Raw genomic sequence first — 72,089 nt, forward strand, 5'->3', positions numbered from 1 at the left:
CCCACTTAATTCCTACACCCTTCCAGCAGGGCTTTCTTCTTTCCTGGAGAAGCAATCTTCTTGTGTTTTTGGAAACCGTGAGCATTTGAGGAGCATCCCCAGCAGCTCTGAGCCAGCAGAGGGGATGGGTCTGGGGCCGTGGCTCTCACACTGTTTCAGGCTCAAGGTGATTGAACAGACCTTGAATCTGCCCTGGGTGCATTCAGCTCCCAGTAACTCCCTTTCTTATTCAATACTGCCCACAACCAGTGGGGATGTACACTCAGGCTGGACGTGCCTGAGCACTGTCCTGGAGAGGAAGATGATTTGAGATGCTCTGAGCAATGAAGCTGCTGGGAAACCATCAAAGGCCTGCGTGAACTCGGCAGTGACCCAGCGTGGGGTGTCAGGGGGACAGACAGCCCTTCACCAGGCAGGTGCGTCTTCTCTCGAGGAGCCCATCTGGCTCCCAGTGTGCCTTTATCTCCCAGTAGTTATTGACACGCAGAGTCCACGAGAGGAAGATGAGTGGGATAAATGAAGTTGTGTCTGTCCATTAATAGTAATGCTATTGGTTAGGGATGCGTGAGGCCTTCCCCGGGGCACTGAGCCCACAGACATTTCCCGACCAGAGTCAATGTTGAGGCTGGACCAGTCCCTGTGTTTTTTATTATGACTACAGGATGCATCTGCACAACAACCATCAGGGAACTTTGAGGAACAAGATTTCTTACTCACAGGTCCTAGAGGGTACACAGCACGCCCAGGGCCCACACAGTGAGGTTACGGGGAAAGAGAGTGTGGACCTGGGGTTCTGCCGTTGTTAGGATCCAAGGGTGGGGTGTCTAGGGTTTCATGGGTTCACTCTTTATTGGCTAATTTAAGACATAAGGGGGGGTATTAGGGTGCGGAAGGGAGAAATGGGGCCACGCAAGTGGTCCTTTATCTGGGTCACCCAGTGTTTCCTGATAGAGGGAAGCTTCATGGGTCGGGGGGTGGCCTAATTCCTTATCTGGTTGTTGGGCTTGTAGCTATGTAGCTATGTCACAAGGCTGGCAGGGGCTTATTCAAGATGGATGGCTTTGGAAAGTGACGCCTTGGCCATCAGAAGCTCAATGTCAGTAGTTTCGCTACAGAAGCACGGAGAGGACTAGCAAAGCAAGAGAGGGGAGACCAGAAAAGAGTTACTGAAAGTTTAAATTTATGTCAAGAAAGAGTAGAGGATGGCCCTAATCAAAGCCTCCCACCGTTCCTTTTCTTTTACCTGCAAAACAAAACCTAAATTATTAAAGTAGGCTAGTATAATAATATAAACCCCTCTGCCTTTCTGTAACTGTCCTGCCAGCTCTTTGCCCTCAGGCCCGAACTGGCTCAGTTGTAGCTCTTGGACCCCCTGCATGTAGGCTCAGCCATGTTCCAAATTGTGCCCGATACTGGCCCTGGGCCAGGGGAGGATGAACGACTGGGTCATTGTCCAGCATTCTGTCACTCTTGCTTGCTACTGGCTCTGAGTTCTGACAGCAATGGCACGTGCCATAAATTACAGCGACCTTTAAGAAAAGGGAAGTTTCCAACACTGTTGGTGGGAATGTAAGCTGGTGCAGCCACTATGGAAAACAGTGTGGAGGTTCCTCAAAAAACTAAAAATAGTTGCCATATGATCCAGCAATCCCACTCCTGGGCGTATATTTGGACATAACTCTAATTCAAAAAGATACATGCACCCCTATGTCCATAGCAGCAGTATTTACAATAGCCAAGACAGTGAAGCAATGTAAATGCCATAGACAGATGAATGGATAAAGAAGATGTGGTACATATATACAATGGACTATTACTCAGCCATAAAAAAGAATGAAATAGGGGCTTCCCTGGTGGCACAGTGGTTGAGAGTCCGCCTGCCGATGCAGGGGACACGGGTTCGTGCCCTGGTCCAGGGAGATCCCACATGCTGCAGAGTGGCTGGGCCCGTGAGCCATGGTTGCTGAGCCTGCGCGTCCGGAGCCTGTGCTCTGCAACGGGAGAGGCCACAACAGTGAGAGGCCCGTGTATCACAAAAAAAAAAAAAAAAGAAATAATGCCATTTGTAGCAACATGGATGGACCTAGAGATTATCATACTAAGTGAAGTAAGTCAGACAGAGAAAGACAAATAGCATATGATATCACTTATATGTGGTATCTAAAATGAACTCATCTATGAAACAGAAACAGATTCACAGACATAGAGAACAGACTTGTGGTTGCCAAAGGGAAGGGGGTGGGGGAGGGAAGGATTGAGAGTTTGGGGTTAGCAGATGCAAACTATTATCTATAGGATGGATAAACAACAAGGTCCTACTGTATAGCACAGGGAACTATATTCAATATCCTGTGATAACCCATAATGGAAAAGAGTATGAAAAAGAATGTGTACAACTGAATCACTTTGCTGTACAGCAGAAATTAACACAACATTGTAGATCAACTATACTTCAATAAAAAAAAATAATTACACTGACCCTTAAAATCTAGCTTGGTCACTGCTTAATGGCTGTAAATAGGCTTAGTCCCAGTTTTAAGGTCACACTGTCCTAAACTGCTATCATTACACCATGTACCAAGTTGGGAACACCTGCACAAAGGAAAGCTTTCATTATGCAACCGAGCACATGAATAAAAGGACACTTTTCCCAAGAATGCAGCAATTTGAGGCAACAGTGTTTACACAGAGTACGAACAAAGTAATGCAGGAGTTTCAGGTAAATTATGCTGATGTCTTTGAGCATCTATGGATTCATTAGAAGGTTAAATACCTCATGGCTAATGGGCTCTGGGTTTCTAGCCACTGCTTAGAAGTGGAAATTAAGTGCTGAGTTATATGATAGATGTATATATCATTATATATAAAATTATATATAAAAACACTCTCAAAACTCAGTTTCTTCACTAAAAATAAATAATTTAGATACATAATTTATTGACAGAAGATGTAAGCAGTGGTTTCATCTTCACATGTCAATGACAGCGAGGCTATACAATAGTTACCACGCTACCTCCTGTTGGAAAGTGAGATGCTTAGTCTAAGGGAATTTGCTAGACAGTGGAAATGATCACTTCAAAAGCAAGTCTCTTAAAAACGAATTCTAATCATTTTGTAAGGAAATACATTTTCTTTTATCTCCTTAAACAGAGCATATCAAACAGAGTTTAACATTGTTATGAAAATTGTGTAACTGAAATAACATCAATAAAAATACTGTGCCATCCCAGGAACTATTTACCTCAGCCTGTGAAGGTTTTAGAGGGCAGGTCTTTTCTTCTTCATCTGGGTCTGTCCCTCATGTCAGGCTCCCAGAAGCCTGCTCTCCTTGGTGTACTTACCAGCAGTTAACACAAGGTTCTCAGCCGGGGTGGCAATGCACTCAGATCCGCAAACCACACACAGGCGGCCAAGCAAATTTTTATCCATGTGGAAAGTCCATTTTTGCCACAAATATTTATACTTTTACAATCATATAAACCTGAGCATGCCCTGCCATTTGGCTTAGAATGGATACAACTTGCTGTGAATAACAGTTGTTGCGTTCCTGGAGCATCTGACAGTTTTCCTCCTAAGTACACTAGAGGGGTCAAGAAGTAAACTCTTCTTCCCCGATGCGGAGCACAGGAGGCCAAGGGGATGGTGCAGGCACCGTGGATGCTTTTACAGGAACAGAGAAACTGCTAATTTAAAGCTGCCCAAGCAATTACATGGTCATTATTTCCAACTTGCGTCTTGAGACAATTTTTTTTTTTGTACTCTGCCACCAAAAATTGTAACATGGAAAGTCTAGGAACTATTGGGAAGCAGCACGCTCGTTTATTTTCTGTGGGTTGGGAAATCAGAGCAGTAATTTTTTGAGACCTGTGTGCAAAGTAAGTATAAGCTCTGAGGGAAGCCAAGAGGGGGCTTATTTATTAAATGTACTTGACTGCCAGGCTGGGAAAAATACTTAAAATCATTTTTATTTACTTCTGGGTTCATTATTTCATTTTAGAAAGCTGAGGTTGCCTGACAGCACATATTAGATAGGTGAGATGTTTGGAATATTGTCTTCAGCAAACAATCTCATGTTTTGCCTCATACAGAAAGCTTGGATGTACCAAATTTTCATAAAGTAAAACTCTTGGAAAATAATACATCACTACATGGAAAACTTTAAATGTATTAAAGACACAGATCTGAAATCTTACTGGACATAGTTGAATAAAGTAAATGGTAAATACTGTATTATTTCAACTTCAGCTTTCTAAGGAAGGGTTATTTCTAATTTTGCCCCAGGATCTGTTTGACCATGTACGCATTTCTGAAACTACATCCCAAAAGGACTGACTGCCTTCCTGAATTGAGGATATCAGGATTCATCACAGCTCTCCTCAGCATGGAAGATTTACCAACACATCACCAAATGGATGCACGATGCCACGCAATTGGGAAATTCTGCTCACTGAATTCTGAATAAGAGACAGGTAATCCCATGATCGCCCTCCAAGGCATGCTTGTGTCAATTTAAAATGAACTCTTTTCTGGAGCAAATATTAGCTGCTTTTAGTAAGAAGCCAGTGTGCTACTGATAATTTTAAAGGGTTAAAAACGTTTTGCGTTGACCATTTCAGTTACTGTGACATCTCAACATTTGTAAATATCTCCTTATTCGTTTCCTAAAAGGCACGTTAAGGCTGGTCTGTAGGAAGTATGAGCATGACTGACTCTTTTCCAGACATTCCTAAACATTTTTTCCTGAAGCCACTCATAAATGGAGTTATTTGGGCCAAACTTTATCTGTCCCATGGGTTTCTTTTTAAGATTCTTTGGGAGACGGCTCCAATGCCTTGGTCTGTAGTCCCTCTGATTTGGGGGAGGCTAATTCTTACTCTGAGCTACCGTTCATTGAGTATATCTGCTGCTCCAAAATCAACATACCTACTGGACACGCCTGACTTTAAATTCACACACAATGAAGGACAATGATTTCTGCTGATTCTCTACCCTGAGGGCGTCCTGTGGGATTCTTAAGAACTCAGCCTAGAAGACTCCTGCCCAGGACTTCCATCCTTCAGTTTATACTCTGCTCACACTCCAAATCCTCTTCTTCCTTTTTTTTCCCCCCCAGAATCCTCTTCTTTAGTGTTCACTTTGACCTTCAACTTCACACTTGCTCACCTCCAACTAGAGGGTTCCAATGACAGTTCTGGCCCAGCCGTGCTGCCCAGCCTCTCACTTCCTCATCCCGCCCCCAGGGAACCCTGCCTCTGTTCTCTGGCTGACACAGCTCCCGCTTCCTCAGGACTCCAGGGCAGCATCTGTCCCTTGGCCACTGACAAAAAGAAAGTCTGGAGAAGACACTCTCCCTTACATTTCATTTCTGACAGGGAGGCAAAACCTGCTCTAATTTTTGAACCTCATCCTTCATATTAAAAAGAACAAAAACAATGTGAAGGGTATTAAGGTTTAGCATTTAGTTAAGGGTATTCTCTGCAGATTCACAAAAGCTTTGCAAGTGAAGTATTACGTTCTCTTCTAAAATTCCTAATAGCGTCCTGTGTACAGCATTTAAATGTTGCCTTTATGGTTTCTACAAAGGAGTGCATACCTATTATCTACGTGGAGGAAAACTTTTCTTAATATATTAAAGCATACAACTGCAACCAACTAACATTTTTATTTATTCAACTTATAAATTAAAAAAACTCTCGGACTAATTTGACAGAATCTGTTCATTTGGAGTGTCTGTGTTCCGGTTCTGTGCTTTAGTATACTAGGTGATAGCAAATCATAATGCACTTTCAAAACAAAATATCTTAACTTTTTCTTCTTTTTTTTCTTTCTTTACAAAATCATATTCTTTGTTACTTGTTCACCTCCAGAGAAATGCTTACAAACATTTTAGACATTTGAGACCATACTACTGCAAGAGGGTAGAAACGTTTATTGTAGCAGAATACTAAAGTCATTCACTCATAAGTGTGTTATTCCCCTTATTTTATTGCAGTAACTTCTGATTCTTCAGTATAAAGAGAAATCAAAAGGGAAAATCTCTACAGTCTTGGGTTAAGAAGTGTGCTGGGATCTGGTGACCTAAACCGTATGTACAGGATATAAACATATTTATACTTTATATGTACACAGTTAATGGTTATCTAGTCATTATAAATAGTAGGTTTAACTTAGAGTCTACAAAAATAATGATTTTAGATGGGCACATGCAAACCAGTACACATAAACTTATTTGTAAAACACATCTCTATGCTTTTCTTTTTTGCTTTTAAATATAAATGTTGCCATTTAACCATCAGCTAAATGATTTAAATGCAAATCCCAAAGTCCCCAATGAAAAGTATAAAATCTGCTTCTCTCCACAGAGGCACCCTGCCTCAAGTGTTGTTCACCTATTAGTAAAGTCGAGATAATTTTGTCACATATGAATGACGGGTACAGACCCCATTTTCTAGGATTTAAGACAGTCCTCCAGAGGAAAAGCTTCCTTGGCTCCATTATACAAAAAATGTTGCAGACAGTAGATATTTGTTAAGATGTCACCTTGGCTTTTACATACTCATCAAAATGAACAAAGTGAAGCCTCTGCCCACTGCCCTGAGCCTGCACTCTGGGACAGCGCGGCAAAGCCCTAAGCCTACTGGTTCGCGGCCCCGTCGGCAAAGGCCGGTGACTGGGGGGGCACAAAAGGCTCATTCTGTTTCTGGTCCTCCTTCACGCTGGCTGCTTGGTCCGTGATGGAGGAGAAGGACATCTGGTCGTGCTCTATGATGTGCACTTGATCCTCTTCCTTGTCTTTCTTCACGTAGAACATTTTTCTGAACTTCTTCAACTCGTGGAGCTCACAGAAGGTTTCCAGAACCACCAACATGGCAATAAGACCAAGAAGCAGGTAACCTGTGTGAGAGAAATGACAGCGTCTCAGTGCGATCAAGTCACGCAAGACGCAACCTATCTGCTGATGAATAAATCCACTGCCACTTCCACAATTTCTAGGGATGTTTTGAATTCCATGGCTCAAAGAGGGACGACCCAGAGAAAAATGGAGAATGACCTAACCTCCTAGACCTAAATAGACATTTCTCCAGAGAAGGTATACAGATGGCCAACAGGCACATGAAAAGATGCTCAATATTGCTAATTATTAGAGAAATGCAAGTCAATGCTACAATGGGGTATCACCTCACACCAGTCAGATGGCCATGATTAAAAAAACTACAGATAACAAATGCTGTAGAGGGTGTGGAGAAAAGGGACCCTCTTATACTGTTGGTGGGATTGTAGATTGGTACAGCCACTGTGGAAAACAGTATGGAGGTTCCTCAGAAAACGAAAAATAGAGCTACCATACGATCCTGCAATCCCACTCCTGGGCATATATCCAGAGAAAACTCTAATTTGAAAAGATACATGCACCCCAATGTTTATAGCAGAACTATTTACAACAGCCAAGACATGGAAGTAACCTAAGTGTCCATCGACAGGTGAATGGATAAAGATGTGGTATATATATACAATGGAATATTACTCAGCTATAAAAAAGAATGAAATAATGCCATTTGCAGCGACAAGGATAGACCCAGAGATTATCAAACTAAGTGAAGTAAGTCAGAAAGAGAAAGACAAATACCATATGATGTCACTTATATATGGAATCTAAAATATGACACCAATAAACTTACCTATGAAGCAGAGACAGACTCAGACACAGAGGAAAGACTTCTGGTTGTCAAGGGGGAGGGATGGATTGTGAGTTTGGGGTTAGCAGATGCAAACTATTATATGTAAGATGGATAAACAACAAGGTCCTACTGTACAGCACAGGGAACTATATTCAACATCCTGTGTTCAACCATAATGGAAAAGAATATGAAAAAGAATGTATATCTGTATAGCTGACTCACTTTGCTATACAGCAGAAATTAAGACAACATTGTAAATCAACTATACTTTAATAAAATAAATAAATAAAAAAAAGAATGACTTAACCTTCTACAAACCTGGATGATTCAGAACCACATGGTGTGATTTTGGGAAAAAAAGAAGCTGGGGCTGATGAGGCATTGTTAAAGAGAGATAACACACTGTACTCACCCAAGGGCAACCTCCCCTACACTGTATAATCAGTGCTTCTCAAAACGCCAGTGACATTTCGGAAGAGTTTCTGATGTATCAGCAGTGCTTGGAACAAAGCTTGCCACCCTTTTCGGCACTCAATGCTTTTAGCAGTAGAAATTACAGTTTAAGCTAGATGAAAATTCCCTTAAGAATGGACGTGGAGGGGCTTCCCTGGTGGTGCTGTGGTTAAAAAAACTCCGCACTCCCGATGCAGGGGGCCCGGGTTCAGTCCCTGGTGAGGGAACTAAATCCCACATGCCGCAACCAAGAGTTCGCATGCCACAATTAAGGAGCCCGCCTGCTGCAACAAAGACCCAGCGTAACCAAATAAATAAATAAATATTAAAAAAAAAAAAAGGAATGGATGCGGATATTTACAAGGTCTTTGGGTGTGGTTATTTACACTTTCACCGGGGCCCCGCTAGCAAACTAAGCTTTCCATTATGTGACCAGTCATTTCTGGGGCACACGGACCATTCATCAAATAACTCTACCAGTTTCTTACTCCAAAGTGAAAGATAACCTGTTGCTTCAGGTAAAGTGCTATTCCTTGGAATCTGTGATAGGAAAACGGTAATTTTAAGTCAATTCCAAGGCATTTAAAATCAGTTTTCAGAAAAAAATTTTTTTAATCAGGGAAAGGAACAAAAACATGAAAATGAAAACTCAAAGAATAACAAAAATCCCAGTTTCATGACCCAAAATGGTAAAACATTTGAGGAATATTTTCAGAAAATAAATGAACCAGGGAAGCCAGAATCGGTGGCATAATAGGGACAGGAGGCTGATTATGTCAAGAATGAAAAGTGACAGTTTTCTAGTATCTTTAGAATTTGGTTATTAGGTTTTGGTAATAAGATAGCATATTTTAGAAATAGCAATGACATTGTTAGTAGACTAATGGCAAATTTCCTCCTTTTCCTTTATCCATTATGTAGTCAAACTCTTGAGTGCTGACAAAAATAGCCATGATGTTTCAGACAAAAGCTGCGGGACTTCAGCCTATCCACAAACTAATATACCTTTGGAACGTTCATTTGCTCCACCTAGCACATGCACTATTCAGAGTGCCTAAAAAAACTACAATTCACATGGAAACAAGCCTTAAAACATTCTGTAAGGATTTAGTACTACATGAAAAATTGAGGAAATTAAACTGTTGGACAAAATTTATGAGCAAACAATTAGCACAAGAGAAAAGTAGAGCTAGCCACCATAATTAATTACAGAAACAAATTCAACATCTCTTAAGTCATGAAAAAATTAAATTAAGATAAGGAGGTAAACATTTTACCCTAATGCAAGACAAGAAAGTCTTGCATTAGGTAATTCTGGTGATACTGTAAACTCATAAGGCCATTTGGGTCAACATGATCTATGAGTCACCAAAGGGCATGTTCACTTTGGGTCAGCCAGCCCACTTCCTGGAAAGATAACAAAGTAGAAAAGCATGTAAACATATAAGAGTATTTACTGCAGTATTATTTATAATGCCCCCCAACTGGAAGCAATCTAAATATTTGATGGAGGGCTTCCCTGGTGGCACAGTGGTTAAGAATCTGCCTGCCAATGCAAGGGACACGGGTTCGAGCCCAGGCCCAGGAAGATCCCACATGCTGCAGAGCAACTAAGCCAGTGCACCACAACTACTGAGCCTGAGCTCTAGAGCCCGCAAGCCACAACTACTGAAGCCTGTGCGCCTAGAGCCTGTGCTCCGCAACAAGAGAAGCCACCGCAATGAGAAGCCCATGCACTGCAACGAAGAGTAGCCCCCGCTCACCGCAACTAGAGAAAGCCCACGCGCAGCAACGAAGACCCAATGCAGCCAAATATGAATAAATAAATTTATTTTAAAATAAATAAATAAATAAATAAATATTTGATCGAAGCAGGACTAGATGATGGTATAGGCACCCGATAAAATATTATGTGGATATTAAAGATAAATATGGTAACTAGAGGAAATGTGCAATCACCCCTGTAACCACTTGGTAAATATTTATGGAACTTGTATGGTAGCCAGGCACTGTTGAAAGCACTGGGTGTTTATTAGTGAAGCCTTTGTCCTGAGTGAGCATGGTTTCGTAGAAAAGCTAAAATACATACAGTTCAACTAAGCATTTTGTCATGTTAAGACTACAGTATAGGGCCAGGCCAGAACATCCGGCTGCCTGAGTATGTACTGTGATTTCCTAGAAGACATGGCATGAGCTGAGTCTTGAAAAATTCCTGAGAAGGCAGAAATGAAAACTATACGTACAGGGGATGGTGGTGGTGGGATGAACTGGGAGACTGGGATTGACATATATAGACTGATATGTATAAAATAGAGAACCAGGGGCTTCCCTGGTGGCGCAGCGGTTGGGAGTCCGCCTGCCAATGCAGGGGACACAGGTTCATGCCCCGGTCCAGGAGGATCCCACGTGCCGTGGAGCGGCTGGGCCCATGGGCCATGGCCGCTGAGCCTGCGCGTCCGGAGCCTGTGCTCTGCAACGGCAGAGGCCACAACATTGAGAGGCCACAACAGTGAGAGGCCTGCGTACCGCAAAAAAAAAAAAAAAAAAAAAAAATAGAGAACCAGTAAGAACCTCCTGGATAAAAAAATTAAATTCAATTAAATTCAAAACCAAAAGAAAACTGTACATACAGTATGATGTAATTCTACACATTGTGAAAAGACAGGAAACAGACACACAAAAATATATAGTTTCTTGCCAACGGATTTCTAAGTTTTCCATGACATTATATTGAATTTTTAAAATATTGTTTAAGTTGTAAGTCACTGACCATCTGAATTTTATGCCTATTTTCCACATATAAAATTCTGAAAGTGGCAAACATATTCTAACTTCTTCAAAAAAGAACCAGATGGACAAATGAGATAAGCAACTGGTTTATGATTTTCTTGGTAAATGAAAGAACATGATGGATTGTTAACAGGCTACATCCTAGTCCTGGTTTTCTTGAGCTTAAAATAGTTAATAAAGTAGAGCAATTTTTTTAAAATCAAAAGTTGATTATCAAGTTATTCTGTGTGGTGCATTCTTATGCTGTCATTTATAGTGTCTATTACACTACTAGTAAGAAATTGATGGGTACTTTTAAGGTGCCTGGGAAAGAATAACTCTCAGTGATAAGATTTTTGCTTAAAGCATTTTGAGAGGAATCATGATGAAATGAAAGTGATGGGAAGGTGGCAAAATGGAAAACTTATCCATGGAAAGCAGTCAGGGCTCTGAAGAGTGGCCCTCCACGAGTGGGTGAGGTGGAGCTTGGAACTGCCAACAGAGCCCCGGCGGGGGCAGAGTCCGTGAACCCCAATACTCACACGTGATCCCAATCTTGTAGAGCTCCCTGAATTTTTGATTATAGCCCTCTCCGGGAACATAATCCCCAAGGCCAATGGTGCTCAGGGAAATGAAGCAAAAGTAAAAGGATTCCAGGAAGTTCCAGTCATCCTCTAGGAGGGAGAACACCGCTGCCGGGATGAAGAAGAAGCAGGAAACAGTGATCACACCGAGAAGGACAGCGTGGACAATGGCCACCGCCTGCTTGGAGAAGCCCCAGCGGACGTGGAAGTAGAGGACTGGCCTGCGGGTGACATGGATGGTGACTCGCTGGACCACCGCTGTCAGGAACAGGAGGGTGAAAGGGATGCCGATGACCGAGTAGATGATGCAGAAGGCCTTGCCCCCGTCGGACAGGGGCACAGTGTGGCCATAACCTGAAAGGGGAAGAGGTGGAAAACACCTTATAAATAACACACGCCTGCCGTCCAGCCCTCCTCCCCTCCCACCCAGGAGATGAGCCAGACGAAATTTATGTTAGGGCTTCAAAGGCTCTATCCTGTTACTGCAGTAAGATTCAACAGTGGGTGCCATACACTTGGGAAGTCCATCACTGTGGATCAAATCTACCCAGCTCTTCCCGACGCATCCAAGCCTGGTTTTGAGGTCATTGTTAGGCTGAAATAGAAGCTCTGTGTGCGAGGGAGCTAACACTTCATCGTCTTAGGCCATCAGGGAAAATGCATGATAGGATGCCTCTCTGCCAGGAGGGTGTACCCCTCCCCACTCCGCTCCCCCCAACCCTCCCCAGGAGCCTCATTAGGATCCAAAGCCAGTACAGACTTGCTCCAAAACACTAGAACCAGGCAGATGATGGAACAGTGGGAAGATGGGGGAAGACTCAGGATACAGACATCAAAAAAGAGGAAGAGGGCTTCCCTGGTGGCGCAGTGGTTGAGAGTCCGCCTGCCGATGCAGGGGACACGGGTTCGTGCCCCGGTCCAGGAGGATCCCACATGCCGCGGAGCGGCTGGGCCCGTGAGCCATGGCCGCTGAGCCTGAGTGTCCAGAGCCTGTGCTCCGCAACAGGAGAGGCCACAGCAGTGAGAGGCCCGCATACCACAAAAAAAAAAAAAAAAAAAAAAAAATCTTACCAGCCCTTCATCCTGAAAGGATGCACATGTCTGAACAAGTCTGTCCAGGAAAAAGCCAAGTAAATGCATTTTTTTGGGTGAAATCAGCTTCTGAAAAAAAAACCCTCACTCATGGGGTTATTTTTGAAAAGTGGCTTCAAAATCTGATTTCTAAAATATATCCTGCTTAGAAATAACTCTGAAAAACCTTCAGCTTCAGATCTCCTGATTCTCTGCTTTATACCAATTTCCGGGGCTGGTGGGGGCGCCCAGGTCTATGTGGCCACCAAGAAGCTGCCCCGGTTACTCCTGGGCCTGGCCTCAGCACGACAGCCAAGGTGGTTAATCCCAGAAGGTTATGAACGAATGGGGAGTCCCAGCAATCTACTGAAACTGTATCCACTTGAACATATCTCCACACCCATGCATTTTCTGTAAAGAGATGCCAGAGCTCAGACACTCAGAAGGATTGAGAACCCCTGTTCTGAGCATCGGGTCCTGAATCCATCTGGTCCTTGCACACCTAGCTGCTCCTGGAATGCTTCAGCTGATTCCGGGCATGGTTAAAGAGGGAGATGAATCAGTTAGGGTTTCCAGAGGGTAACATGAAGGATGGAGAAAGCTTGTAGAATTCTGTTCATGCAAAAAAAGGAAGCAGCAGAAATGTGAACGCCTCGCTTTTGAGGAAAAACACATTACAGAGGAATCAGACTTTATGAGTAAAGCAGCCGGTATCACAGAAGACAGGGGCCAATCAGAGCCATGCCAGGCATTAAGGAGTAAGGATATTTTAATGGTCAGAGATCTGGAAACAGAATCTGATAATGGAATCTTATTTAACACAACAAAGCCAACTGGAAAGTGATTCACAAATTTGGTAATGAGCCTCTGACCAAAAGTATCAGGAGACAACAGGGGATCAAGCAGAGACTGTAAGGGATGGATTGACTTTGGCAGGAACTGTGTAGAGAAAACATAAGATTAGCTGAATTTGTTAGACTACGTAAAAGTCTTGAAACCATGATTTTATTACTGTTTGGTAGCACTGCTATGAATTATCTTCACTAAAAGTGTAACACACCTATTTCACATAGCCCACCTCTTCTGTAGCATCTGTTCCAATAAACTACACGATTTCAGTACTAGTAGAAAAAAAATTAATTTCTAGTTTTAAAATACTTTAGGCTATAGTTTTTACTCTCCAATGATAATAGCTCTCTTTATTAGAGTCTTAACTAAACTTCCATTTACTAAAATGTTATCTCCAAGCCATAGAGATAATCATTACAAGACTCTAGGATGGCTGTCTGCAGTAATGCTTTTTTTTTTTTTTGGTAGGTAATGTGTTCCCACTAAGAGATTAAAAATCACTAAAGTGTAGATGCCTCTTGAAAGCCAGTTTCTCCTTCTGACGTTTGCATAAATAATTTTTGTTAGTGGAAAGTACAGTGTAAAATTTATATCTCACCTGCAGTCTCTACACTTTCAGTGCTTTACTGAATACACAGCAATTCTTTTGCAATAGACAGTTCAATGCACCAGACAGAAACCTTCAGTCCTAGTAAATTATAATGAAGCAGCGAATAATTCACTCAAGTTCAGTCAACTGACTCCCCAGATAAATCGCAAAGCAAAGCTCATATTTTTATCTCAGAACCACATTAAAATCCTTTACAAACTAGGAAGGATTTAGCAAAGTGTTAATACCTTACTTATTTGGTGTTCCTTAAATTTTTCGAAGGCTATGCATATAATTTTGGGGCCCAAAAGATTGAGCATGGCAAAGTCTACTGGAAAAACGAACTTCAAAAACTTAGGATCCAAGGACGTCCCTGGTGGCGCAGTGGTTAAGAATCCGCCTGCCAATGCAGGGGACACGGGTTCAATTCCTGGTCCAGGAAGATCCCACACGCCGTGGAGCAACAGAGCCCATGAGCCACAACTACTGAGCCTGCGCTCTAGAGCCCGTGACCCACAATTACTGAGCCAGCATGCCACAACTACTGAAGCCCATGTGCCACAACTACTGAGCCCGCGAGCCACACTACTGAGCCCAGGCGCCTAGAGCCCATGCTCCGCAACAAGAGAAGCCACCGCAATGAGAAGCCCTCGCACTGCAACAGAGTAGCTCCCGCTTGCCGCAACTAGAGAAAGCCCGCACACAGCAACAAAGACCCAACGTAGCCATAAATAAATAAATAATATAATATAATATAATATAATATATATATTTAAAAATCAAAAACAAAAACTTAGGATCCAGAGACGAAACTAGGATGTACAAATGTTCTTATAGCGTAGCCTCCTATCCCACGATTGCTGGGTTTTCTGTTCTGATTCTGCACCTGTAGGGCAGGTAGGAGGATATGTATCCTGCGGGTGAAGGCGTAGGGGGCGCATCACACCGATGACAGTCTCCCAAGAAATCTGTCTTCCCAATCTGTCACTCTAACTAAACAGCCCTGACACGAGGCTAGCTAACATCCAATCTGGAGCCACACCATGCTGGACACGGGCCTTCTAGTTTTTCTTGTATTTACATCCTCCTGAATGAGATCCAAGAGAACCTCTGTGGGCTCCTATTCCGTCCATTACAGCGAGTCAAAAACGTGCAATTTCTTCACATGTACCTGATGCTTTGGAGAGAAGTGCCACTCACCACTACCTCTTGTGGTGACCCTGCCCATATAAAAAAATACTCCTGGGAATTCCCTGGTAGTCCAGTGGTTAGCAGTCTGAGCTCTCACTGCTGAGGGTCCGGGTTCAATCCCTGGTTGGGGAACTAAAGTCCCACAAGACATTCGGCACAGCCAAAAAAAACAAAACTCTCATTTATTCATATTATTTAATATAACATGGTACAATGTATGCATTTTCCATTAAGTTTGATTGACACACGCTAAAAAAAAAAGTTACACAAGAAGAATCTCCAGCTCGGAAATCAACCCCAGGAGAAAGTCTGAAATAGGTCGCCAACGCTTCCTCTTCCGTAAAAGAGACTTTAATTTGCAATCCTGGACTTCAGCTTCTTCGTATCTCTTTCCCACTAGATTGTGAGCCCCCTGAGCGGGAGATCACGTCCTCCTCCACTGTGAATCTCTCCCTGTTCCCCGAAAAGTGCTGGCCAATCCACGGAGGCAAGTAACAGCGGGGCTGTGACTTCAAATTCAGGAGGGCTAGAAACTCACTGTACGGCAATGAAGAGGCTTCATTCAGGTCAAGCTGACTTGTCCTGCCACTTGAATCTTATCTTTCACTTGAAATTCGTTTTTGTTCCACAGTTTCCATAAGTGGTTAATTTCTAGATACCCTGCATACAACAGGTCTTCAAAATTCCTGTTTTACAGCAATCCTTTTCAAAGACCCGCATATGCATAAACTCTGTTCAACCCTCCCACCCAGGCCACCTACACAACAGGGAATGTACAACTTGTGTTACTTTGCTTATAAAAGGAAGTGTGTTTACCAGGGAGAGAAGACTCAAGGGAGGTCTAAAGCAGACCCAGTAGGAACAGTGGCAAAGGTTGAAAGTGGGCTACACTCAACACATGTGATGAAGGAGGCCCAGACGGTAAGAGGTAACAGAGGTAAGCGTCTTGGGAGGTGCAAGTGCTTTTTTCAGCATCGCTTCTGCTATCCCATTCATTCAATCCTTTTCTAAACACTTTGGCTGCTTCTACTCAATCACGATGGCTTCACATCCAAAGAGAGAGAGGCAGTGGCATTCCTGGTTGGGACGCTGCTCTGGTTCTTTACCTTAGAATGATCATCTCTAAGAGACAGACTGCATTAACACACTGTAGTTAAAAACTAGCGAATCCTAGCAAATGGCTTGAATGTCATAGATGGGAACACCCAGCACTTTTTGCAATGGGACTTTCCACCAAAAATGGCACCACGTGAAAGAACAATTAGAAATGATAGCTTAGGCAAGGGGCACCTTCCATGCATGCATGAGTCTGAGGTCCTGGAAAGGAGGTAGGTGAGCTCAAAAGAGCTCCCACTGCTGCCTGCCGTGTGTGTGTGCGCATGCACGTGTGTGTGTGTGTATGTGTGTGTGTGTAGAATTGAGAATCTCCATAACAAGATTCAAATCCTAAAGTTATTATTTCCACTTTACAAATGAGAAGACTGAGTTTCCGAGAGTGCAGACAACTGGCTCAAAGTCATACAAATAAATAGATCCCACAATCTTTCCACTGTGCCACCCCGCTGTGTTGTGTGATGCAAAAGCCAATGATGCCTCAAAAGTCAACTCAGGTCCTAATGTTATGTCTCAGGAGCTCATGGGGACGAGGTGATGGTGGTGGCCGTCACTCAGAGAAAAGCAATCGTGTTTTTTTCCAGTGGCTCCGCGGACCTGAACGTGAGATAATGAAACTCTGGAAGGAGGGGACAGAAAGGGACGGACAAAGGACTGTGTGGCTCTCACACAGAGATGGCTCAGGAGCGAAGAGCCTGGGGTGACCTTACAGGATCAGGAGGCAGGTCAGCACCTAATCCATCAAGGGCCAGTGAATGTGGGCACAGCCATGTGAGCTCCAGATTCCTAAATTCCAGCTTAGAAGCCACGTGGATGAACCACTATGGTAAGTGGTCATCAATGAAAAAGAGGTTAGAGGAGAGTCTTTATGTTACATCAAGAAAACATGAAATCCTAACAAATGAGTGGTGACCTTGGAAAGTAGAGTTTCTGTGGCCATAAGTAATATCAGTGATATAACCATAGAATAAGGTCCAATAAAATTCCTATATTCCTGCTTTAATTGTTAAACTTAAATGTCGATAACTCCATCTGGAATCCTTGCCTACAAATAAATACACAACTGCAGAGGCACCAGTCAAATGAAATAGGATGCCCTGTGGCCCAGAGGATGAGTTATATTCCAAAGAGGCTAACATAAATATCAGCTGAAAGTTTCAATCAAAATTGTATGTTGTAAAAAAATGATCCATTCCTCAGTATTGAAAGTACATTTTCATTTGAAAACTTCACAGAATACTGATGAAGCCCAAGTCTCCTTGACCACCCACCTCCTCTTCAACTCCAGGTCGCCAGAGGTGACTGTTATGAGTCTGTAGCCAATAGTTCCTGAAATTTTTCAAAACATTTAGTTCCATATACATAGATTTCCAGAAAAACACAGTTTTAGTTTGTTTCTATCATAAATAGTATACCGCATGTATGGCTGTTCTGCTATTGTTTTCTTTCTGATGATTCTGCTTCAACATGTAGTTTTTCACTGTTTGCTACCTGCTTATTGATCGTTTGTTCTAAATTATCCAATCAAAAATATTTAATTTTCTAATTTAAATTTTTCAGCAAGCAATCTGGCCAACTTTGGGATTCCTATTATGAATGCTTACTTTTCTAAGCATTAACAACTTTCAGGGTTCATTTCCTGTCACTCTAAAACCATGTGCTTACAAATAAACTTATTTACAAAACAGAAATGAACTTATTTACAGATATCGAAAACAAACTTATGGTTACCAAAGAGGAAACGTGGGGGGGAAGGAATAAATCAGGAGCTTAGGATTAACATACATACACTACTGTATATAAGACAGATAATCAACAAGGACCTACTTACTATATAGCACAGGGAACTCTACTCAATATTCTGTGATAACCCATGTGAGAAAAGAATCTGAAAAAGAATGAATATATGTATATGTATAAATGAATCACTTTTGTTGTACACCTGAAACTAACACAACATTGTAAATCAACTAGACTCCAATAAAATTTAAAAATAAATAAAAAATAAAAACATGTGTGCATTCATCTTACCCCTTACACTAGTCATATGAATACTATCTAGTGCTAAGTGATCCCAACTGTTTCATTTCTGTATGTTTTCTTTTCCCTCGCACTGTTTATTTTAATTTTTTAATCTCTTGAATGATCTTTTTTAGCTTTAGAGTTCAAATTACAGTGATCTTTCCCTTTTTCCTTTTTCATATTTTTAGACCTTCTTCAATCTACTTTTTTTTTCTTTTTTTGCGGTACGCACGCCTCTCACTGTCGTGGCCTCTCCCGTTGCGGAGCACAGGCTCCGGACGCGCAGGCTCAGCGGCCATGGCTCACGGGCCCAGAGGCTCCGCGGCATGTGGGATCTTCCTGGACCGGGGCACGAACCCGCGTCCCCTGCATCGGCAGGCGAACTCTCAACCACTGCGCCACCAGGGAAGCCCCTCAATCTATTTTTAAGACATGTATCCCTATAATGTCTTCTCCCACCAGCCTCTCCATATCCTCACAAGCCAAGATCACCTTATGAAGCCCTGCTTCATAAAATCGAAATTATCAGAGGCGTAAATAAAAGTTGCGGAAACTTTTGCAAACTGTTCCTCCTCCTCTCCGCCATTCCCTCTGACCTGGGGGGTACCTGGCTATCAGTCCAGCTTCTGCTCCACCTGGTGCTCGGCTTGAGCCTTACTCAGTCAAGATGCTAACAGGGAGCTTCCCTGGTGGCGCAGGGAAGCTCATAATCTCTTCCCCAGCACCAGCTTGCTCAAGTGGCCACCTACCGACCACTGTCACTTAATCCCCTTGTTAGGTTACCAGAGGCGCAAGAGGGTAGCACGTGACCCAATAGCCAATATGAGATCATCACCAGATTAGTTCTGGTTTTCAGTATAGCTTTCCCAGGATTCCAAGCAGCCCCATGTATTGTGGTCCCCCAGAAGGGAACAGACGAGGCAGGGTAAACAGGCTTAGGGCTGGCTAGTTGGAGTAATTTCAGAGGACTCTGGCATGCAGGGGCTGGCCCTAGTTGTCTGGTACCCGGCCCTGGGGTAGTCCCCTGGTACGAGGGCGGCGGGAGAGTATCTCAGAGAGACAGCCCGATAAAGGAGGTGCTGGGGTGAGGGCTCTGGACTGGCTGGTTTGGATAGGAAAAGCGCACTCACAGGTGGGCCTTTTACCATCTAGGGATTGGCTAAGCCTGGGAGGGGCAGTTCCTGCAGGATCAACAAGGCCTCAAGATTCCAGAGCATCACAATAAAGAGACACGTCCTACAGAAGGAGAGCAAAACCAGAGCCTACCGCTAGGGAGGCACGCCCATCGGGCTGGCCCAGAAGCAGTGCCAAGCCTGAGCTTATTTAGCAACCAAAGCAGGAAGAATCCAGCGTAGTGGATATGGGAATGGGGAGATGAGCTTGCGAGCATTTAGAAAAAGTCAGGGAATAAGGTCAATACATAATTACAATGACACTTCATTATACTTCAAATTCCTAGAACCTTTAAAATATCCTCGGGACCTCCCTGGCGGTCCAGTGGTTAAGACTCCGCACCTCCAATGCAGGGGACGTGCGTTCCACCCCTGGTCGGGGAACTAAGATCCCACGTGCCGTGTGGTATGGCCAAAAAAAAAAATCCTCATATTTGTTCCTTGTTAACTCTGGTCTCCTCTGCAGACCTGGGAAGAGTGTTCCAAAGAGAAAATGAATGTAAAGCATTTGGTATGTTATGACCCAGGCATTTGCTTTATAAGCATCATCTCCTTTAATCTTCACATCAGCTCTTTGAGATAAGCATGCCAAGTCCCTATTTTATAGAAAAAGAGACACTGAGATTAGACCGTTTACCAAAGCTCTAACAGCAAGCTCATGGCAGAGGCAGGATTTGAACCATGTGTTTACCAATCTTTTAAATCAGGCCATAGGGGCTGTGATGAGGGGCAACAGGGAAAAACACAGAAGCGATGATGGCTGACTACGTGGGCAATAAAAGCTGGAGAAATCCCTGGGTGTTGCCAAATCACGTTATACTCTGAGACAGATCAGACCTAAAGCAATGACCACAGGGCATAGCTAACCTGTGCTGGGAGCTCCCAGAAACTCACCCTGCCCTGAGGGTCCGGGGCCCTGGGTGAGAGCTAGGCTATGATAAAAGAAATTTTCACATATTGAGATTTAGGGAGGTCATTCTGGCTAATACAAGAGATAACTTGAATTTTATGCTAACTAAAAATAGCCTGTTTGGGCTTCCCTGGTGGCGCAGTGGTTAAGAATCCACCTGCCAATGCAGGGGACACAGGTTGGAGCCCTCGTCCAAAAAGATCCCACATGCTGCGGAGCAACTAAGCCCGTGCGCCACAACTACTGAGCCTGAGCTCTAGAGCCCGCGAGCCACAACTACTGAGCCCGCGTGCCACAACTACTGAAGCCCGCGAGCCTACAGCCCGTGCTCCGCAACAAGAGAAGCCACCGCAATGAGAAGCCTGCGTGCTGCAACGAAGAGTAGCCCCCGCTTGCCGCAACTAGAGAAAGCCCGTGCGTAGTAATGAAGACCCAACACAGCCAAAAATAAAATAAATAAAATAAAATAAATAAATAAACTTAAAAAAACACAACCTGTTTGTGGCCTGTCAAATCTACATTGTACATCTGCTTTAATTTTTAAAGAAAAGGGCACACTGACCAGAAGTAAAGAATGTCCACGCTAAACACAATGATTAAATGCCTCCCTTCCTGGGATACCAAGGCTGGGACTCCTTTGATGACAAGCCTGCCTTCCCAGGTGCTAAGGCCGTGCTGACTCGCTGTGCATGTGCTGGTCTGTTTCTTTTAAACCTTGAAGAAATGGATCCCTGACTTGTTTGATGTTCTTTGTTCTGACAAGATATAAAACTGTGTCGAAAACCATGCTTCTCTGGAGCAGTTTCTCAGAGTCATATGGGAAGCTGGCTTCCGGGCTATAGTCCTCAGATGGCTCAGATAACACTCTTTTCTTTTCTTATTATTGATTGTTTATTGATTTTTTTTCATCGACAGCTATCTAGGCAGCACACTGACCTGTCCTGATCCTCCCCGGACCTGAGACTTCTGCTTGGCCCAGTCTGTTTCTAATTCACTGTTTTTCTGGGGGTTTTTTGTTTTGTTTTTAAAATATTTATTTATTTGGTTGTGCCAGGTCTTAGGTGCGGCACGCGGGCTCCTTAGGTGTGGCATGTGGGCTCCTTAGTTGCGGCACACGGGCTCCTTAGTTGTGGCACACGGGCTCCTTAGGTGCAGCACGCGGGCTCCTTAGCTGCTGCATGCGGGCTCCTTAGGTGCAGCATGCATGTGGGATCTAGTTCCCTGACCAGGGATCGAACCCAGGCCCCTGCATTGGGAGCGCAGTCTTATTATCCACTGTGCCACCAGGGAAGTCCCTGTTTCTAGTTCACTGCTGCCTTTGTTTTGGGGTTACTCTCAGGATTTCTTTCCACCTCTGTTCCCCTTTGAGCTAATGTAGAAGAAATGTTTAGGTCACCCCTGGTCTACCTGGTCCCAATTCCACGAGAACAGGGATGAGAGTGTTTATACTCCCTCCTGATGAGTGCCATCCACATCAACCTCTTGCAGACATTACAGCCTGTTACAGAGGATGCTCTACACCCATAGGCCTGGCATTCTCATGCCGGCTGCTGCTGTCGTGCGTGTGGCAGCACCCCGTGCCCGCTCCTTGTGTAGGGGTCAGCATACCTGTGCAGGCCCCCGCTCCCCCCGTGTGTCTCACACACAGACCTACCTTCCACCCCTGGGACCTCTGACGAAAGAGTTGGAATCCTGACCTAGAGCCTGATTATTGTGCAAAACAGTGCAGCTGAGGAATCACACATCATATTCTAGTCTGTCTTTCTGTGATTTCTTTTTCGTTTCCTCTCTCACCCATTCCTGACCACATCTTAGAAATTTCTGACAACAGGACAACAATGAGAAGAAAAACTGAAGGAAGCAACAGAACAAGCAAGCTAGTACATTCCCTCAGGTGTGCCTTTGGGTTTGACATAATTATCCTGCAGCCATCACTTCCCTGAGGTTTAAAGTTCTTAGACTGTAAAGGCTTCCCAGTCATGCACTTTTAGAACAGGGTTTGAAAATTCATGCTGTAGGCATTTTCCCCCGGGGTATGGATGCTGTGCAGACAATTCCAATTTCTTTTCCCCTAGGAACAGCAGGCACCTTGCCCTGGGGAAGACAGGGTAAAGGTAAAGGTAAAGGAAAAAGTGCTGGAGGACAAGAAGAAGACACACCATTTACTTGACCCTGAATTTCCAAGCCCTGCCATGCAGATAATCAGCATAGTTCCTGTTTGGCCCCAAGCCTAAATCCAGGCTAGAAGTGGTCCTAAACTCTGGTCTGGTGTAAAGGGGTGGAGGGGCCCTGGATGCCTGCTGGACCAAACCACCCCTCGCTTTACAGAGACTCAAAGCAGTGATGTCCCAAGGTTTTCTGGCAGGAAAACACAGGTGTCTACTTCACCTTGGTGGAAAAATCTCTATACCTTTTAAAGGCAGAGGTTCCTGGAATAAACTTTTTCTTTCTCTTCCATTTGACTTTAAAGGCTCTGATGCTCTTGAACATTGAGAAAACAGGGAGGAAAGTGCAAACAAAAAAGTCCTTTGCGGGCTTCCCTGGTGGCACAGTGGTTGAGAGTCCGCCTGCCGATGCAGGGGACATGGGTTCGTGCCCCGGTCCGGGAGGATCCCACATGCCACGGAGCGGCTGGACCCGTGAGCCATGGCCGCTGAGCCTGCGCGTCCGGAGCCTGTGTTCCACAACGGGAGAGGCCATAACAGTGAGAGGCCCGCGTACTGCAAAATTAATTAATTAATTAACAATAAATAAATTAATAATAAATAATAATTTTAAAAAAAGTCGTTTGCAATACCACACGTGTAAACCAAAGGTGGTGCTTAGGCAAACGGGCCGAGGAATCTGACATCCTAAATTTGAATCCCGGCTTTGCTTCTTACTAGCTGTGTGACCCTGCAAAACTTTATGCCTTCATTTCCTCATCTGTCGAATATGAATAATACATCCTACCTCTTGGAGGTGTGATGAGGATTACACCAAAGCATCCATGTAAAGCAATTAGCACAGATGCCGGTACCTAGGAAGTACAGAGCAAGTAAACTCTTCTATGGATGCTGAAAGAACTAACTGAATTCTCTCGACAATATGTACGCTCTTCCAGACTGGCCACTAGGCATGCTAGTGAGAAGACGCCTGTATTCTCTCCTCTGTTCTCTGCTCCCATTTTAATTTTCCCTCCATCCTTCAACACTCCTCTTCCACACCGATGGGTAAAGCAGTTCCTGGTGACAACTAAACACCTAACAACAGCACTCAGGGAACACTCTGTTACACAGGACTTTGTGGCCTCTCTGTAGTTGGGGACAACACTAATGACCCCCATTCCAACAGAAAAATCCAAAGGCTCCCTCTCAATTTCTCACTCCCTTCACTGTAAACGGCTCAGTAAGGCCCCATTCACCACAACCACGTTCTTATGCGTAGACCCCAGGAAATTCCAATGATTAAAGGTAGGTGAGACCCTTCCCACAAAATTTCTCTACTAGGTGGTATGTTCTACAAAGAAAAGAGGCACTACATAGCCACACAACCTGTTGTTAGCACAGGGAAGTTCAAGTTCTCTCTCCTTTAGGTATTGCAACATGCAGTTACTTGAAAGGTTGGGCGGAGGCAGATACCACACTCCTCTAGAAGCCAGATTTCAACCACCTTCTGGTCCAATCACGTGACAGAATCCTCAGGATGCTTGGTGAAGTGGCAGAGCATTGAAGACGGCCGAGTCCTCGAGCTGGAATGCCATGGTGAAGGATATCCATTTGCTGGGTTCTAAAGGTTGTATACCCCCTCGTGCAAGAGTAGATGAAAAACATCTCTAGTCAACCTACGTAACTTGAATGAAAAACCATCCATCTTACCCATGAAAATACGTGTAGTAATCCTTATGCTAATTCATGGACTCTAGTCTATACTTAGGCCTTGCTGAGACCTCAGGAGAGTGGATTCCTAGTTACAGTCTCTCAAATGCTAACTAACTTCCCCTGGAGTACACGTTCCTAATCAGGGAACTTCACACGCTAACTCCCTGCCTCTGGACTACAGACTAATTGACAGGAACGCTATCACACCATCGATACGGGAAGACACAACACCTCCATACTTCTCTTAGGGCCTGACGTGACTGACTTTTCCTTCTAGGAAATCTCACTTCTCTCGGCTCTGGGTCATGGCCCAGTCGGCACAGTATCTCCTTCAGGAACACCCATGAGTGGGTCCTCCACAGGGCGAGGCTCGCCTTGCTGCCTTGGTCCCAGAGCAAAGCCACATGCATCCGCCAAGGACACGTGCCTTGGTTACCAGAAGCCACTGAGATCAGGGCCACGTCACCGCAGCATCGCTTGGCCAAAACTTACTAACCCAACATGCCAGGGAACTCAAAAGCGGGCGGGGGAGGTGTGTGGGATGGAGGAGATAAGGATGGGAAGATTCAGCGTGTTGACAGCTGGCTTGTGGGTACACAGAGGACCCATTATGCAACTCTCTCTAATTCTGTCTATATTTGAAAATAACCTAGAAGGACAGACTTAAAAGCTAAGGCTTTGACGTGTGGATATAAGAACAGTTTTCCATCTACATAACAGCGAGGAGGACATTCTAGATTTTTCTTTACTCCTTGAAATCCTGCTTTGGTACAGGGCAGTGCTGGAAGTTAGCACATGAACAGAAGATCAATTAGGACACAGAGGTGTGGCGCTCAGAGACATGAAGATACAAATGTGCTTTTTAAACTGTTACAGGGACTTCCCTGGTGGCCCAGTGGCTAAGACTCTGCGCTCCCAATGCAGGGGGCCCGGGTTCGATCCCTGATCAGGGGACTAGATCCCACATGCATGCCACAACTAAGAGTCCACATGCTGCAACTAAGAGTCCGCATGCTGCAACTAAAGATCCTGTGTGCCACAACTAAGACCCAGTGCAGCCAAATAAATAAATAAATGAATGAATGGAATTATATATTTAAAAAAATAAATTGTTACAAGTCTGTAACAATTTCATAATCTCCTTGAACAGATGGCTTAACACCTCTGGTTGTGCTTTGAGGGCACAAACTCCCAGGCTGTAGGCAGCTCAGACGTGTGTGGGCCGGATGGATGGGGGGATGTCAATTCTGGGGCTTCCTCAGGAGAACTGCCAGGAGGGCCCATGCACACCTGCTGTCTGCTCCTAGATGGGGGACACAGTTCTCAGGTCCATCTGCCAGCCTTGGGGTGGGGGGGAGTTGCAGCGGTGCGGCCCAGGGAGCACCTCCTGTCCTGCCAACCCGTCACTGATGAGCAGTGTTCCAGAACATGCTATTTCTCTAAGGCTGCAGGAAGTGCAATCCGCTCCAACACGGCTCTCCACAAATGCTGGCCCTGCCTTCATCCTCCTGTGAAACTCCCGGGGCACGGGGACAGGATTCTTTTGGGGGGCGCCGAGCACTAGAGCAGAACAGAGGATTTGCAGCCAGAACCCAAAGGCAAGGCAGCCCTCCCGGCTCGGCATCGGCGGGGAGTGGGAGCCCTGAGGACAGAGCAGGGCAGAGGCAGGGGGGGTGAGGGCGGTCCGGGTGGCGGGAGTGCGGGGGGCATGTAAAGGGCCAAGCTCTCCCAGCCACCCCGGTGGCTCAGGTGCCCTCCTCCCAAGGCACCCCCAGATGTGCAGCTGGCTCTCCCCGGGGGAAGCTGTGTCTGCCTTAAGGTGATTTCAGCCCTAAGTTCCAACTGATGTTTGCTGAGCCCTGAATGTGTCCCAGGCAGCAGGGTTTGACAACCTCATTTACATTCAGGTACGAAGTCATACAACTAGGACCACCTTGCTCAAGAGAAACCACGCAAAGCTCACTGATGTCCCAGCCTGGGGAGAGGATCCCTCTGTAGCAAAGGCAGACTGAAAAGAAAAACATTTACATGAATGGAAACAGAGGCGCAGATGACACACCCACTTATAAAGCTGTCACCTTAATAAGGGGATTCGGGTACCACATTCCCAAAGATGAAATATTGGGCTCAAAAGAGTCACTTTGAATAGAATTTTCTAGCTCACAGATATGCCGGGTTTTCAGCGGGAAAAGCAGAAGGCACAGGTCCGTCAGAGGCCTCCCTCACTGGTCCAGGTTTGCTGGGAAGATCTGTGGACCCAAATGCACTTCCTTCTACTGGTTCAACATGACCTCCATCTAAACTGCTGTGTTGAAACAGGTCTGTCTCCTCCAGGTCACCAATGGCTTCCATCTTGTGAAATCCCCCAAATAGTTCTATTCTCACGTTTCTCAACTTCTAAGCGCCATTTGACCGAGCTGACGGCCCCCTTGAAACAGTTTCTTCCCTTGGCTTCTCCCTCTCATTCGCTGTCTCCCGGCTCACAGGCCCTCCTCAGGGTCCTTCGCTGGTCCTTCCTCCGTGGTGAGCGTGCCAGACTCGAGCCCTCCAGGACTCACCCCTCATACTCTGTCTACACTCACTGCCAAGCTCAGACTACAGCCACCTGAAAGCAGAGGGGGATCAGAGTCGAGCCTGCTTGTGACCTAACAGCAGCAGCACATCTTTGAGGCAGCTCTGCCCTGGATGATCGCACCCAGACTCGAGGCTTTAAGTAGCATTTTTACGCCTGTGGTTCTTCAACCTGGCTGTACATCAGCTTCACCTGGGGGCTCTTAAATACCTTAGAGATGTCACTTCAATTGGTCTGGGATGAAGTGCAGATGCTGGTATATATATATGTATATATATATATATATACACATATATATATTAGAATATGTTGGGGATAGGAGTTTATTAATTAATTAATTTATTTTTGTTGTGTTGGGTCTTCATTTCTGTGCAAGGGCTTTCTCTAGTTGTGGCAAGCGGGGGCCACTCTTCATCGCGGTGCGTGGGCCTCTCACTATCGTGTCCTCTCTTGTTGCGGAGCACAGGCTCCAGATGCACAGGCTCAGTAGTAGTGGCTCACGGGCCTAGTTGCTCTGCGGCATGTGGGATCTTCCCGGACCAGGGCTCGAACCCATGTCCCCTGCATTAGCCGGCGGATTCTCAACCACTGCGCCACCAGGGAAGCCCTGGTATATATTTTTAAGCTCCCCAAGAGACTCCAACATACAGCTAGGATTGAGAACCACTGATCTATATACTACAGTGATGGCTCCTAAATTTACTCGTCCTCTTTTCTGAGCTTTCATTTTATGCCTAACATCCTATTCAAAATCCTGTCTTGGATGTGACACAGGCATCTCAAAATTAATATGTCCACAAAAGATGTCTCGATTATGACATACTTAGGAGACCACCTCTGCCCTCATCATCACCCCTCACCTGGCTCCAAGCTCCCTCAGGGCAAATTAATTTCCTTGTAGAGGTGGAACTCGATGTGACTTGCTTCTCTGAGCCCAAATCTGCCCCTTCCCTAGCCTACGTCTTCCTCATTTCAGGATATAGTACTGGCATCTGGTTCATTCTTCAGGCCAAATACCAAGGTGATTTTTAAAAAATTCTTCTTTCGGGCTTCCCTGGTGGCGCAGTGGTTGAGAGTCCGCCTGCCGATGCAGGGGACGCGGGTTCGTGCCCTGGTCCGGGAGGATCCCACATGCCGCGGAGCGGCTGGGCCCGTGGGCCATGGCCACTGAGCCTGCGCGTCCGGAGACTGTGCTCCGCAACAGGAGAGGCCACAATGGTGAGAGGCCTGCGTACCGCAAAAAAAAGAAAAAAAAAAAAAAATCTTCTTTCCCTTGTCCGCAACCTCTGATCAATCAGCAAATCCTACTGGTCTCACTTCTGAAATATGTTCTAAAGCGGAGCACTTTTCATCGTTCTCCCTGCTGCTGGATCCGTGGCCCACGGTTTTTCTCCTGCATCACTTTATCAGTCTCCCACTTCCCCTCACGATTCCGCTCCCCCAGCCGCTGATGTGTGCCAAAGCCATGAGACACTTGCGTTAGCGCCCTGTAGCTGCCTTGAGAAGCCGACTTAGAGGCTTAAAACGGCAGAAGTGTATCTTCTCCCAGTTCTGGGGGCCAGGGGTCTGAAATCAAGATGTTGGCAGGGCCGCACTGCCTGCAAAGGCTCTGGGGGAGGATCCTCCGTGCTCTTCCAGCTTCTGGTGGCTCCAGGCCTCCAGAAAGGTGGTTTCCTTGGCTTGTGGCCGCATCACTCCATGTCTACCTCCACCTCCACCTGGCCTTCCCTCTGCATCGTTTCCTTTTCTGTCTCCTATCACGACATCTGTTACAGCATTCAGGGCCCATACGGACGACCTCACCTCGAGATCTTTAACTCAGTTACATCTGCAAGGACACTCTTTCCAAATAACGTCACAGGATCCAGGGTTAGGACCTGAACGTAAACTGGGGGCGCGCGGGGGGCACCATTCCACGCACTTCAATACTATAAGGTTAGCTTTGCCTTTTTTTAAAAAAAAAAAACTACTTCTCAGACAGCTCTGCTATACCCAACAGCGGTACACAAGGCTGACATTACAGGGAGCGCTTCCTTTTTTTTTTCTTTTTTAAATTAATTAATAAATTAATTTATGTTTTTGGCTGCGTTGGGTCTCCATTGCTGCGTGCGGGCTTTCTCTAGTGAGGTGAGTGGAGGCTACTCTTTGTTGCGGTGCGCGGGCTTCTCATTGCGGTAGCTTCTCTTGTTGCAGAGCACGGCCTCTAGGCACACGGGCTTCAGTAGTTGTGGCACACGGGCTCAGTAGTTGTGGCTCACGGGCTCTAGAGCGCAGGCTCAGTAGTTGTGATGCACGGGCTTAGTTGCTCCGTGGCATGTGGGATCTTCCTGGACCAGGGCTCGAACCCGTGTCCCCTGCATTGGCAGGCAAATTCTCTTTTTTTTAATATGAATTTTATTTTTTTTGAATTTTTGAATTTTATTTATTTTTTACCCAGCAGGTTCTTATTAGTTATCTATTTTATACATATTGGTGTATATATGTCAATCCCAATCTCCCAATTTATCCCACCCCGCCACTTTCCCCCCTTGGTGTCCATACATTTGTTCTCTATGGCAGGCGGATTCTTAACCACTGCGCCACCAGCGAAGTCCCTAACGTCATCTTTGAATAATGAAAATCATATCACATCACCCCTTGGATTAGAATCCTCTAATGACTTTTCACTGCAAGTACTGGAAATAAACACAATCTTAAATTCCTTGCTACAGCCTATTGGACTCTAAAGATCTGGTCCCTGGCTACTTCTCTGACCAAACTTCCTACTACTACCCCCCTCATATACTACTCTCTGGAAAACACGCGCCTTTTGTCTCTTCTTCAAAAAGTTTGAGCTCTATCACAGGAGTGGCTCCTTTTCTTCAATCAGGTCTCAGACCAATATCACTGCCTGAGAGTTCAGCACTGAGAATTCCAATTGCCCCTTTATTACTCACCTGCCTACCTGCAATAAATCAGGCTCAGAGTTAAGCCCACACTGACAGCAATATCACACAATGACTATTTCTTATGTTTCCTTGCCTTTTTAAAACTACTCATGGTACCAAAAAAGTTCTGTTTTATCAGAGGAGTACATTTCCAATTATTCAAATGTTACCAAAAATGTTTAACTCTTCAAACCAGTATCATATGGTTCTTTCTCCCTGTTGCTTCCCATGCACCTGGGGTATTTGTCTTGCTATTTGGACTAGAGAATTCTCATCTCAGATCTCTTTTTGGATATAAAGTTTATAGTCCCCTTTGCAAATCCTCATTGAAAAAATGAGAATAGTGAAGTAATCGCAGGACCCACTCCCTACCCACACCATGCTCAATTGCTAATCAGTTTCTTTCCCGTTCACCCCAAAGCCCCAGGTTACCACATGCAGAGAGCCAGAATGAGGCAGGGGGAGAGCCCCAGAGGATCTCATCAGGTGAGTGTGACCTGGAGAAAGGAACAAGCATTCAGTACTTTTCAGGAAGGAGTTTTCAGGATAAAAGTCAGGAGTACAAAACTAAAACCCAAACCACAGCCAAGTAAACATGTGAACAAACTGAGACAGGCTGGTACCTGGGACCTGGCACCCTTTGCTGCAGCGCTTGTAGCTGGCTAAAGGTCTCTCCTCCAGCAACAGAATACAAAGAAACTCTAAGGGACTAAAAATAACTGCATGCACAAGCAATTGGGGCACGTTATGGACAACAAGATACAAAAAGACCAAAAACCCACCTGCCACTTCTGAAGAGCCGGGAGCAAAAGCAAGGGGGTCAGGAGCAAAAGCAGGGTACTGTTCATGCACCGTGCACACACCACCACCTAAGCAGTGGGCAAACCACCTAAGCTACCCTTCCAGCAGACATTTGGACCTGCCCCTACCCTCACCCCATATAAGGGACAAGCTCATCGACCCTGAGGGAAGCAAGCAAGAGAAACTGTTACTTGTTTTCAATCCCCCGCTGCTGCAGCAAGGGCCCCAATAAAGCCTTGCCTGAATTTCTTGTCTGGCTTCTTATCAATTTCTATTGATTAAGGAAGGCCAAGAACCCTGGTCAGTAATAAAACCACAATGCCAAGTTCATGAGATGACTGATTGCTTCCAGGTTGTTTTTTTAAACGCTGGACAGCCTAAAGAGCACTGATTCTCCCCACAGGATATTAATGGGGAAAGGATCAAGTATTTGACACAAACACACAGGGAATGTTCAAATGCTTTGTCAGATTCTTCTCTTTTTTTTTTGTGGTGTGTGGGCCTCTCACTGTTGTGGCCTCTCCCGTTGCGGATCACAGGCTCCGGACGCGCAGGCTCAGCGGCCATGGCTCACGGGCCTAGCCGCTCCGCGGCATGTGGGATCTTCCCGGACCGGGGCACGAACCCGTGCCCCCTGCATCGGCAGGCGGACTCTCAACCACTGCGCCACCAGGGAAGCCCAGATTCTTCTATTTTAAATATCCTTGGCAAATAAATGAGAAGAAGCTTGGTGATGAAAAGGACGGTATCTCTTATGGGAGAGAGAGATTCAACCAGGCAACATAAAAGTTGGAAAATCAACCCCTCTCATAAATGTTGATAGCTCAAAAAATCAGGAATGTGCTTTGGTTGTGATGTTCAGGTCTATATGACACACCTATTATGGATCAAACACTTAGAGATGCTGCAGGTTCTTCAAAGAAACATAGAACCAGCTCCATGCTCCTCTTGTCTTATGAAAAATATAGTTGTGGAAACAAAAAGAGACCATTTTTAAAAAGGCAGAACAGTGTATTATTAGGGGCTAAGTGAGTGGTTAGAAATGCTCTATATAAAAAAAGAGGTGGGGGCTTCCCTGGTGGTGCAGTGGTTGAGGGTCTGCCTGCCGATGCAGGGGACACGGGTTCGTGCCCCGGTCCGGGAAGGTCCCACATGCCGCAGAGCGGCTGGGCCCGTGAGCCATGGCCGCTGAGCCTGCGCGTCCAGAGCGTGTGCTCTGCAACGGGAGAGGCCACAACAGTGAGAGGCCGGCGTACCGCAAAAAAAATTAAAATAAAAAAATAAAAAAGAGGTGGGCAAGCACTATGTGAAGTCAGTGTCAGCCCTTTCTTTGATCTGGGTCCTGATTTAGGGTCACACGGATGAAAAACTCAAATCCTATCCATTCACCTCTTCTTTTGGTGCCTCAGGACAGGAGCCTCATCGCAAGCCAACAGTCGTGGGTGAATATACACATGGGTGCAAAAATATGAAGACTTTTGTTTGAAGACTTTGGTCAGTGGAAAGTAATCATCACTGGGCTTATGTTTTGTTTCCCCAAAAAGTGACTGGTATCATTTGTTTTGTGGGCAATTACCCTTAGGGAGCAGGAAAATGTATCTGCCGCTTCTGTGGACCCACGTGCTACCCCACAGAGCCAGACATAGGAAGGACAAGCTGCTTGGTAGAATCACATGAATTCTTCCGTTTCTAAAAATATTACTTTCTGGCATAAAACACTTTCCCAAGTGTGGCTCAACTTAGTCACACAGCCCAGCGATGTAGAGCTAGGATATTCAGCACGCCCTGCTTCCCACCAGCTGGGTCCCCAGGGCTTGCACCTGCGCAGTAGGGCGGCTCAGCCACAAAGAGCTCAGAGTGTCCCAGAGAGGAGGCTGGGAGGCTGGCGGTCTCCACGCCCTGCTGTGCTGCAGCCTCCAGAATCTGTCACCACTTCACAACGCTGCACAGCAGAGCTCCTTCTGCAGTGCTTCAGTCCATCTGTCTTAGGAAACATTCTCACTTCTACTAAACCATCATTTCCTGAGCGGATTTCTTTTTTGGAAACATCATTAAATAAAAACACAAAAAGAGAAAACAGGCACTTTTTCTTCTTTTCCTAACCCACGTCTTTGTATGACATCATTAAAGAGAAGCAGTGAGCCCCCTGTTTAGGGAGGGCACATTGTAGAGTCAGGGGAAGTAGAGGCACATGGGGTCCCCCCCACTTTTAAGCATCTCAGATCTGACACTAACTTGGCTTTGTTTTACCATTTAAGACAGAAAGAGTGAATATCCAAACCAGTGTTTTATTAACTTTAAAAGTCAATGCTCCTTTTGGATACATGAAACAAGGACAAGAAATCCATCATGGGGCGGGGTCCCGCTTCTCACTGGCGGGGGAGGGGAGGGATAACCCTTTATGTTTTTCCACAGCCCAGAACATTTTCTCAAATGTTAATTTCTGTAATTGGCACTGTAATAGGGAAGAACAAATCTGACTCCATATTGGATCTGTTTCTTTTACTTTAACCTTTGTATTCTATTGCTTTTGCTACAAGTTAAGAATGTTGCCTGTAGCCTGAAATATAGCCCATTCTCAAGGCTGTGACCTTTAAAAGTATACCACTTTTCCATTCATATAGAGATAAAAAGTTGCAGAACAGAGAATAACATTTGTCTTGTTGGAGGTTTATAGGAACACCATGGCCTGACCTATGTGGACAGATGCAAGAACAAAGGATTCCAACACCAAGGAGTCTGAAACAACCAGCCACACCCCCTCCCCTCTTTAGTATAAAAGAAGCCTGAATTCTAGTTCAGGTAAGATGGTTCTTTGGGACACTAGTCCACCTTCTTCTCCATCTGCTGGAGATTCCAATAAAGTGGCTATTCATTGCCCCAGCAACTAGTCTCAATTTATTGGCCTTTCGTGCGGTGAGCAGTCTGAGCTTGGACTCAGTAACAGCATGGTAAATAATAAATATAAAATATAATACTTAGTATTCAAACTACATATCCCTCTCCCCACATAGCCATTGAGAATCTCTGCTCTGAAAGGCCTTAAATGCTGTTTCTAACCAGTCCAATAAATAGAACCATTTAAAATATAAAATGAGGGACTTCCCTGGTGGTCCAGTGGTTAAGAATCTGCCTTCCAGTGCAGGGGATGCGGGTTTGATCCCTGGCCAGGGAACTAAGATCCCACGTGCCACAAGGCAACTAAGACCACACACTGCAACTACGGAGCCCGCACACTCTAGAGCCTGCGTGCTGCAACTAGAGAGCCCGCGCCACAACTAGAGAGAAGCCTGCGCACCACAGCAAAAGATCCCACAGGCCGCAATGAAGATCCCGCGTGCCGCAACTAAGCCCCGACACAGCCAAATACATACATACATACATAAATAGATAAATAAAATAAAATGTAAAATGAGCTTCCTGCTCCTCAAATGACCAAATTGTATTTACTTTTCATCCAGAGTTTCCCAAAGCAATATTACATTCTAACCATTCCACTGTACCAAAATAGCAGACTTTCCATTGTACAGGTTTTGTACAGGTGAAATCTCATCACTGGTCAGCCCTGGGAAATACACCACAATCAGAAAGATTCCACTGAAAGCTTGGTAATTCTGTGTTTATGAAAAGATAAACAAGCACTGCCAAATGGAAATTTTAATTTGAATGAGCTGAGGGGCTAGCTTGAAAGAAATGATGGTGAAAACTGAGAGATGGGCAGAAAAACTGGTTAAGTGTATCGGTGAGTTTTTAAGCCCTTTTGTTTCAAATTCTCCTTACATTTTCATCCCACGGAGCAAACAGAAGCCAACAGAAAAGACTTCCCACAAGAACCCAGCAGCACATCTCCCCAACCGTGAAAATTACCGCCAGTCTTTCTCTTCTGTTCCTGAGGCCAGCTTTCCACCCGGGCAGGAGGTCCCAGCCCCACTCACCTACCAAATACTCAGCCCAGCAGGTCTACCTTCTTTCCACAAGCAATGTGACTCCCCCATCTAAACGAAGAAGCTAACCCTTCTCCTGACCCTCCACTTCCCTGCCAGCTACTGATCATTTTCCTGCTCCTCTGTGTAGCAAAACTGTAAACCATTATCCACCTCTTACCTCTAATTCCTCTCCTCTTTTTTTTTTTTTTTTTTTTTTTTTTTTGCAGTACGCAGGCCTCTCACTGTTGTGGCCTCTCCCGTTGCGGAGCACAGGCTCCAGATGCGCAGGCTCAGCAGCCATGGCTCACCAGCCCAGCCACTCCGCGGCATGTGGGATCCTCCCGTACCGGGGCACGAACCCGCGTCCCCTGCATCGGCAGGCGGACCTTCAACCACTGAGCCACCAGGGAAGCCCTCCTCTCTCTTTTTAATAGACTTTACTTTTTAGAGCAGAACGGTTCACAGCAACATTGAATAGAAGGTGCAGAGAGTCCCATAAACTCCCTGGCTCTACACAGCCACAGCCTGCCTCGTGACCAGCATCCCCCATCAGAGTGGTACATTTGTAACAACGGATGGACCTACACTGACACATCATTATGGCCCAAAGTCCAGAGTTTACCTTAAGGGTCACTCTCGGTGTTGTACGTTCTATGGGTTTTGACAAATATATAATGACATGTATCCATTATTATAGTATCATACAGAATAGTTTCTCCTTGCCCTAAAAATCCTGTGTTCCACCTATTCACCTTTCCCCCATCCCCTGGACACTACTTTTTGCTGTCTCTATAGTTTTGTCTTTTCCAGAATGTCCTATAGTTGGAATCATACAGTATGTAGCCTTTTCAGATTGGCTTCTTTCACTTAGCAATATGTATTTAAGTTTCTTCCATATCTTTTCATGGCTTGATAGCTCATTTCTTTTTAGTGCTGAATAATATTCCATTGTCTGGAGGTTTCACAGTTTATTTACCCATTTACCCACTGAAGGACACTCTCTCACTGTCTCCTGAATCTTTCTCAGGTTGGGCTTTTACCCTCACCAACTCACTGACCTTGCCCTTGCTAAATCCGGTGGCCAGTCTCAGCCTTCACCTATTCATGCCTCCTTGCAACAGCGCTAGCACTGATCACCTGACCTCCAGGTCACGGCAATCACCTGGTTTTCCTATGACATCACTGATCACCTGAGTCTCTCTCATTTGTTTCCTCCTCTTTCTGACCTCTAACGTGGGACAGCCCAGACTCACACATCCCACCAGCTACTCAGTATCTCCACTTGGACATCACACAGGCATCTAAACTTAACACGTCCATAGCTGAGCTCCCAACCTGCTTCTACCTGGGTTTATCCCCTCAGCTAGTGGCACCTGTGCCTCCACCTCACTGTGACTGAAGCCAAAAGCTCTACAGTCATGCTCATCTCTTCTTGGTCCCTTTCACCCACATCCAATCCATCAGCAAACCCTGCAAATGGCTCTGCCATTAAAGAATGTCCGTATTGGCCCAATTCTCACCATCTCCCGCTCTACTACTGCGGTCCAAGCCACCAAAATGTCCCTGACGATCACAGTAATGGTCCACCAACGGGTCTCCCTGATCCGCCCAGCCTCATACACTCTCCTCTCCAAACAGTAGCACAGTGACCCTGCGAGAACAAGTCAGATGGTGCTTCTCCTCTGCTTCAAGTCCTCCAGCGGTGCTCTGCCTCATTCTCTCACAATAAAACCCAAGTCCTTATGATGGCCCATATGGCCCTACCTGATGGGACCCCCTATCTCTCTAATTTCATCTGCTACCACACCCTGCTTTTACTCAGCTCTAGTCACACCAGCCTCCTAGCTCCAGGACAGGCTCAGTCCTGACTCAGGGCCTTTGCATGTGCTGTCCCTGCTGCCTGGAATGGTCTTTCCTCAATATCCATTTGGCTGGCTTAGTCACCAACTTCAGGTCTTTATTCAAAAGTGGCCTACTCAGAGAAGCCTCAGCAAGGCCCCTCATATAAAACATCAATGCTCTCCTCAATGCAAACCTTGTATCATCCTTCTCTGTTTTACTTTATTTGTCCTTAGCACTTATTTTAAGTAAAATATTTTATAAATTTGTAAGTTACTTATATTGATTATTATCATTTGTCCTTTCTGGAATGTATATCCCATGGCAGGAATTTTGGTCTACGTTGTCCCCTGATGTCCCTCAGCACCTAACAATGTTCCTGGGACATGGCAGGTGCCCTAAAGGTATTTCATGCAAGTATGAATGAATAAATAAGGGAGTGAATGAATATACTTGACTTGGCAGAAGCAAATTCATAGCTTAATCTTTAACAAAAACCCAAGGTACCAGTTTTGGTGGCTCATTAACATGTTATTAACCAGATCATATGTGAAGTTTCAAATTTTCAAGTAAAAAATATACAGCTGTGATGCTCTATTGGCTTAAAGTTTCCATTTTTATTCAACCATTCAAAAACATGAAAAGTTACAAAAATGTGATGGTCTTGGAGCCAGACTCCAGGTTCCCTTTGGGTAAGGATTGTATTTGCTCTGTTTCTTGCCATATTTCAAGCCTAGCAGAGGCTGGCTCACGGCAGGAACTCAGAAGGTATCTGTGGCCTGAATGAACACTAAATAAGGCTTTTATTTTACAGTAAAGTGTCATTATTTATTGAGCTATGCTAGGGTGACTACAACCTCAGAGATACTCCCACCCAAGCAGGTATATACGTAAACCATTTATATGGAAAAGATGTCAATTTTTCCATTCACAAATTGATCATTGTTATTAACAGAATATTAAAGTGGTTCCTGAAAAAGAACAAAATGTGGGTATTTACCTACTTCAGCTGTTGTGAGAATTCCATTTTTTAAAAAGACTTTTCTGGGAGCAGTTTTGCATTCACAGCAGCACTGGGCAGAAGGCACTGAGATTTCCCACATACCTCCCACCCTGACACATACATAGCCTCCCCCAGGATCAACATCCCCACCAGGCGGCACAGCTGTTACAACTGATGAACCTACACTGATGTCATCATCACCCGGAGTCCAGAGTTTCCATGAGCGGTCACTGTTGGTGCTGTACATTCTGTGGGTTTGGACAAATGTATAATGACATGCATCCATCATTAGAGGGTCATATAGAGCAGTTTCCCTGTCCTAAGAATCCTCTGTGCTCTGCATCCACTCCTCCCCCTGCCTCAAGATAATTCCATTTTAAAGACCTGGTGTAAACAATGGATAGATTAGACCGGAGAACTACTTCTATCTAAACACTCTTCCTTTGGAGTTGGGCCAAGGGGTAAAAGCCTTACATACCAATGAGGGTTATAATAAGTCAGTTTAACTTTGGAAAGAAACAATTATTTCTGTTTAAAGTGTCCCATCTGAACAAAATGACCACTTCAGACTCAGATGCTCAGGATTTTCTTTCAGCTCTGCATTAAGTAATTCAAACAAAGCATAAGTACAGGATCTTTAGCAGAGGTTCTCAAAGAAGAACTGGAAGAACTTTTAAGTCACTGTACGCAGGGCACCGAGTGGCCATGACAATTCCATGAGTCCAGCTTCTGCTGAATCCCCTGGCGCTCACACTTGACTCTCTCAAAAACCCCCCAGGGGGCTTCCCTGGTGGCGCAGTGGTTGAGAGTCCACCTGCCGATGCAGGGGACGCGGGTTCGTGCCCCGGTCTGGGAAGATCCCACATGCCGCAGAGCGGCTGGGCCCGTGAGCCATGGCCGCTGAGCCTGCGCGTCCGGAGCCTGTGCTCCGCAACGGGGGAGGCCACAACAGTGAGAGGCCCGCATACCGCAAAAAAAACAAAACAAAACAAAACAAAAAAAACCCCAGGACTGTCTAGAGTGCTGGAGTTTGAGTCCCACACTCCGCTCCCAACTGCTTCTGGTTAAACAGGACATTTACATTCACATCTTTAAGGCTACAAGGGAAACTAAGGGCCGCCCTGCTAGCCACAGTTTAATGATCGAAGGAAGCAACGTTAGTAAGAGCAGTGTGAACTGAAAAAGCAATATCAAAATGTAAATATTCTTACTGAGTGCTTATATTTCCTATTGTATCCTGATCTCATTCATTGTCACTGCTGAACACTGGTCTTTACAATTTCTTGTACCCAACAAATACGCAGTAAATGAATGAATGGAACTATCGTTTTGTTGTGTACTGGACTATTCTAACTCCCCCCTTCACAGTACTAAAAGCTAAACTGGTTTTCCCATTAATTAGTTCATTAAAAGCGAACTGGTTTTCCCTACCATTAATGAGGCTGGGTGTTTTCTTCATAAATCATATGCTTCTAGCATCACCTCATTTCAAATTGTTTCCCCACCCTCAAACAAAAACAAACAAAAAATATATCCCTCAAAAAACAAAATGTGGAATTTTAGACACTGGAAACTACCAAAATGTGTCTCCTTTTCAGACTGACCTTAAACACTAAGTAAATTTAATCTTTTACAGGGTATTATTCAAGATTTTAGATAAATCAGCACCACAATTTTGTTCTTCTACAGAGAAGGATCAAATGGGCCTCCAAATTCTGTCTTGCAAAATTAGCAGTTTATGGAATGCAGTAAAGTAAATATTCTCAGATTCAAGAATATTTCTTAATTCCTCAGAAAATCAAACATTAGGTTTAATGAGCCATCAACATTTTCCAAGTATATTATGTTAATCTGGCTTTTTAAAATGTACTGACCTATATGAGAATGCCCTGGGGAAGAGCCCTAAAATACATACTCCAATGGAGTTTTGCTCTTAAAATATTAATTTTTGTTACATACTTTTACTGTTTCATACCTAATCGAAGGTGCAAATGACAAGTCCATCTACTGTACCGTAGATTTCTAAGGGTCACAGAATGAACCTGTATTGCTTGTAACCTCCTCTCCACCCCATGCTTCTCAAGGATCCCACAGCTATTTTCATACAATTCACTCATTGGCAATGGATACAATTTTCATTGAAATGACACATGGAATCAAGCCAAAGTTAACAATAACCTAGCCTTTGTATGGGCCAAGGAGGAAGCTCTGACGCAGAGCTACAGGTAGACACTGGACACTGGGAAGACAGGTTTCAAAACATTTCTGAGAATACAGAATATGGCCACTCAGCTCATATCTTCAAAGGCAAAGGCTGTTTAAAAGATGAGAAGCTTCCAGAAGCTAAGTTCTGAGAGCTGAACTGCAAAGGAACCTGATACAGAAGAAAAACTGGAGGACAAAGAAAGAAGTTGGCAGGTCAGGACACTGCAACAGTGAATTGCTTCTGGGAAGAGATATAAACCCAGGATAATCAGAAAGGGTGACCGAGACCACCAAAATTAGTATGTAGACAGCAGAAGCACCCAACTAAGTGCAAGACAAAGAAACCACATCCTGCGCGTGGCCTGCAGGATGTGGTCAGCAAGCAGTAGTAATTACCGGAACCACTGAACCAGATCCCCTGGTGAAGTCTAAGCAGCAAACAGAGGACAAATCATTGCCAGGAGAGCCTGCAGCAGTGTCTCCACTGGATCTCGACAGGGACTGCAGGCAAGTTAAAAAAAGGATGAGCTCCAGTATTGTAAGATTATGAAAAAAATGGACCCTTGAGGCTTCTCATCCATGAATTGACCTTCTCATCCTACCTGGTCAATAGTACTAATAACATTCTCTTTGATATAATCAGGTGGTTTGCATGTCACAACTTATTAGCTTCAAGTTAGGGCTGAAATTTTTAGGGAAAAAATGTAGGAAACAGGGCAAGCATGTCCACGTAAAAGTGAATTCATGCAGAACATAACGTGAGAGGAATTATTAACTTCGGCAGCAGGCTTGAGGGGAATGAAGAGAACATTGCCTGAAGTAAGCAGACAGAGCACATATTAACTGCTGCTGAGCCCGTCAGCAAACGTCCCGCTCCCACTTAGGACACAAAGCTATGCTTTCCTCTTCCAACGAGCACAGCAGCACACATGTATTGACAGAACCAGGGTACCAGGGTCATGGCATCTTGGGCAGACACTGTCTGGTTTGTGGGGCTGGAGGTTAGAGTTGGTTTTCAGGTCCAGGGCCAGGTTGAGCTATGATCCCTCTCCAGGGACTAGGACAGGGCTCTGCCCGCATCAGAGGGGATCGAACCAGAAGACAGGCTCAGTCACTAAAGCTTCTGGATGACACACTCTCTCTACCTCTGCATTTAACGAGAAATGGAGAGTTACCTGCTGGGGAAAAGGCTGAACCCATCGGCCTTTAACGAGAGCACACACAGGAACGACCCCGCTGTGTGAGAAGTGTGAGGATGCTTCTTTGGGAACATATCGCTAAGATTCTAGCCCAGTCTCATTGCACAGGTGAGGGGAAAAAGGGGGAGGCTGGAAAAACTCAGAAGCAAATGAATCATCTCACTGGGTTCCTGCATGCACACACCTTTTAAAACATGCGAAGTGGGCAGATGAAATTGAGTGGCTTTAGTGCACTTTTAGGTAGAAGGAAGAGTGGCTTTCAAAACCATCATGTATATGAGCAAGGAGGAATTCAATTAAATTCATGCTGAGTTAACGCGCTGCATACTCTCTTCAATGTACCAGGGCACAGGCTAATTTTTTTCTGCTTTTGAGCTGATAACTGTTGGGCTTAAAGCCCTACGCATTAAGGAGAAACATAATGAGGTGGGCCTAATTAAACTTTGTGTCTTCGAGCAATGATTCTCCTCCTCTTACACCCAATAGCTAAACAGACATCAGCTAGCCAGCGTGTGACACGCTCTTGTGGGCATATACCCTGGTGTGGTATGCGGTTGGTTGGAAAGGGAAGGAAACACTATGATAATCAGTAACCATCACACCTTTTAGAATTATGAATTCCCAACACTGGTAGAAATAAAACAGACCGTGGATGTTGCAAAATTCTCCCGGCCAGAGGTAATGCATTTTTTTTTCCTATTCAAGAAAGCTTATTAGAATGGAAGTAAGGGTGACATTATTGTAAGAATAACATTTAACTTATTCTAATTTAGTCTTTTGGAAATGCCCGAGCCCTGCCTCTCACCTGCTTCAGGGGAGCTCTGTATCACTTTTCTGTGGGGCTCTTACTGCCCTGAGAGTACATCTGACCAAGGAGATCTTGGGGCAGGGGTAGGGTCTAACACTAACATTCACCAGGGTGGATTCTCAGAGGTTAGATGGCAGATTCTTTTTTTAAAATTATTTTTTATTGGAGTATAGTTGATTTACAACGTTGTGTTTCAGGTGTACAGCAAAGTGGATCAGTTATACAGACATATATCCAACTCTTCTTTAGATTATTTTCCCATATAGGTCATTACAGAGTATTGAGTAGAGTTCCCTGTGCTATACGGTAGGTCCTTATTAGTTATCTGTTTTATATATAGTAGTGTGAATATGTCAGTCCCAATCTCCCAATTTATCCCTCCCCCGACCCCTTTCCCCCTTGGCAACCATAAGTTTGTTTGGGCAGATTTTTATTTATTTTATTTATTTATTTTTCGCTGCATTGGGTCTTCGTTGCAGCGTATGGGCTTCTCATTGCGGTGGCTTCTCTTGTTGTGGAGCATGGGCTCTAGGCGCACGGGCTTCAGTAGTTGTGGCTCATGGGCTTAGTTGCTCCGTGGCATGTGGGATCTTCCCAGACCAGGGCTTGAACCCATGTCCCCTGCACTGGCAGGCGGATTCCTAACCACTGTGCTACCAGGGAAGTCCTAGATGGTGGATTCTTAACCACTGCACCACCAAGGAAGTCCCTTAGGCAGATTTTTAAGAGAATTAAAAACCTGATCAACTTTGCTTTGCTTTTCAACATTTCCACATATGGGAATCTCTCTCAGACTCGCCCAGGAGCTGTGGAAATACCTTGGCTACGAAAACAACTGTGCACATGTGGGTTCAACACGGAACACACTTCTTGAGTTCGCGGCTTTCCAATGAGGTAGCAAGAAGGAAAAGACTTTGCTAGTGTGATCACGTGTGTGGTTAAAAATAAAAGTCACATCTGATGAGGAAGAAAACAGAATAAGATCGTGAATTTAAAGACGTTTACTAAGGGGTGTCTTTGCCTCAAAGCATTTATGAGTTTTCATACAGCTGTTCTGCCATCCCAGCTTCCTTGTGAAGAAAGGATTTGTAATACTGGCTGCCCTTGAAGCAAAAATGAAGACTAGGAGATTAAAGTGAAGCCAGACATCCTTATGCTGAGTCTGCGCACTAGGGAATCCTCTTGAATGATTATGAAATGCAAAGAACTGCATGTATAATACACGTGTTTCTTTTAAAGTCAAGAGCTTGGTCACTCAGGAACGGGGCTGAAGTTGAGATTTTAGTCTGTCAAAAGAGAACTAACTTAGAGCCAAGTAGAAGTATACACATGATCTGGGGAATGGCTATTCTACCGACTTTGAATTTTTCAACACTATTTAGAAATGCTCCTTTGTAACTAAATGACATACTAACTACAAGAAACATTGATTGCCACAGCCTGGAGAGTTTATTCATCATCCTGTGGCTCAAGCCACGAGAATTTGGGGGGAGAGACCCAGCTCGCCATAGCCTCCCTGCGTCCCCCAGAAACACACCAAAGTCTGGGGTCTGGGCAACCCACAAACGGGTGAGGAGGTGAAGGAACACAGGCCTGGGGTTGTTTCCAGCCACATACACACCCGGCAAGAACTTGATCAAGAGTAACATGGTGATCCACGTTAATCTCATGGGGGTGTGGGCTATGACATGCTCGGTATGCCAGGCCACGGTGATCTCCCTTATCCCGCCGCCCCAGGGCCTAGGAGTCCCCATTTATGTCCACTTACGAGCTCTGTGTGAGCTCTTCCTGGGGCCCTTCCCCACCCCATCCTGCAACTCTCCATACTCTGGTGGTCCTTTGGGCACTTCTGTCTCTTCTTCAGTGCAAGCTACCTGTGTTTGAATGACTGCAAAAGCCTCAGAGCTATGGTCCCTATCTTTAGCTTCCCTCCTCTTAAGCCAGTCTGCAGGCCGGACTGTTCATCATAGCGCAGGCTCAGGAACCGGCAGTGGCACCCTATTACCCACAGAGTTACGCGCAGACTCTGCTTCCCACATTCGAGGCCCTCGCCTCCACATGTATGTCTCTTCAGCAGCTCACCCACAGGTGGCTGTGGGCTGGGTGAGGCTGGTATCCCACGCTCTCTCGAAGGCCAGGCTCGATTCCTGTTTGGGTACCAGTGCTGAGCACACGTGAGGCTTCTCTGAGCACCTCAGCCCACCCTGGTCTCCCCTGCAAAATCCTACAGCTGCCCCCAGGGCCTCACACAATTCAGCACTTAGGTATCTATCTATACCCCGTAAGGCTGTTTATGTATTAGTTTACCCTCCGCAGCTGCTGAACTGCAGCCTTCTTGCTGGGTCTTCATTGCAGCGCGCGGGCTTCTCTGGTTGTGGCGATCAGGCTCCAGAACGCGTGGGCTCAGTAGTTGCGGCACGCTAGCTCTCTAGTTTTGGCGCAAAGGCTTAGTTGCCCCTCAGCATGTGGGATCTTAGTTCCCTGACCAGGGATCAAAACGGCATCCCCTGAATTAGACGGTGGATTCTTTTTTTTAAAATAAATTTCTGTATTTTTGGCTGTGTTGGGTCTTCATTGTTGCGTGCAGGCTTTCTCTAGGTGCGGCGAGTGGGGGCTACTGTTCATTGCGGTGCGCAGGTGTCTCATTGCGGTGGTTTCTCTTGTTGTGGAGCACAGGCTCTAGGCACGTGAGCTTCAGTAGTTGTGGCTCACAGGCCCAGTAGTTGTGGCGCACGGGCTTAGTTGCTCCACGGCATGTGGGATCTTCCCGGGCCAGGGCTCGAACCCGCGTCCCCTGCATTAGCAGGCGGATTCCTAACCATTGTGCCAACAGGGAAGCCCTAGATGGTGGACTCTTAACCACTGGCCCACCTGGGAAGTCCCTGGACTGTAGGCTTTCTGAAGTCAGTGGTTATCTCTTTCAGCCTTTGATGTGGCCCCTCAGGTTGGGCACAGACTAGATAAGTATTCAGTAAACACTCCCAAGACCTAGGACCATAGAACTTCAGAGGTAGAGGAGGATCTTAGCCCTTTCATTGCACAGAGGAAACAACTGACCTCTAGAGAGATTATCAATGGATTCCTGCCAACGAGGACCCGTTCTGGTCCTCAGATCAAGCCTTTCACGCCTCCCATCCCACCGCCTTTCACTCAGGCCCCTAGGCTTACTCTTTAAAGTTCCCCAAAGAACACTTTTAGTAACACTGACTTAAGCCTAGGTCTAGTCAATCAGTACATCTGAAAGTAAAACTTCATCCTAAAAATAATTCGTGATTGTCGCTTTTCACTCATCACACTGTACTTTGTCATATTAATTCAGTCTGATATCCCTGAGGACAATCGCACTCCACAGCTCCAGTCCTCGGGCTAGTGAAAGAAAGCCAGCCCTGCCTGCGGTTAGGAGGCACACTGCCTGGGGGTGCCCTTGCTCTTGGCTGGCCGTGTGGACACTGCAGAGGGCCATACCAGGATGGCAGGAGAAATCCCTGGGACACACGCTCCCGCACCAGCCCTGGGTAGTGACACAGCCCTGCCAGGGCGGGAGATGACCAGCACCGATCAACACACAAAATGCAGCTGTGCGTGAAGTGAGAGAGGAAATACAGGTGGCAAATATGCCTTTTTAGCCTCCTTCGGATGACCTTTTAAAATAGTAGATGTTCAGCCAGAGCTGTAGGAGAACGAATTCAGGCTTAGATCGTGTTCCATAAACTACTAACAGAAGTTTGCATTTTTGTCGCTGTCAATTTCAGTTTGTCCTTTCCATCTTTAAATATAAGATGCATCCGGGGAGGTGGGGCGCACAAGGTGGAAGATTGCTGGTCCCCTTGGTGGGGGTGAGACTGGGGCTCCGCTCCCCGCGCTGGGCACTGCATCTGCATCACTGGCCAGTGGCTGTTTTGCTGCCATGGCTCAAGTCACAGCACTGGTGGCAGGTAGGTCGTGATGTGGAGGCTTCTCTCCCCACTCAGAACTTCTCAGTGGGGCATCTGACACCCAGGCAGCTGCGGAACAGCCTCTCCGGCTGCTTTAATTAACTTAATCCACCTAACACCAGTCTTTAAATAATTGAGTGCCTTGGCAACTGGTGTTCAAACATTTGAAGAATTTTAGTTACAAGAAAGCTTTAACCTTTTAATTCTAGTTTCAAACATTCTGCTTTCCTTCCTGTTACACACAAGCGGAGGCGACATTAAAAAAAACAACATTTGAGAAAAAGAAGAGGATGCTTAGACCATGGACAGCCATGAGCAGGGAGCTATACAAATGGGATCATTTCAAGTGGTAATTTGGCAAACTTAAAAAACCAAAATACTCTGAAGAAATGAAAATTACTCAGGTGGTTTTCTGAGTCACATGATAATCTTCCCATTTGTTACAAACTGTAAATGTGTTTATTTGAAACTGACAGACTCTGAAAATGTCTAGATCCCTTGTGGGAAAAACAAAAAACTCATGTTTTTCTTATTTACTTCCTATAGAAGCGACCTAGATTGATTCCTTGGTAACTTTAATGTTAGCTGCTCCTAAAAAAAGTATACCAAAGATATTTATTTATTGTTTTTCTTTGAACAAAATATAATGTAAAATTTACATTGAACTATATCAAATGCTAAATATACGATTGTTAAACTTAAGAAAATAGGAAGCAAACCCTTCTGCCCTTTTTCCCCCAGTTTCCCACACAGCCTTACATAATACTAAAGTAGAAAACAATATGACAGTTTAGGTGCTCTTTCTTAGCTTGGAGGTTGAAGCACAGAGTTTAAACTATGGTTAAATGCATTCATCAAAGGGCAACTCAGCCCAGAGAATTCACATTTTCAATCTCAGTACCTTTCCCTCTTTTCTATTTAAGGACACTCTCTTTCTCCTTCAAGGACATGTTCAGATATCACCCCTCAAAAGCCTTTAACCTCTGCAGTCAGATAAATGATGCATGTGATGTTACCTGAAATCAAGGCCTGCTGAACAAATGGAAGCAGTTACAGTCTCCCCAGGCCACCACACTGGGGTGAGTGTATGCTTTGTGGAGACCCCTGGACACCCAGTAGGAATCTCAAGTTCAGCAGGCCCACATCTGAGCTCCACCCAACACCCGATCCTTCCCCAGCTTTCCCTCCATCTCCACACGGCCAGGGGCTCTGACCAAAAACCTAGGGGGGGTCCCTCTTGACCACTTTGTCTCACAAGTCACATCCAATCCATCAGCAAACCCTGTTGGTTCTATCATCAATGCATACCTGAAATCTGACCACTCTCACCACCTGTTTCCACCGCCCTTTACTAAAAATCTCCCAGTACTCTCCACCTTGCTCAGAGAACAGCCAGATGCTCTGCAGTGGCCTATGACATCCTCCACCACGGGCCCCATCACTCCCCCTCTCACTGGGATCCAGCCACAGTGGCTTTCCAGCTGCCCCCCCAGTATGGGGGCCCGGTCCTGGAACACAGTTCCCCAGATGGCTGTATAATGGCCTCCCACCTCCTTCAGCTCTTTACTCAAACGCCATCTCCTCAGGAAGGCCTCTTTTGGCTTCCTCATCAAAGACCACCCTCCTGGACCCCACCCTGCCCCGAGCACACACTAATACATGCTCCCTAGCTCCTTGGTTCCCTTTGCTGCAGGATGTTTCTCCTTAGGAGATTTATCCGCATGGTACGTACTATGCATTTAACAGTTATCTTGTTTCCTGCATCTCTCCCCCTCCTAGATGGACACATCCAGGAAGGCAAGATCCCCAAGGGCCCAATAAACACTGGCTTAAGAATCCCTTCGTCCTTCCTTTAGATCACCTAGGACCCTTCACAGGGCACTGAGTAGACATGAGGCACTCAGCTACAACTGCTTTTATACTGTGAATAAAAAATATTGCCTGCTATATATCAGTAAACAATGTTGCAGCCATCAAGCCTTCACATTACAGCCACCTGATTGTGCATCCTGAGACTCAGGATGAGAAGCACAGGACACTGGCCTCAGATAGCTGAGGTGCATATCAAAGGAATGAGTTCAGTGAGCCCCGACTTTGCATCTTCCCCTACATAGAAAAGCACTAAATTCCTTAACTTGAGAGGTCCGGTTTTCCTTAATTAACAGTAATCTCTTGATATTCTGACTACCTGGTCTCTGTTGCAAAAACTCCTCTATATCCTGGCTCCCCCTATGCCTCTTCAGAGCCGTCCCTCAGAGTTATGTCCCTCAGATGCTGTGTCCCAAGCTTGAAGTCCTCAGAATGTCTGCCGAATAAAACAAAATTCTCAACTTTTAGGTTGTGCAAAATTTTTCAGTTGACAGTATGAATAACTTCAAAAGTTATTAAAGCAATTTGGGCCTCTGTTTCTTCATCAAGGCAATGGAATTATATCTAAGGTCTCTTGAAAATGAAGAACATCTTTAGAACCTTCCTCATTTTCCAGAAGAGGAAACAGATTCCCAAGTGTGAAGAAATGTGCCTTACATTGCACTTAACGAGGACCTACTGAGTGCTGGGGATGGGAAGGGAGGCTGAGAATGTGCTCATCCTCAGGGCTGCTCTTGGGAGAGGTCATATAGGAAAAAAAAATGATGTCAGTACAAGGTGGTAAGTGCTGTAACAGAAGAATGGACTATTCCAACATAAGGTGGTACACAAGGCGTTATGGGAGCCATCAGGCAGAAGGCTCACTGATCAGACTGTGCTGCAGACCAAACAATGAAAACCAGGGTCTGAATAAACCGCAGGAGGCTTCCATAAAGCTGAGTGGAAAGGGGACTGAGGCATCGACTTGATTAAACAGCTTAACTCGGGTCACGGTGCCACCAAAGCAGTAACAAGGGCCTCCAACTCTTATTCTCATGTGCAATCTGTGGACCACATTCAAGGCAAATGAAAACTAGCATTTTTTATTCTGTGTGCTTTTGCTGTCTCTGCTCTGCACCCATTAGCCAGGGTTATACTGACACTGCATGAACTGGGTCTCTGAGTTCCCCGGGAGCTTTCTGCCTAAAGCTCATCACCAGGTTATCAATCCACCCAGGCTTCAGAGGGCAGGCTTTGATTTCACAGAGCAAGTCGACCTGAGCCCGAGCAGCCAATGCAAACAGTTAGACTCTGATCTGGGATTGAGCATATGGGAGCCAACTAAAAAACACTGCCCATGGGCTTCCCTGGTGGCGCAGTGGTTGAGAGTCTGCCTGCCGATGCAGGGGACACGGGTTCGTGCCCCAGTCCGGGAAGATCCCACATGCCGTGCAGCGGCTGGGCCCGTGAACCATGGCCGTTGAGCCTGCGTATCCAGAGCCTGTGCTCCGCAACGGGAGAGGCCACAACAGTAAGAGGTCCGTGTACCGCAAAAAAAAGAAAAACACTGCCCATGTCTAACATAACCCAATTAATCTCTTTAATATAAGAATTGATTCTGTTTTACCAGTTCAAGAGGAGAAACATGAACACGGCTAGAAAATAACAGACAAGCCCTGCTGGTCTGATTCATGCTCAGGGAGAGAATCACACAGACCTTTCAGATACAGCCCCTCTATACCTCCAACCCCCCTTCTTTTTTTTTTTTTTTTTTTTTGCATACCATATCATTTCATTTATATGACATTCTAGAAAAGCTACATCAAAGTAGTCGTCAGTTTCTGACTTTGGGTAGAAGAAAGTGACAAGAAAAGAGCATGAAGAAACTTTGTAGGGTGATGGATGTATTCTTTATCTTGATGATGTTGGTGGGAAAATTCATACAGCTGTATACTTAAAAAGGATATATTTTCCCATACAAAATTACACCTCCATCATCCAGATTTAAAATGAACAATCAAAACAAAGAAACTTATTGGAAAAGAGCAGAGAAACCCATGAGAGTCAAGCAAAAGTATGGCATATTCCTTGAAAACTACAGAATATAGTTTTTATTTGTTGAAAGTGTGGAATACGAAAGCCGGCAACTCTCCACCCCACTTTCTTCATTCTGACCTCAGGTCAGGGGCACAGCCCTGCCCCGACAGAGAGTGGCCACAAACTCTGAGGACAAGGAATCTACCCAGAAGGAACAAAGAAAGTCAGAGCACCAACTGAGTGAAGGAGAGAGAAAGAAACATCATGGCGGTGAAGACGACGCCTCCGAAGTTGCCCACTTTTCGATAGAGAGACAGCCTTTGTCTCGTGCCAGTAAGAGGCGGTATGATCACACACCAGTCAACGGAGAAGCAAAGCATCTCAGTCTTTCACAGATTTGGCCACAGCTGGGATCGAATGATGATATCTCTTAAGAATAAACTCTAGCACAGGGCACTCTAACTACGCCAAGGAGAGTGTATGGTGTAGACACCGTCTCTGTGCCTGAAGCCAGCTTGTAGTAAGTTGACCCACATGAGTTGGACATTGGTATGGGTTAAAACGGTTGAGCATGAGCAATTCCACTTGCTCCAAACTTCCAGCACTCCCCTCCTCCACGTTGTGCTCTGCCCCAACGACCAGCAGTGCCATAAAACTACTTGTCCTGAAAGGCACCAGACTTCCTCCTAGGCTACTGGGATAATTGGAGATTGTATTCTCGACAAGACTTACAGTTATATCACAAAAGCAACACATACTTTCTTTCAAGATACATTCATTTATAACAGTACAGTATGTCCCAGGTGCCATAAAACAGGCACAGATAACAGCATATTTATAGTCTTGAAAAAAAAAAACCTTTCAAAATACTAAAGAACTGATGTTCTATAGACAGATATGGGTTTACACATTAAACACTAATATCTACTCTTGGATCATTATTGGATGGAAATGTTTCTAGAATTTATCATACACATCTGTGTTTTCTTAAACAGAAGAATGTTGAAGGATGGTTCTCAGTATTTCAATTATCAATTCAATATATTTCAATTATATCAATTACTAGACTGTGTTCTAAAACAAGGATGTCCAATCCAACCCAGGCAAATGAAATTGTTGGCTGCAACAGTAAAGACCTTAAAAATTATGTTTGTGCTCCTATATTCTTTTGGGAGGGGTGGAGGGGTTATTTGTACAACTAAAAAATAATTACCTGAGTAATTCTGTATTAGTTTGCTGGGGCTGCCATTACAAAGTGACTGGGTGACTTGAACAAAGAAATTTATTTTCTCCCAGTTCTGGAGGCTGGAAGTCCAAGATCAAGGCGTCTGCAGGGTTGGTTTCTTCCGAGGCCTCTCTCCTTGGCTTGCAGATGGCCACCTTCTCACTGGGTCTTCATTTTAACTTAATCACCTCTTCAAAGGTCCTACACCTCCAAGTATATAGTCACATGTTGAAGTACTGGGGTGAGGACTTCAACATCTGAATCTGGGGGACAGGAGTCATCCCAAAACAACCCCCTATGCCCAGACACTAGGTAAAACTCAAGTTCTTAATTCAGACACGTCTGGATTTAAATCAAGGCCAGTCACTTCTAGCTCTGTGACCTAGAGAAGTCACTCGAGCAAAACTTCCGTCCCAGCCTCTGTAAAGTGAGGATAATGACACCTACACCTCATCACTTCCTGGCAATACACAGAAGGTAATATATGGAAATATTGCCTGGCACACAGTATCATTTTATTTCCCTGGTTTTTAAGGTATGTGTCTTTTCATGACCTTTCTCTTATGTTTGCCTGGAGCTGTGCCTTTCCTTTTTTCATTTTTTAGGGGCTTGAAAACCAGATCGTTGAATTTGTTAGAATTAAATGTAAAGGCTCAAAATCAAGACCAAAGGCTCTCCTGTGAATAAACAGTGCAAACTTCTGCACGTGGGATGTCAGATCTCTCTTCTCGCTGATAGAGTTTGCTTGTTTGCTTCTGGTGGAATTTCCTTCCTTGTTGTCATTTCTGCTCCAGATATAATATAGTATTTACCGCACATTTTAGATAAGGTAATCCCAACATGAAGTGTAGCTCTGTCACCATTAAAAAAAAAAAAAAGAAAAAAAGCAGTGTGTCACAGATTTGACCAAAAACTAGTGACACATCCTATAATAAACAATCCTTTGTTCCGGAAGAGACTATGGGTGGCAGTGCATAATTTAAATGTTGCAAACCACTTAAAAAAAACAGCACAAAGAAACCTGAGGAGCTAAACTGTCTTCTAGAAAGTTTTCCAAAAGGAAGTAAGGCACTTAGAACCCCTCTCTCTGACTTAGAGTTCCTTCCAAGCATCATTTTAAGGAGGGGCTGGCAAACTTTTTCTACAAAAGGCCAGACAGTTAATGTTTTAGGGCACATGGGCCTCTAGTTTCTGTCACAACTCTCGGCTCTGCCACTGGACATGGAAAGCAACCATAACACAGAAGCAAATGGGTGTGTGGCTGTACAGCAATAAAATTCGTTCATGGATGCTGAAATGTGATTTCCAAAAAACTTTAATGTGTCAGGAAGTACTGTTTTCCTTTTGACTTTTTTTCAGCTATTTGAAGATATAAAAACCATTCTTAGCTTGGGACACACAAAAATAGGTGGTGGGTCAGATTTGACCCTGAAGCCATAGTTCACCCACCCCCATTCTATTCTAAGAGCTCAATAAATATCTGTTGTTGGTGAAAATACACTTCTCCTTCTGAAAATAATCTGAAAACTAAGGATCCATCAGGCACCTCCCATTACCTTTTCCCACCTTCTTTTTTTGAAAACTGCCAATGCTGTCGACCTGACTAAAACAAAGGCCATTAGAAAACAAGCCAAATTAACTTCCTTTTCTGAGCCCTTTAAATAAGAGTCTTAAAACAGCTCTTCATAAAGAGGGACAAGGCAGCATGCCCACAAATGACGGAAACGGGGACTGAGCAATCGTGTGGACCCCATACTCATAAAGCAGCAAAGGCCGTGGCAGCTTTAATCACATATACATACAAAAACTGTGTATTTTTCCCATCCACCATCATGATAGAGCCTTGCTTAGGGGGATGAATACTGAAGCAAATATGTAGTAAACTGACATGACAAACTGTTCTTTTTTTTAATTATTAATCCCAGAAATACAAAATTAGTTTAATTAATATAATTAAATAATATATTATAGCATATTAAAGATAGAAAGTTAAAAATCAGAAAATTATGTCATTAGAGAAAAAGCATTTGTCAACAAGCAAAACTTTCATAGTAAAAATGCTCAATAAACACTTAATAGAAGAGGATTTCACCCTGATAAAGAGAATATATGCCATTTCATTTTGTTGATTATTTCCTTTGTGTAGAAGCTTTTGAGTTTGATGTAGTCCCACTTTTGTATTTTGGGCTTTGCTACCTGTGATTTTCATGTGAAATCCAAAAAATATTGCCACGACCAACGTCCAAGAAGTTTTCCTTATGTTTTTTGAGGAGTTTTACAGTTCTAAGTCTGTGTTTAAGTCTTGCTTACAAATGGAATATTAGTTGGCCATAAAAAAGCAGCAGATCTTGACATTTGCAGCAACATGGATGGACCTGGAGATCCTCATACTATGTGCAGCAAGTCAGACAAAGACAAACATCACTCGATATCACTCATATGTGGAATCCCATTTAAAAAATGATACAAATGAACTTATCTACAAAACAGAAACAGACTCACAGATCCTGAAAACAAACCCATGGCTACCAAAGGGGAGACATTGGGGGGAGGGACAAATCAGGAGCTTGGGTTGAACATACCCCTTGGTTCTTCTTTTTCAAAAATTAGCATAGCTATCAGCAAAACCTTTTCACTCCATATAAACTTTTAACCTTGTGTTAAGTACTGAAATTTACGTACAGAATAGTATATCAAACATATTTGTACATTTAAAAATTATTATAAAGACAACTATCTAAACACCATCTAAATTACAAAATGTAACACACTAGTAACTGAGAAGACACATATGAGACCCTCCAGAATTACACTCCGTCCTGCCATTTTATTAGTAACTACCCTCTAGATGTCTGTAGTAATCATGTTTATACATATCATATTGTTGTTGTTTATGGTTCCCTTATTTTAGGTAAAATTTACACATGGTCAAATGTACAAATCCAAAGTTCAAAATTCAGTGTAGGGCTTCCCTGGTGGCGCAGTGGTTGAGAGTCCGCCTGCCAATGCAGGGGACGCGGATTCGTGCCCCGGTCCGGGAAGATCCCACATGCCGCGGAGCGGCTGGGCCTGTGAGCCATGGCCGCTGAGCCTGCGCGTCTGGAGCCTGCGCGTCCGGAGCCTGTGCTCCGCAACGGGAGAGGCCACAACAGTGAGAGGCCCGCGTACCGCAAAAAAAAAAAAAAAAAAAAAAAAATTCAATGTATTTGGATAAATTCATACACCAGTGTCAACTACAGTCCTATCAATAAGCAGATTACTTCCATCACCGCAGAAATTACTTTTGTGCTCATTCCTCATTCAGAATTATCCCCTAGTCCTTACCTCTCTTCCACTGTATATTTCACTAGATGTTAATTTTGTTTATTCTAGAACATCACATAAATGGAATTACAGACTAATACTTTTTTGTATTTGGCTTTTGCTCAGAATATTGTACATGAAATTCATACCCGTTTTTGGACAAACTGTTCTTAAGAATGAATGAGATTGCTCACCATTTTATATGGCTACTGAAGACAACTTTAATAAAAATTATTTCTTACTCTCCAAGTGGCACCTAGATATTATTTCTTTAATCCTTGAAAAAAAAATCACAGTATAAAAGTTATGTGGGAAATACCCACATGTATAATAACCTCCTTTTATTTTTATACAGCCCTGCCCTCTGAAAAGGTAAAAGTGGACTGCAATTTCTTCCATGCTCACGATTTCCATGTAGGTGTTGCTGTAGATCTTTTTATAATCAAGAAGTAAAGAGATGTTCAATTATTCGCTGGAAATAATTCAGAGTCCTTGGCAGAGCAAAGAATGAAGAGAACACTGCTGAATTACCAACTTAAGGCTTCTTCCAAACAGACCATGAAGGAAGACTTTACCCAGTTCTTTCCAGAAATGGAAGCTTGTACTTTCTGGGAGAAGATTCTGCCATCAGTGAATTCGTGTTCCTGTGTTATGATGATGACTACCAAGAACCGCAACTTTGTAAAGCCCATTGTTACCATTCTGGCCAAGCCAAGGGTTGACTGCACTGATTAACAGGGTGACAATTATCTCAGTGAGTTGCCATCATCCGTGGTAGAAGAGTTTTTTAAAAATTACAGCTGGCGGGGGGGGGGGTTTGAATTGGGAGATTGGGGTTGACATATATACACTAATATGTATAAAATAGATAACTAATAAGAACCTGCTGTATACAAAAATAAACAAAATTCAAAAAGAAAAAAAAATTACAGCATGTCTAATATCTACCTGAAGAGAAGCATAAACCACGATTCCAACTCATTTGAGTTGCCTGGTACTTTTCCAGAAAATATTTTTCTAGCAATGAAGTACACTAGTTTGACCCTAAAAATTACCTGATCCTCTGCCACAAAACCAGTAACACATGGAACATCAAACATGTCACAGGATGGGTCAATATAAAACCGAGAAAAGAGTATCTATGATTTAGAATAAAATTCTACATTTTTATTAACATTCTATTTGAATTAATAAATTTTATTCTATCAATGACAAGAATTCACTGATTTGCTAATTTTACAGACCAAGAAGCAAATGTTTTTCATCTAGTTTATCCTTAAGTGCCCCCTTGCACTGATTTCCTAAATGAACTCTTGTTTTGCCTGAATACACACTTTGTTAGAAACTACAATGCAAGCCGAATACCAATAATAAGACATCTTTCCCCACCTTTTTTTTTTTTTTTTTTTTTAACAAGAACTGCAGATTTTCCTAGTTGCAAAAAGGGAGGGAGGGAATCTGGGAAAGAATTGTCTGTTCAAGATGTAAACTAGTATTTTTGACATTTAATTAGGTGCATCTGATGTTGAAATTACACAAGAGCTGCGTCAGTGATGGAAAACCCCACCCAGGAGCAGCAAATCTGTTCTTTTCCTCATAATACTGTTCTTACTCCTGTTCCATCTTTGAAGTACCGTTATTTAGAAAGTACTAAAACTTATCATCATTCTCCATAATATTTACCCAACATTGTGACCTAGTTGTAGACCTTCTGCAGCTCAGTGAAACCACTTACTTCTGCAGAGAAGAAATGATTCCCGATTTAGCACAAACATACTCCAAAGGAAAGACAACGTGAGTTCTAAAGGATCTAAGGAACAGAGTGAGGTAAAGACACTGAAAGCTGGACTGGTCGGGAGAAAAAAAACGGAAGGGCAGCGTTGGAAAAGTTAAAAAGTAAGATAACAGGTCTGTCTTAAGGCTACTTTTAGAAAACATCACAATACAAAGTAGAATTCTACTTGTGTTTATTGCAAGGCAGACTCCTGTCAGTTTAGTAATTCACCCCACACTTCTGAGTCACCGTATTACATGATACCTGGATAGTATATCATTACTCATTACCAAATAATTAGCAGAACTGGGTTTAACCCAAGGGGATTATAAAGAAATAAACCCTGGGAGGCGACGAGAGGGGATGGGGAGAAGGCAGAATCCGAGAAACACAAGTTGATTCACCTGTAAAGGTAGGGGGATGGGGTACTGCACGTCCTGGCAGGGAAATCACGAGGCCCAGGTTCCAGGACGACACCGGCAACCAGGAAGCGTGTGACCTTGTGGAAGCCAAGATGGACTGTTCTAAGAACTGACCTCATGGATAGAGACGGGACGGCGCGCTCGATGCTGAGACCACTTGCCAGGGTCCAGATCCCAATGGATAACACCTGCCCCTCAGGTGTATACGTGCCTCACTTAGCCACGGCTGGGACAACTTAGCCTGCTCCCTCCAATCTGGCACAGTTTCGGCGCCCTGGGGTGTGGGCCCGGCCTCCTCCCGCCCCCAGGACATCCTCCATCCGTGAACGTCCTGCCGGGTGAGCGGTGCGAGCGAAGTGGCGCTTAGGAGTTGAAGGGTGGCCTCGCACACGGAAAGTTGAAAAAAAATGCTGAATCAGGGTGCCCCCATTTTGCCGGTTCACGGGCAATCGGATGCTCCCTTCCCTCATCCCTCCTCCCGCTCCGAAAAGAAACCGGATCGGCCTGTGCGCTCGGAGGTCACCTGCGAAGAGCAGAGCGATGTCACTCGGCTAACCCTAAAACGGCCCCCACGATAGAAAAGAGCCGAAAACACCACTGCATCATCCGAAGAGAGGCCCCCCTCCGGAAGGTGACCCTTTAACGCGTTATCCTTCAGTTCCGCAGCCTCGGCCGGACGGGATGGGGGAGGAGGGACGTGAGCGCCCTCGGAGCACCGGAGAGTTTCCACCAGCCCCGGCCTCGCCGCGCGCTGGCCAGGACGGTACCGACTCCAAGCGGACGGTCCGGTGTAGGATGTCGCGAACTAAAAACCGCAGCCCGAGGGACCCCTGCAGCCGCCCAGGCCGAAGGGTTAGGGACCACGATCTAAGAGTTCCGGGCGGCCACCCCCGAGTCGCGCTCTGAGGCCACCTCGCCGGCTTCCGGCGCCCCGGGGCCGGTCCCCAGTGATCAGAGCCGGAGGGGCCCGGGGATGGAAGGAGGAAGGGGGGGGGGGTGGGCGGATCAGGGGGCCGATCGGGGATCGGGGCCGGGGGCGCGGGGCGGGCCTCCTACCTGTGGTGGAGAGCACGGTGCTGGCGAAGAAGAGCGCGGAGGTGAAGTCCCAGTTCCAGTTGCCCGAGGCGTTGCTGAGCACCGACACGCCGTAGTTGCTGGCCTCCAGCACCCGGCCCAGGAACTGCTCGAGCTGCGGCTCGGACAGGCACTCGTGCTCCTCCAGGAAGCGCCGCTTCAGCTTGCGCAGCTCCTGGCGCAGCAGGTCCTCGTAGGGCAGCTCCACCGACGAGAAGACCACGGCGCCGAAGACCAGGTAGAGCAGGTAGCCGAGCACCAGGAAGCCGAAGCACCAGGCCGAGCGGTGCCGCTCCACCAGGCGCACGCACGAGCTGCCGGCCAGGGACTGCAGCATCTTCTCCGCCGCCCGGCCGCGAGGCCCGCGCCGCAGACCGGCCCGCCGCCCGCCCGCTCCGGAGAGCTTCTTCGCCCTTCTTTTCCTGTTTCCTTGCAAATAGAAAACACCCAGATGATGTGGCGCTGACGTGGTGGCCGGTTCAGGTAGCCCGAGAGTCGCCCGAGATCGCCGAGCAAACTTGTAGGCTGAGCGGGGTGCTGGGCGCGCGGCCGGGGAGCCCCCGCCCTTGACTCCGCCCCCCGGGCCGCACGGACCCCGCCCCGCCTCGCGGCGCCTCCGGCTCCCCGCCCGGGTTCCCCCTCCCAGCCGGCCCGGGCGCCCGGCAGGCGGGGTGAGAGGTAGTGTGTGCTTGCGTGCGTGCGTGTGTGTGCGTGTGTGTATACACACTTCTGTGCTGTTCGCTGCCGCTCCAAGACCCCAGTCCCAGCTACACCATTTCCCACCTATTTCTTCTTAAAGCCACTATTACAACAAAGAGAGCCCTGGAATTCTTTCCATCTTCTCTTACTGGGCGGAGCGGGTTGAGCAATCTGGTGCCAGTGATGATGGTGAAAAGACCGGAATCTCAGGGCTGGAAGGCACCTGGAACCTGAAGAGGAAGGCAGAGTTTTGGAAAAGCCACATTTCTGAACTCTACTTCTTTAGAACGTGAAGAGTGAAGAAAGGTCCCAATATATCAACTACCAGAAGCAACTGAGCTTTCCCGAGTGGCGTTTCTTTTTTTTTTTTTTTTTTTTTTTTTTTTTTGTGGTACGCGGGCCTCTCACTGTTGTGGCCTCTCCCGTTGCGGAGCACAGGCTCCGGACGCGCAGGCCCAGCAGCCATGGCTCACGGGCCCAGCCGCTCCGCGGCATATGGGATCCTCCCAGACCGGGGCACGAACCCGTATCCCCTGCATCGGCAGGCGGACTCTCAACCACTGCGCCACCAGGGAGGCCCTGGCGTTTCTTTTTAAGGGGACGACCTTGCTGTGGGCCAGAGTCTAGTTGGTGCACCCTTTTTGCAAAGACAGTTTGAGGGCAGGTTTCAAGAGCCTTGAAAGAGTTTATGTGCTCTGACACCGTGATGTGTCCTAAGAAAAAATAATCAGGGAGACAAAGATTTATAGAGAAGGCTGTTCATAAACAAAATATATCTATATTATATACGAAATAATGAAGAGTCAGGAACAATCTAACTATTCCAAAATAGAGGAATGGTTAAATAAATTATGAAATAATGCCATCTGCAGCAACGTGGATGGACCTAGAGATTATCATACTGAGTGAAGTCGGTCAGATAAAGACAAATACCAGATGATATTTTTATGTGGAATCTAAAATATGACACAAATGAACTCTTCTATGAAACAGATTCACAGACATAGAGAATAGACTTGTGGTTGCCAAGCGGGAGGGGGTGTGAGGGAGGGATGGATTCAGAGTTTGGGATTAGCAGATGCAAACTATTATATATAGGATGGATAAACAACAAGGTCCTACTGTAGAGCACAGGGAACCATATTCAGAATCCTGTGATAAACCATAATGGAACGAATATGGAAACGAATGTATATATGTATGACTGAATCCCTTTACTGTACACCAGAAACTAACACAACATTGTAAATCAACTATACTTCAATAAAATATTGTAAATTAAATAAATTATGGTGTCTCTACAGCATGGTTACCATATTAAAGATGTGTTTAAAGACTACTGAAGCTAAACAATCTCATGTATAGAGTATATATGGTCTTATGTATAGAATCTCAAATATGTAAAATATTTGCATTTTGTATTGTAAAACAGAACTATCTGCATAACAGATCTACTGCAAATCAAACCAGCCCCTAACAGTTGTCTTTGGATGATAGTAGAGTATATAGTTGACATTTATTTCTTTGACATTTTTATATTTTTCAAATTTTCTAAAGTGGACCTTTTGGGGGGCGGGGGCAGTGCTGCGAAGCTTGTGGGATCTTAGTTCCCTGACCAGGGATTTAACCCGTGACCTCAGCAGTGAAAGCGCAGAGTCCTAACCACTGGACTGCCAGGGAATTCCTTACAGTGGACCTATTTTTGTAATCCAGAGAAATATTAAAAATAAACAAAACAATTCTTTAGTACAATTATTTAGTACAATTCCTATCTGCCTACTTTAAGAAATTCAAAAAAAAACAAAACAACAAACCCAACCAAATGAAAACCATTTTGTGTTCATTTATTTAGAAAATTTCATGGAAATCTTTAACATCCTCATCAGTGGTTTTTTTTACTTTCAGTAAATGAGCTTACCTCCTGCTTTACTCGGAGGATTGAAGTCATCCCTCTCCTTTACTTCTCTTCACTTCAAAATCTCTTCATCAGTAATCTACTTCTTTCCTTTCCTGTTACCCTGAGGAAAACAGCTCCTGCTTATTTTCAAGGTGAAGTCTTTAAGCCACTACTCCCAGCCCTTCAGTCTCCAGGAATCTTGACCTCCCCAGCCAGTCCCCTACTCTTTTATAACTTGAATACTGCTGCTCTGCTAGCTCTTTTCTCTCCGCTTCAAAAAATCACCTCGAGTCTACACCATCCTGTAACACGTTCTCTGCCCCGTGCTCTGTAACCCTTGCCCCCCCTACCGTATCCTTCTTGATCTTTGCCAATGTGACATGTCGGGGGACCTCCATGCTCCCGAGGTCACCTCTGCCTGCAGCACACTCTCATTGTCCTTCTGCCTCTCGTGGTGCCTTTGCTCCCAGTGTCACTGTGTTTTTGGTTTTTGTTTGGCCTCAGTGTCTCTGCTCATGTGTTTCAGACAGTCCCTGCCCCAATCTCTATCTGTGATGTACCACATGTACCTGTTCTTCAGGGCCTGCTTAAATGCCAGACCTCATCTGCAACACCTCGATGCCCCAGGAGGATGTGATTTCTTCCTCCTCTCACAACACTGAGCCCTTTGAACACAGCATTTTGTGGGTCACATGTGGTTAACAACTGCACACACCAGTGTGGTTTTATCATCGTGCACTCAAATATACATATACATATATGGCAGCTTTAACACAGGGTTGCAAATTCTTCGACCCTTTTCTCATCAAAAGGGAGGGTTTTGTGTTTCCTGCTCCTGAAACTCTGTGGGCTTGTGACCCTTTCAACCAACAGAGGTGACACTAGGTGATTTCAAGGTTGGGTCATAGAAGGTCAGCAGCTTCAGACATCGTTCACTGGAACACCCCTCTCTTGGAGCCCTCAGCCATAACTTAAGATCTCTCATTACCTTGAGGTTGATCGAGGTAAACTGCCATGCTGGAGAGGCCGCGTGTAGGCGTTCCAGGTGACCGTTCCGGTGGAACCAGCCCCCCCTACCATCCCCACTGAGGCCCAGGACATGCCAGATCCAGCCATCCACCTGCTGAATGCCACCCAGGGACCTCTGTCAATGTCCCCTGCAACAGAAGAATCTCCCGGCTGAACTTGGCTTGAATCACGATAAAGTAGGTGTTGTTTTCAGCCATGAAGTTCGGGGGGAGGTTTTTTTTTTTTTTTTTTTTTTGCGGTACGCGGGCCTCTCACTGTTGTGGCCTCACCCATTGCGGAGCACAGGCTCCGGATGCGCAGGCTCAGTGGCCATGGCTCACGGGCCCAGCCGCTCCGCGGCATGTGGGATCTTCCCGGACCGGGACAGGAACCCGTGTCCCCTGCATTGGCAGGCGGACTCTCAACCACTGCGCCACCAGGGAAGCCCCTGGGGGGAGCTTTTTAAGTAAAAAAAAATACAGAACCCAGGACAGCATGCATCTGGACTATGCCTAACTTTACAACTCATCATTAGATGTTTTCTTCCAATGTGTTTGCTGTTCTTTCCCATATTTCACTTCTCTGGCTGAGGCTCTTGCTCTGTTCCATATAACAGCTAGACCAGGGATACCAAATACTTTCAAATCACCTGTTTTATGGCTGAGTAATATTCCATTGTATATATGTACCACATCTTCTTTATCCATTCCTCTGTCGATGGACATTTAAGTTGCTTCCATGTGTTGGCTACTGTAAATAATGCTGCAATGAACATTGGGATGCATTTATCTTTTCGAATTATGGTTTTCTCCGGAGTTCAGGGTTAACAGATACACACTACTATATATAAAATAGATAAACAACAAGGACCTACTGTATAGCACAGGAAACTCTACTCAATATTATGTAATAACCTATATGGGAAAAGAATCTGAAGAAGAATGGCTGTATGTATATGTAAAACTGAATCACTTTGCTGTACACCTGAAACTTACACAACATTGTAAATCAACTATACTCTAAAATAAAATATGAATTAAATTTAAAAAAGCAAAACAAACAAAATAAAATAAAATCACCTGTTACTTCAGACTACAGATAGAAACGAAATTATCATACGCGTGGTCTGACAGGTCCTTCCCTGCAGGGTGAGATCTGTTGAGTAGAGCCAGGAGGCGGGGCTGGGCTGAGGGATGCAAAATTCCTATATTTCTGGCTCCTTGGAGTTGATGGGTATCACCGCGATAGAAGTTGGCTGTCTCCTTCCTCTTCCCAGCCCCCTTTGCTGGACAGTTAGCAATCTTAGTGATGGTAGGATATTTTTCCTTCTGTTAAAACCTTTACCCCACATGGTTTCTATGTACCACACTGCTGAGAAGCTACTTCCCTTCCGGCCTCCTCCTGGGAACCATACAAGCTGGAGCTACCCCACGCCAGTGTGCCAGAGGCCATCCCAAGCATTTCTCAAGAAAAAAAAAATGAGAATGTGGAAGAAAGCTCAGAGAAGAGTGCAGAGTTTCCCAAGAAGTAGGCAAAGGTGGGAAGGGAGGGGGTTGAAATAAGTGGGAGAGACAGTATGTCACCAGGATGGGGCTGCTTCCTACATCCGTGTTCTCGTTAATCAACATAATTTGGAAACAGGTGACCAAGCTTTGTGAGAAACAAACCTTGCACTTGGCACAGAATTGGCAAGTTAATCTGACATGGAGTGTATGATGTAAGCGATCATCGCTGTTGCGCTGTATGATAATTAGTCATAAATGGCAAACAGTTCATGTAAATGGGTTTAATTATCTCAACAGGTTGAGATGATGGAACAATTCGTAGAGATGGGAGTTCCATAGGAAAGTCTTTCCCTTGGGATCAAAAAAGTGAAATTCACAAACACTGGGTTGGTGAAATCAGGTCAATCAGCAGCAAAAACAAAGTGTTAGTGTTTGTAATTCCATTTTGGGATGTATACCCAAAAGAACTGAAAACAGGAATTCAAAGAGGTATTTGTACACCCGTATTCATAGCAGCATTATTCACAATAGCTAAGAGGTGGAAGCAACACGAGTATCCATCAACAGATGAATGATAAACCAAATGTAGTATATACTGACAACAGAATTTTTTCAGCCTTAAAAAGGGATGAAATTCTGACACATGCTACCATCTGAAAGAACTTTGGAGATGCTATACGATGTGAAATAAACCAATCACTCAAGGACAAATACTGTATAATTCTACTTACATGGGGTACCTAGGGTAGTCAAATTCACAGAGACAGAAAGTAGAAAGAATTGTGGTTGCCAAGGGCTGGAGAGTGGGGGAGGGGATGGGGAGTTATTGTTTAATGGGTTCAGAGTTTCAGTGTTGCAAGATGAAAAAGTACTGGAGACGGATGGTGGTGATGGTGGCACAACAATACAATTGTACTTGATGCCACTGAACTGTACACTAAAAACGGCTAAGATGTTCAGTTTTGTGTTGTGTGTATTTTACCACAATTTTTTAAAAAGTCAGCGTTTTGAGCTGACAGTGGGATACAGGCATTACGAATGGGCTGAAGTTTCCCCATCCTCCAACTAGCTCCAGGCTGTATCCATGATGAGGGCCCTTGAAGAAGTAGACATCCTTCACTTCCAGAGGGTGTTGGACAGTCCAGGTGGGACACAGCACAAAGGGCCTCAGTGACCTGGCACACACCCAGATGAGATACGCCTGGCTAGTGATGGGTCTGGAGGCCCAGCTTGGAGAAATGGCAGGAGTATTCCAGGCATTTGCCCTGACGAAAGAAAATTTAGGATGATCTGATAGCTGCATGCAGAGAAAAAAAAAAAAGTGTGAGTTTATCTTGTAAGTCTTCACAGGGCAGAGCTAGGACTAATGGGTGGAAGATATACGGCATAAGATTTAAAAACCACATCAAGAGAGAACATTCTAATCACATGATTTGACTATCAGTGGAATGAGCTGCCTCTAGAAAGCTCCCTGCCATGACTGTTCAAGCAGAAGGCAAACAATCATAGATTCGAAAGGTAAAATGGAGAGCCTTTTGTCATTTAAGGTGCTTTCCGAATCTGAGATTTTACATTTGCACCGTTTATAAGGTCAAGGGTATGGGGAGAAAAGAGTGAAGTAAATGAAGCACAAAGTTGCCCTGAGGTGCTTCTGAAAATTGCTGGATGTCTAACCAGGGACTGCCAAGATGCTCCATCCCTGGAGCCCCTAACTCCCAGGTGGAGTCATGCCCAGTGCCAGGGAACCCCGACCGAGCGGACCCCCAGCTTCTCTGTCATCTTTGGCAAAGCGTGTTGCTGCCTCCCCCCACCCCTTATTGTGATGGGAGGGATCCATCCTGGGAGGAGGGCAGATCAGGCTCAGCCTCTAGACAGGCTCAGCATCCACTGGGAGGGCAGCAAGTGACAGGTGACTCCCTTTAGGGTCCTTGTGGCCACACAAGCCTGTGAGAGACTGTCCACCCTTGGCGCAAGGGATGCTGGTAATTTCCCTGCCCTCATCTCGGTCTCTTAACCATGCCTCCCAATCTCACTTTCCCTGTGGATGTTAAAACATAATCCATCCCCCTCACCACTTATTCAATCGTTATTTAACATGCCCTCCAGGGGTACAAGAGATAAGGAGGGAAAGGACCGGAAAAAAAGGACTCTCCTGGAAGTAAGATAATGAAAAACGGAGAAGGTGAAGTTTAAAAAAATTAGAGGAGCTATAAGAGTCTAACGACATCCAGGGCTCTGGCTGCCACGCGCCTTGGGAAGGTGGCTCCACCCCCAGTAGCACCCCTCCCTCCCCTCGCACCCCAGAGCACTCGGGGCGGGGTGCGTTGAGAGTAGCAGCCTGAGGCCATCTCATCACTCTTTCCAAAACCAGGTCATATGTCTCAGCAGCTTGGAATGGCTTCTCCCCAGGCTTGGTTAGTCAATGATTTCAGACCATTACACAGTGTGGGGTTTATGGCCCTAATGTTAGAAAAGCGAGAGGGAAAAAAAAAAAAAAATGCGCAGGACAATCTCTTTTTTGTCTCCTGGAGTGTCCAGCCCAGGCTGCTGGCAATCATCAGGGTTGCTGTGTCCCACTCCTACCGAGGTGATACACGCAAGCTGCAAGCTCCTTGACAGCCTAGGACAATATCCTTCATAAACTATTGTGTTTGCATGTGACACAGGTCAGCGGCATGGACACGGGTGCCAGCTGGCATCCATGAAGCTTTCTAGCACAGAAGGGCTTCATGCTGAAGGTCCGTGTTTTTACCTTTTCAAGAACCCATCTACTCAGAGAGAAAAATTTCAGATCTGGGCACACTGAGATTCCCTACCTACTCCCACTGAACTCTAGGGCCAGGACTCCAAGTGAAGTCTGTAAACCCTCACCCCATACACGGCTCAGTTTGCTGTATCAGTACCTCCCCTAGATCCTAGAATCTTTAATTCCCTCCATATCACAGGCCACTTCCACATAAACTTTCCTGTATTTCAACATCCCATTCAAATCTTCCTTTCAGGTCTCTTTCTTTAACTATCAAAACACACAAAAACTCCCCTATCTCTCTCTCTCTCTCTGAATTCATGCTACAGACATTATCTGTGCAAATCACTGGGTTCCTAACATGCACGTCCTTGTATCATTCATTTTATGAGTACACGCTCTGTCCTCCCACAGGGCTGTTCACTCTTAGGAGGAATTCCCGTGTCTCTCAGTTCTTTGTACCCTTGATAGCACTCAGCACAATCCTTTCACATGACATATGTACAGTAAATATCTTTGATTGTTTGATTAATAAATAATCACGATTACACTTTCCCCAGGCAGCAGCATATTGTTTAGTGGGAAATATTTTTAGAGCGATGGTCAACCACCCTGTGTTTATGCAATAAATATCTGTTATTGCTTTCAATGTGAAGGAGCCGGTTCTTAGCACAAAGACTGCCCAAGGGACCCTAGACAGGAAATGATTTATTTGGGGGTAATTTTGTTCTATTGGATTCTAGGATCTTCCATATATAAAGAAGACCTTTCAGGTGCCTTTTTACAATGGAAGGCAAAGATCCTCTAATAGACTTTTAATTTTGAATGTCTGCCCTGCCCATCACCTTTTTTTTTTTTAAGTTTAATTTAATTTTTAAATTTTATATTGGGTTATAATTGATTTACAATGTTGTGTTAGTTTCAGGTGTACAGCAAAGTGATTCAATTATACATAAACATATATCCATTCTTTTTCAGATTCTTCTCCCATATAGGTTATTACAGAATATTGAGTAGAGTTCCCTGTTCCCATCACCTTTAAAAACAAAACCAAACACCCTCTTACATATTCTAGAAAAAGCAAGACCGTGCTAATGGAAAAGAATCTGAAAAAGAATATATATATATATATGTGTGTGTGTGTGTATATATATATATATATATATATAACTGAATCACTTTGCTGTACACCTGAAACATTATAATCAAATATACTTCAATAAAAATTAAAATTAAAAAAATTTTAACAGGGGCTTCCCTGGTGGCGCAGCGGTTGAGAGTCCGCCTGCCGATGCAGGGGACGCGCGTTCGTGCCCCAGTCTGGGAGGATCCCACATGCCGCGGAGCGGCTGGGCCCGTGAGCCGTGGCCGCTGAGCCTGCGCGTCCGGAGCCTGTGCTCCGCAACGGGAGAGGCCACAACAACGGTGAGAGGCCCGCGTACCGCAAAAAAAAAAAAAAAAAAAAAAAAAAAAAAAAAAAAAAAAAAAAAATTTTAACAAAGGAGCTGTTGAGAAACTTAACTTGTGGAGTTTTAGGGGGGACAAGAATTGTTGCAGTTAAGGAGAAAGAGGCAGAGAAGTGAAATCCATAAGCCTAGAATGTTAATTCAAGTTATTCCATGGAAAGAAAGGAAGCCCACTGATGGGACTATAGGATAGAAGGTGTATGTGTGGTTGTGTGTGTGGATATGTGTGTTTAAGACGGGAGAGACTTGAACGTGATTGTGTATCGCAGGGAAGGAGCCAGTGGAGAAGTTGAATTAGAAGCAAGAGAAGACAGAAGACAATTGATAAAGAAAGGTTCCAGGGGACTTCCCTGGTGGTCCAGCGGCTAAGACTCCACGCTCCCAGTGCAGGGCACCTGGGTTCGATCCCTGGTCAGGGAACTAGATCCCCAATGCCGCAACTAAGACCCAGCACGGCCAAATAAATAAATAAATAAATAAATGTTTAAAAAAAAAAAAAGAAGAAGAAGAAGAAGAATGGTTCCAGAGGAAGTAGGCATGACTGCGATCAGTAGCATAGAAGCAATAGACAAAGGAAGGGAGAAACGTGAGTGCCGGGCTGTCCACTCATTGATCTATTGCTTCATTTAACAAATAGAGATTGATATTTGCCATGTGACAAGAATTGTGCTAGGCTCAGAGAATATAACAGTGATCAAAATGATTATGTTTCTTGTCTTCAAGGAACATATTCAAATGAGAGTCAAACACTAACTAAATATGAAGAGTAAGGTGTAGGGAACTCTAAGGCAGGTACCAGGGAAGTCTACCTGAATATGGAGATCAGAAAGGCTTCCCTGAGTCGAGCTGGAAGATGATAGGAATTAACTACTAAAAAAAGAGGTGGGACCCAGGGAGGGGTTGGAACTGGTGGGAAAAACGGCTAGAAAAGCAGATGGGGGGACTTCCCTGGTGGCACAATGGTTACGAATCCACCTGCCAATGCAGAGGACATGGGTTCGAGCCCTGGTTCGGGAAGATCCCACATGCCGTGGAGCAACTAAGCCCGCGAGCCACAACTACTGAGCCTGCGTGCTGCACCTACTGAAGCCCTCGTGCCTAGAGCCGGTGCTCTGCAACAAGAGAAGCCACTGCAATGAGAAGCCCACACACTGCAGTGAAGATCCAGTGCAGCCAAAAAAAAAAAAAATTAAAATTAAATAATTAAAAAAAATAAAGAATTATGTGAATCACTAAATAAATAAGTAAATAAATAAAATCAACCTAATGATTGGAGGTGCAATAGAAGAGAAGAGTTTTTCTTCTTCTGCCAATGGTATAATTTGTATTATTTTCTAGATTTTAAATATATTTCTATGTACTTGAAACTACAGATGGAAACTAGCATTGGGGATGAAAAGGACAGTTTAAGGTTCCATTATAAGGACCTGATATCACAATTTAAAATGTTATTTCTTGGTTTTTAAATGGCTCTCAAATTTGAATGTTACTGTTGTATTCCCAGTTCTTTTTGCACATATGGAACACAGCAGTAGTTATGTTGCAACTAGAAGAAAAAAAAAAACTGGAAGGCAGTGATATCTTACTCACCAGAAGAAGAGTAACCCAGAAGCGTGCATATGGGGAAACCATAGTATGTAGCACCATCACAGTATCCTTTATACATTAAAATAGATTTTAGCTATCTAGCTCTAGAAAGTATACCAGAAAAACTCAGGCTTATTCACTCACTCAGTACTTTTTTTGAGAGCTCTTTGTGGTAAGGGCAAGCTTGCAGTGAGATGATGAATTAGACAAAATAGAATAAAAGGAGAAAACCTCCATGTCCTCAGGGACTTGCTCTGTAGTTCACTTAATGATGAATTTATTAATTTCTTTGCAGTTTTCCATTTCAATTAATTAGCCCAACTATATTCTGTAAGCCCACAGCTGTGCTGGGAATTAAAAGAACAGAAGTAGGACCCAGTCTCTACCTGTGAGAGAAAATGAGAATATAGTCTGGGATATTATATCATTAAGTCCTAGAGGTTTTTTGTTCTTTCTATTCAAGGTTCCCAAATCCATCCCACCTCAAGGGAAGAGATGGTGTCTCATTCACTTTATTTTTCCAATATCTAACCCTGTGTCTGGCACATGGTAAAGATTCCGTAAAGGTATGTTGAAAGAAGAAACACATTTTTTCAAAAATCCAAGGCTACATCTAGCGAACATCTCATTTCCCAGGCACTCTTCCAGTACTATGCAGAGTTGAAAGTCTTCTCTGGCTTTTGAAGTAACTACTCTTTTTTTTTTTTTTTGTGGTACGCGGGCCTCTCACTGCTGTGGCCTCTCCCAACGCGGAGCACAGGCTCCGGACGCGCAGGCTCAGCGGCCATGGCTCACGGGCCCAGCCGCTCTGCCGCATGTGGGATCTTCCCGGACCGGGGCACGAACCCGCGTCCCCTGCATCGGCAGGAGGACTCTCAACCACTGCGCCACCAGGGAAGCCCGAAGTAACTACTCTTAATAAAAAATTAGAATACCTATTACCAAATGTTAGCAAATATCTGACTGTGATCACCATTATTTATTACCTAAAATGCCTCGTTTTCTTAGAAACCGTTTTTAAGTCTGGAAATTATAGAAACCAGAAGAAATATTATTCCAATTCTAATTTAATTTCCTGTCTGTCCTCTGATCGCTTAATAGTATGAAAATCTGGTTTGCTTTGGTCACATACTGCCAGGTTCAGGAAAATATACACCAAGCTTCTGAACATGGGTAAATCTATAAAAAGATTTTCTGCTTCCATGGCCTGTACAGAACTGATATTGATTTTTTAAAGGTAGAATTGTTACCTTTAATACAGTTACCACTTTTTTCCATGAGTTTAATGGAGCCTGCAAGAGGAATCAAATGACTATGTAGAAAGATGTGTATCCTCTTTACGAGTGTGGGTGATGTCTCACAAGATAAGCAAAGCTTTATGTGAGTTGCAAGCCCCCATGTCTGCCTGCTGATGCCTGAGCATCTTTCGCCAGAAGCAGGCAGGTGGTGGGGACTTAGGAAAGATGGAATGAGTTGGAGCTGACAGTTGGCCCCCAGGGACTAAGACACCCAGGATCTCAGGGAATAAGGTTCACCTCTCAACATGTTTGCATTGCTCTGTTTGGCAAACCCAGTCTGAGGGGAGAAAGACAAAGGTATCCCGGGGGATACTGACTGCAGATCACACAGTCAAGGGTGGCTACCGGATCCTCCTGTTAATTTCTTATTTCATACTCCCACTGGGCTCTTTTGAAAGGGGTCCATATACTTCTCTCAAGGACAGACATGAAATTTTGTTTTAACAATTAATTGTTGAGGAATGAAACAGTTCCACAATCCCTTAGCTAACGCCCTTGGGACTACAATTCAGTCTGTCCTTTTTTGGATTTTATGTTATATAACATCCCCAACAGGACCTGAGGCAGAACCCAGCAATCAAACACATTAATACTCTTTCACTGAAATGCATGAGCCTTTGCACTAAGTGGAATAAAGATTACAAGTAGCCTCATGCTATTTCGGGCCAGATTTTGTCACCAAATGAATTGTGAAAAACTTTGACATTTCATATAATTTGGGGCTTTGGAATTGCAATAAGGGATGGGAGAGCACTCAGCCCCTCCACACCTCTCACATTACCCCACCCCACTGCTGCTGTGGTACATGGTTCAGAATATTCTAAAGCATAGTCGTTGGTCTTATGCCTGCTTTGCCGGGAAGTTACCAGAATGATGAAGGGGCCTCATCATTTTGCTGTATCCAGGAAGTCCTCATGTGGGATTCAGTTCTTATGGGTCAGGAATATGGGGGACAGTCCCTTTCTCTTCCGTACAAATCTGTTGTGTGGTTTTCTCAAGCATTCGAGTGTATTGAAAGACCAAAGGTCTGCAGTGAGGTGGTGGTTATCCATCCAAAGGACAGGAAAGGCACCGGGCAGAGGCACCAGCATATGCCAAGGCCCAGGGGTACAAACACAGAGTGATTTTGAGGGATTGCAAGTAGTTCCATGGGGCTGGAGCTAAGGATGGACATAGGGACAGGGCACGACTAAGGACGGATGTAAGGTCAGGGCAGAAGAAGAGAAAGGCAATGTAGGGAAGGTGGCCTTGGACATCATATAAAATGAGCCTTTATTGGGAAGGGTGTGAGTGCCCTTGAGAGGTTTTAAGAAAGTGAAGGACATGATGAGATTTGTGTTATTTTGGAAATCCTCTGTTGTATCATTGAGGATGTGCCATGAGATGCATCACAAGAAAGGACTTCTGGTTCTGCCACTCACAAACTAGGGGACTTTGGGAAAAATTATTAATTCACTGATTTATAATCATGGACAAAAAATTATTTTTAATAGGGTTCCAAATAATTTGTTACTGATTATATTAGTCAGAGGTTCTCCAGAGAAATACATAATACATAATATTATATAAATTAGAGTATATCTGTTATGTAATAAGACTATATATAATATGTTATATGTAACAATATAATATATAATAATGAGTATATATAATTATATAGAATGAGAGAGAGAGAGAGAGAGAGAGAGAGACTTATTTTAGGGAATTTGCTCATGTGATTGCACCCGTGGGGAAGTCCAAAATCTGTAGGGTAGGCTGGCAGGCTGGAGACCCAGAGAATAGTTTTTGTTGGGACTTGAGTCCAGAGGGAGTCTTCTGGTAGCATTTCCTCTTCTTTGGGAGACCTCAGTCTGTTTTCTCTTAAGTCCTTCAACTGATTGAATGTGGCCCATCCACATTACAGAGGGGAAATCTGCTTTAGCAAAAGTCTACTGATTTAAATGTTAATGTGGTATGTATACAATGGAATATTACTCAGCCATAAAAAAGAATGAAATAGTGCCATTTGCAGCAACATGGATGGACCCAGAGATGATCATACTAAGTGAAGTAAGTCAGAGAGAGAGAGACAAATATCATATGATATTGATTATATGTGGAATCTAAAAAAAAGATACAAATGAACTTATTTACAAAACAGAAATAGACTCACAGACATAGAAAACAAACATGGTTACTAAAAGGGGGGGATAAATTAGGAGTTTGGGATTAACATACACACACCACTGTATATAACATAGATAACCAACAAGGACCTACTGTATAGCACAGGGAACTATACTCAATATTTTGTAATAACCTATAAGGGAAAAGAATCTGAAAAAGAATCTGTGTGTATATATATATATATATATATATGTATACATATATGTGTATATGTATACATATATGTGCATGTGTGTGTGTGTGTGTGTGTATATATATATATATATATAACTGAATCACTTTTCTGTACACCTGAAACTAACACAACATTGTAAATCTATTATACTTCGATTAAAAAAAAGAATCAGAAAAAAATGTTAATCTCATATAAAAGAATGCCTACACAGACATCGAATCCAAAATATTTGGGTACCTTGGTCTAGCCAAGTTGACACAAAAAAATTCACCACCACACCAGTAATAGTTGAACTGTCAGAGTTTGCATGCATATTGCTTTTATCAGTGAAAGAGAGGAGCTGTCCATCTGCCTCAGCTTTGCATTTCCAACACAATTGAAT

At 44.6% G+C, this 72,089-nt stretch overlaps 1 protein-coding gene across 1 annotated transcript; it reads right to left on the bottom strand.

Annotated features, from left to right (window-relative positions):
- Positions 1-6,634: 6,634 nt before the first annotated feature.
- KCNK1 (potassium two pore domain channel subfamily K member 1) lies at positions 6,635-57,497 on the bottom strand (the record flags this gene model as incomplete). Its single annotated transcript, XM_079705651.1, has 3 exons — positions 6,635-6,894; positions 11,444-11,839; positions 57,143-57,497. 3 exons carry the CDS (start codon positions 57,495-57,497, stop codon positions 6,635-6,637), a joined length of 1,011 nt encoding a protein of 336 aa, XP_079561777.1.
- Between the last annotated feature and the right edge of the window lie 14,592 nt (positions 57,498-72,089).

The sequence above is a fragment of the Hyperoodon ampullatus genome (genome assembly GCF_949752795.1).
Source record: "Hyperoodon ampullatus genome assembly, chromosome: 1".
Classification (NCBI taxonomy): domain Eukaryota; kingdom Metazoa; phylum Chordata; class Mammalia; order Artiodactyla; family Ziphiidae; genus Hyperoodon; species Hyperoodon ampullatus.